Here is a 72,089-nt window from a genome sequence, read left to right on the forward strand (position 1 = left end):
CAGCTCTGCAAAAGTTTAAGCATGCATTTCATTTTCAAAATTCCTCATGTTTATACAGACACCAGTATAGATATTAAAAATATTCTTATAAAGTTCTGGCTTACCACAAATAAGAATATATTCCTAACATCCTCTAAGAATCACCATTCACATTCGAAAAATGTCTGGAATGCATACAGATTTCCCTCTAAACATGTCAAAAACATCTGCTTGTAATTAACTTATCAGATTCATACTGTTACCTTACAGATAATGTAACAATTCAATTGATCTAAAATTACCAGCTCTTACCAAAACTCTACATGAACAGTTTACCAGAACATCACAATCTTCTTATTTCTTCTCACAGTCATGCTGCGATCATTGGTCTTCCAATGAATATCCCGCGAACTAGCATCAAATTAATCGCGGCATGATCGCGGGTAGCAGCAAATATCCCGCAAATACTTCCTGCGAATATGTATGTTCGCGGCATGTTCGCAGCACATTCGCGGCATGTTCATATCTTTTTAACCATTTAGTAGGGTTTTGGGCAGTGATATTTTTAGGATGTATGAGAGTCTTGTTCATTTCAAAGTTCAGGGTTGGCCGGTATTTGCCAGGGCAGGGGCGTCGAAATTAGTTGTCCAACTTGAGCAGCTTGTCCCAGAACCGGTAAGGAGAAGTAGACTTTCACGTAAAAAGATCTTTAAAAAACGGACACATATTTCACCTTCAGGACTTCCCAAATGTATTCATCAGTAATTTGTGTCCTCAATCGCTTTAACTTGCAAATAGGAAAATAGTTAGAAATATGGTACAAATTACACTAATTCAAAAGATACGGCTGTTTAATATGACAGACTAAAAATAATTTAGTGAAAATATCTAACTTTATGCACATATTTGAGGAACATAGGGCCTACTATACACGAACATAGCACATATTAGTTCACTGCTGAGAAATGGACTTTCAATTATACAGAGTAAGTTCAACCATTTACTCTGTCATATGAAAATCATTCATGCAATACTGACAGATTGCATGTTCACTATCAATTGTTGAAATAGTGTATGAACTAAAACTTATTTGAATTTCAATGCATTTATGATAAAACATTGCAGAGTTAGGGCTGAATTTCATGCTTTTTTATAATGTTTTCCTAGTTGATATATTGTTTCATTTTCTTATCAACTTTTATTGCAGTAGGTTTTTCATACATAATGGAACAGCAAAGATAAGGTGTGTATACTGTCATTAATTCTTACCAGCAAATGACTGTACTTCATTCACTTCTCATTTATTGACACAAATGGATTTGTATGAAGTAGTTATACAAATGAACTGTATCTAAAGGATAATGTTTTGGTCTCATCAAATTTCCCAGTATTTTCTCCTGTCCTGGGAAATCCCAGTTTTTTTCCGTATTAATGCTAACCCTGTCAAAGTTGTTACTTTAAAATCAATTTTGTTGGGTTTACCATCGCACCGACACACTTATAGGTCATATGGCGACTTTCCAGCTTTGATGGTGGAGGAAGAACCCAGGTGCCCCTCTGTGCATTATTTCATCACGAGCGGGCACCTGGGTAGAACCACCGACCTTCCGTAAGCCAGCTGGATGGCTTTCTCACATAAAGAATTCAACGCCCAGAGTGAGGCTTGAACCCACATCGATGAAGGGCAAGTGATTTGAAGTCAGCGACCTTAACCACTCGGCCATGGCGGCTCCACTTTAAAATCAAGGTGATGATAAATATTAAACAACTGTTAATAACTGTAAAAGTGGTGTTATTATTATTAAACTTCAAAATAATTATTGCCATAAAATTAGCGAGAAAAGTGCGGTTTACTTTAATCATGGTCAAATATCTCAAAATTAAGCACACGGACCTATACATTTTTTATTTCACCACAGTATAGGCCATATGCTTATTAACAACTGTGGGAAGTTTCATTAAATTCTACATTGTAGAAAAAATTCTATTTGCGAAAATATTATGAAAATTATGAATTTCCCATAGACTTCCATTATGAAAAATTGCGTGAGGTCTATTTTTTTTTCAAATCAGTCTAGCAAAAAAATCAAGCGCACGACCTTTCTTTTTTATTTGCTGAATTTTCTAGGTATATTCTGAAGTTTTGAAAAATCAGAGTTTTATCAAATTTTACATTGTAGAAAAAATTTCTTACCAAACGTGCAGAACTACATTAAGATAATTACATGAGTTTAAAAACTTGAACTTGGTTGAAAAGAAACATATTTCTGGATTATTTTTAAGAGTCTAAATTTCTTGAAATAATATAGTTGAAGGTAAACAGGCATAATCATAAGAGTACATATTAACAATGTCATTATAATGTATATAAATTATATTTAATTTTCCAAAAAGCAACAACACGTTTTGTTCGTTTTGATTTCTGTACTAGATATTAAATTTCTTTGTCTGCGATTGCATTTAAAGATAATACAGGGATTTAAAAAACGTAAAACACTCTGCATGTGTGTGTATAATTTAAGACTGGGAAGGAAAATTCTGTGTGTTTTTAAGAATGTGTTGAAATTTGACAAGACACTCCGAGTCGTCTTTCATTATTCCAGTGTGTCAAACTGTTCCTGTTTTCCAGATCTTAAGATATTATATTAATTAAGAGTTGCATATTTATGTGATATTTCCTTCATATCCGTATATTTGCCACAATGCATCTCTGAAAGTTGGGAGGCTTGAAAGAGTGACGTCATTTGTTGTATGAAAATTATCTTACCTCTTTACAGGTACAATCAGGTTATTGATGCAAAGGTTTGTTCATGTTGCTTTATGGTTTCTGCATGTGCAGTTTGTGACTGCATTTTGAAACCTACTAAAGTTTGTGACAATTTTTATTGTTGAAGATTAAATGATGAAAAAGTGTAGAAGTCTGCAAAATTACTGATGATTTCTAGGTGACAAAAAATATAGTTGTTAATGTAATTGGTCAACATGACCTAATTATTCTTCTCTGTGTCAAGAATTTGATATAGCAGATGTGACAGTGAAAGGGGCAGGTAAAACAAAGATTCATTACGATCTGAGAGTTGAACCGTCTTGGAAAGACTTTGGGTTGAAACTTCAGACATAACTTTGGAGAGAAAAGCATGAATGAAAGGAGTTAGTCTATTTTCCGTTCATGGTTCTTACAGTGAACCTAGGGGTAGGAGATAAAATGAACATTGTTTTTTTCTAGCTCGTTTGACTTTTTAAAAAAGAATCTACGAGATATTTTCATCACTTGATCGTCGGCGTCAGTGTTGACGTCGGTGTCGGCGTGAGCGTTTTTTTTTTTTTGTTTTTTTTTTTTCATTTCTCAAAAACCACAAGAGCCACAGCTTTGAAACTTTGCATACTTCCTTGTCATTATTTGGTGATTATTTGGTGATTTAGTAAGCTAAAAATCACAACTCTGATATGCATTTTGTCAAAATTATGGACCTTATTGTACTTGAAAATTTGAGATTCTTGGGTAAAAGTTTTTGTTTAGGTCCACCTTTTCTCAAAAACTGTAAGAGCTACAACTTTGAAACTTTGTACACTTGTTTATCATTATTATGTGACTATGTAGGCTAAGAACCATAACTCTGGTATGCATTTTGTCAGAATTGTAACCATTTTTAGAAAATCGAATTTATTGGTTATAATGTTTTATTTAGGTCCATCTTTTATCAAAATCTATAAGAGCTACAGCTTTGAAGCTTTGCTCACTTGTTTATCGTCATTAGGTGACTATGTAGGCCAAAAACCATAACTCTATCTTGCATTTTGTCAGCATTATGGCCCTTTTTGTTCATAAGGAGAAATTCTGACTTTTTACACTTTTCTTACATACTGACCAGCACTTGCAGAAAATCGATGACATCCGTAGGAGCTGCTCTTGTTTTTCTATCTGGTTAAGTGCCAGTGTGCAGTTTCCCTTTGTACACCTTGGTATTATTTTTAAAAGCAAACATTCATTTCTTCTCAACAGTTTCAATAAGGCATCAAACTTGGTACATGTCCTGCTTTCTTGGAGATGTTGGTCAGGTTCTGTCAGCAGCCGCCCACATCAGTCCTCTCAGTGCTTTGATTGTAGCAGACTTTAGCCTCACAAAGGTAGATTTTATTATGATTATGATTTTCTCCTATCTGGTATCGTTGTTACGGAATTTTAAGTTTTACTATTCCTTGCTCCAATTGATAGACAACAAAACTGTCGCTGCTTTCCGGCTTTTTTGCATAACATGTACCTAAACAACTATATTGACACTATAAAATACGTTTACAGCAGGGTAGATGTAAATCTGATACACAGAAATCTTAAATGTATGGTATTACACCGGCAAATCTTAGATGCACTAACGGGTTGAGGGTAAATTATATACCCAAGCATTGACCTATCAGATCCATTCATACTTTGTTATAATGTTATGACGTCAATACTGGGAGTTTATGCGTGTTTTTACTCCACCTACGAGTCAATACGACTTTTTATCATTACTCATGTGACTGTTTAGACCAAAAAGACAGACTGTAATTATAGCTTGAATAAAACCAGCGATTAAAGTATATATGCAAGTATTGGAACAGTTCAAATATGTAGACCAATTTAGGCATGTACATAAAGCAACACTGAAACTTCCTTTTTTTTAGTTGGTGGTCTTGTTATTAAATTTGCACGCTCGTCTGTGCTGGTGGGCGCTTTGCAAGAATTGGTCTGGTGAACTGTACTGGTGACCATGTCCGTCTTTAAAGATGTTTAGGCTCAGAAATGTATTTACCGATGTTTCTGTTATTTTTGTAGTTAGTTTTCGTTGAATAAATGATCTATTTATAACTGAAAACCAGTAAATATATAGGCAATGAAGATTATTGGCTTAACACCACTAAATCCGGCTGTTCTTTACATTTAGTTCGACTTTTCAAAGAAAATGTAGAGCTATTGCACTGGCCTCGGCATCGGCGTCGGTGTCGCCGTTGGTAAAAGTTTTTGATAAAGTCAAATATCTCTCTTACCATCAAAGTTTTTAAATTGACACTTAAAATATAGTCATTAACTATCAAAGTCTACACCAGGAGAAACTGTCTCCATAACTTTGATTGAATTTTGACAGAGTTATGACCATTTTAACTTAGAAAATTTTGGTTAAAGCTTTATATAACATCCAATATCTCTGTTACTATCAAAGCTTTTAACTTGAAACTTAAAATAGTTATTTACTTTCAAAGGCTACACCATAAAAAACAGTTCCCATGACTCTGATAAGAATTTTGACAGATTTATGCCCCAATACAGGCAAAGATCTAGTTCAGTCAAGCACTAAGAAAAGTCGAGCGTGCTGTCTTACGGACAGCTTTTGTATATATAATCCACTCATTGACGTTTTTCAACATTTTAAGATACTTAAATACCTATAAATAATTGTATTTCTAATATAGAACTAGATAAATGCTTACACGTTTGATTAAATACAACCCGCTGAATATACTCCTATTCGCTTCTTTCAATGTCTCTTTTCGAGACATAAACTTCCTTCTCCGCCACTGTTACCGATACATATACGTAAGAAAACGAGTCGCCTTTGAGAAAGGGCACGAGGAAAGGAAGAAAGATTAATAGGACTATTTATTTTTTGACTAATTGTGATAGACCAGCGTAGGCTACATTTGATTTTGAAGTGATCGCGAAACGTGCGTAGCACTTTTCTAAAGCTAATTATGTTTTATACGTTCGGAAAGGGGGACGATGAACTGGCTAAAGATGAAATATTTCATAGAAATTTATCAAAGGAGATTGAAGAATCAGAAAATCGTCAATTGGAAAAGGAGAGGTCTTTGGCCATTAAAAATTATTCAAAAAGGATAGCGGCGGTATGAACAATATACTTTCTCCTTTACAAATTCTTTATTTATTTGTTTTAAGGGGACGCATACTTTGAAATTAGAAAAAAGTGGGTGGTTTATGATAAAATTTACCTGCAAAAAAAGTACATCGTTTTGGTACATGAAATGGATACTGTTTCAACTGTTATAAGTACACAAAGGATTACTCACTAAAATAAAGATGAGAAAAACTGAAACAAGAAAGTTATTGTTGAATTACATAAGACTTATTGTGTACATTCAAAGTCAACAATTAATACTTTTTTGTGCGAAAATAATAATGCTTCACCTTGTTCAAACATTTATCAATCTCCTACAGATTCTAATTTAAAGAAAAAAAGTGAAATAAGTTCACTGTCTTGCTTTCTTGCTTTTCATTTTGCATATGTAAGCTAAAACACATTATTTAGTTTGTTTACAAAGTAGTGCATAAGAAAAGATACGGTGGTCAAGGAATGCCACATTTCAAAACTAATAGAGTATATTCCCCTTAATACATTAAACATTTATCGTTACAGAAGTCGAATGGCTTACAATAAGGGCCTAGAAATGTTGCCATTATTAATTTTCAACTTGATATTCATGAACTACAATGCACTTAAATATCAAAACACATTCAACAAACTTTTGAAAATGTATTGTCTTAAAAATCCATAAAATAAGGTATGAAATTTGGTTGAGAGGTCCAATCAATGTGTATATGTGCAAAAGTAACATTCTAATCTTGTTCACAAAACTTACTAATACACAGCAGGAATGTCAAAGAATATACAGTTATTCTCACTTTAATGTCATTTATAATTTGTCCTTGAATTCTCCTCCATACTTTTCTTAACTTTAACTTTATCTCATGAATGAACAAGTATAATGTTGTAACAACAACTATACTTACACTGATGTAAGTAGTTGCCGGTTTATAAGTGACTTTATTGATTCATTTTGTGTTTTGTTATTGTTGTCAAAAAGTATAACGGAAGTGCCTCACAACTGAAGCGGAAACCAATCTGATGCGCAAAGTAGTCCACTGTAAGTAATATTTTTTGATAAATGTCCACAGAAATTAATAATTTTCTAATATTAAAGACGAATATCTGAATAGGATTCATTATTTGATAAGAAATTATAATCATCGACATGTTTTTTTTGAAAATCATACACGTGCTGACACCTAAGTTGTCTCCCGTTGTTTATTAGAGTTACCTTTTATCCGGCGCAGTAATACTTTTTGCAGAGAATCGCCGAGAAGTCGTGGGAAAATTAAAAACCATGTAAATAAACTAAAATTAACCACTTTTTCAAGATGAATTTCAAGTGATCGGCATTATGCATTTAACCCGCCTGACCTGTGTAGCATCTTAGATATCTGTTCTAAGGTATTCATTGTGTAGAATGTCATGTTATGCCCTTGCAATGCTAATCCCACTCTGCTTTTTTTTTTGTTTACATTTTTCATCAATGAGAAATATGGCGTCCATCCCGAGCTGAAATGACGTGGCGTTCAATTTTTACATGTTTAAGCAAACCTGGTGTGTTTGAAAGAAAATTTCATCCCTTCAACATTATTTGTAACACTGTTATTGTAAAAAAAACCTGTTTTTCCTTATACAAAAGCTTAATATTTTGTTGAATGTACTTTCGCAAAGACCTCTGTTTTCCTATTACATTCATAGTACCACATCCTTATCCACAAAGTACTGAATATTACAGGTGTCCATCAGTATTATATCAGTTTAGTACGATATCGTGAAATCATGAAGCAGAAATCGTGAAATAATGAAGTTGAAATGTCACCACGGGTCTTTCGTAGTTTAGGAATATGTTTTTTATCTTCTCACCATCGGTTTCTTGAATATGCACGCCTTCCTCATTTCTGTATGAACTGTGAATGTAGAAATATGCGTCCCCTTAAAGCACTGTGCGTAAACTGATTTTCTGACATAATCAGGTCAAAAAGATGCATCAGGCTGGTTCTTTCTGGTTAAATTGTATACTGAAATCTACTTCTTTTTTGGAATCTGCAGGAATCTAGATCATATTATCGTAATCTACCAATCCACTCTTAAGATGTATTACCACTAGATTTTTTTGAAAATTGACTACGTTTTGATATTTCAAATCAAACCGAATTTCGACGTACTTGAGACTGTCCTTTTCAATATCTTATTTTTTTTTCTATTCTTACGACTATGCAGATGATATTTTTTTTTCTCTCACATGAAAATTAAGAAACAGATAAATATGCACTTGAAAATGATAGTAAGTCCTTGATTTATTGGTTTAAAAAGCTAATCCAAGTAAATTTTAGGCATTTTAATTGATAAGAAAACTTTAACATTCTATTAATATATTAGATTTTGACATACAATGAAAAGATGAAGTAAAAATGTTGGTTGTCACCATAGATTTCAGGTCATGTTTCGAACATCTAGGCAAATGTTGTAAAAAGATTAGAATCTAGGACTTTTTTGTCGCAACCGGTTAATTTCATATCATTTAATTATAATACTGTGCCTTGCCTTTTTACTACCGTTATTTGTTTCCCACGTAATGTGTTATTACCTTCCTTGTTAGTGTGCCCGTATGCATATCATTAAAGTTTTATAAACTATATATATATATATATATATATATATATATATATATATATATATATATATATATATATATATATATATATATATATATATAGTTTTTTTTTGTTATAGCACATATCATATAACCTTTGTACCCAAGTTTCAATGGTATGCGTGTATTTATTGTAGATCCAAATAACAGGTACTTTGATTTTGTACAAATAAAACATTAACATAATATTTCAATTTAAATTCTTCATTCGATACGAAAGAAAAATGTGACAGACATGAAGACATGATTGTTCAGTACTTAAGACATTAAAACTGTTTTGGAGCATCCGTGGCCGAGTGGTTAAGGTCACTTTCCCCTCGTCGATGTGGGTCGAGCATCACTGGGGTCGTTGAATTCTTCATGCGAGGAAGCCATCCAGCTGGCTTATGGAAGGTCGGTGGTTCTACCCAGTAACCCGCTCGTTATGAAATAATGCACGGAGAGGTACCTTGGGTCTTTCTCCACTGTCAAAACTGGAAAGGCACCATATAACCTATAATTGTGTCGGTGCGACGTTAAACCCAACACAATAAAAAGAAATAAATCAATCAATCAGTCAATAAATAAATCAATAATAAATAAATAAAATTGTTTTACATACACTTTTATTTCATAACACCTCGTTTAAAACTAGTTAGTTTTCCATTATAGCTCTTTCTTAGCTAATACGCAACGTTAAAATCAAGTTGCAACATCTCAAAGTCCAAAAGGCTTATAACTCAGGAAAAATACCTGGTGTAAGGGTCTTAGAATTAGATAATATGTTGTATTCTTCTGGAGACTTGACTGATACTGTTCGCTACAACATCGTTATGTGTGGAAATTCCACAATATGTGTGTGTGTTTGTGTGCGCGCGCGCGCGTGCGTGCGTGCGTGCGTGTGTGTGCTGAAGAAAGCTGCAACAGTGCCCTACATAGATGGGATGTCTCGCGGTTTGAAAAAATAATTGAACTTATTTAGTGGGTATCATGGTTATCAACCGCTGCAAACGACAGACTGATCTGGATCCATGCTGGTCGCAAATGCACTATGTTTATTTTCTCATGGCGTGACTAATAATTCTAAGGTATTAGGCCCCTAATAGTAATGTTTAAAAAATGGATTTTTGCTTTGTATATTCTTACAGTTGACAGTGCTTTGCACTGTGTTGCAAATTCAAGTTTAAAAACTTTTACCGTGCCGCTTTTAGCTCACCTGAGCAATGCAGTGAGTTTTTGTGATCGCTCGATGTCCAGCGTCCGTCGTCTGTCTGTCTGTCGTCTGTCATCTGTCTGTCGTCTGTCAACATTTAGCTTGTGTATGCGATAGAAGCTGTATTTTTCAACTGATCTTTATGAAATTTGGTCAGAATAATAACCTTGATGAAATCTAGGCCAAGTTCGAAAACGGGTTATGTGAGGTCAAAAACTAAAATAGAGAAAAGTGAAAACTTCACAGGTCGCTCAACACGACAAAAATGAAAATGTTGCAGGCTCGATTTGACTGAGCCTGTTCATGGACGGTAGTGGAAATGCATGCTACCGTCCACGCCCTCTAGCCCCGGGTTGAGCAGAACTCAACATTTACACATGCTAAAAGTACAAAAAACAATTTAGAGACATTCGCAGATGTATTCAAACGGCGGTGAACTTGGAACCTTCAATGATACACGTGCTGAGGCGTGTAATTCCATGAAGAGCGGCCTTTGGTCCCCAGATAAAGTAAAGGGTTTGCCCCAAACGAGAAAACAATGGGCAGAAATAAACAAACTGGAATTTAGGAAGGGAATCTGAGGTTATGGAGCCTGCGTATCACAGGAACTGTCAAAAGACAAAATTAAAAAAGCAGGCACCATATCCAAGGGGTGATTAAACAATACCCAAGGCTATGAAAGCGGGAGTATTGGAACCACCCAGGCCGAAATGGTCATGTTGAGAAACTAAACAGTACCAATAACACGTCATAGAAGTCGTGCTGAACGATCTGAGAAGATCGAAATATAACACTAAGTCAGATCAAAGAAAACCCTTGTGTATGCGATCGAAGCTGTTTTTTTTTGTTGTTGTTTTTTCAATTAGTCTTCATGAATTTTGGTCAGAATGATTACCTTGATGAAATCTAGGCTGAGTTCGAAAATGGGTCATCTGGAGTCAAAAACTAGGTCATTAGGTCAAATCAAAGAAAAAACTTGTGTATGTGATAGAGGGTGCAATTTTAATTTATCTTCATGAATTTTGGACAGAATGAATGCCTTGATGAAATTAAGGTCAAGTTTGAATATGGGTTATCTAGGGTCAAAAAGTAGGTCACTAGGTCAAATCAAAGGAAAACCTTATGTATGCGATAGAGGCTGTATTATTCAATTGATCTTCATGAAATTAAGTAAGAATGATAACCTTGATGAAACCTAGGCCGAGTTTGAAAATGGGTCATCTGAGAATAAAAGTAGGTCACTAGGTCAAATCAAAGAAAAAACCTTGTGTATGCGATAGAGGCCGTATTTTTCAATTGATCTTCATGAAATTTTGTCAGATTGATAGCTTTGATGAAATCTAGTAATCTTCAAATATGGGTCATCTGGGTTAAAAAACTAGGTCACTAGGTCAAATCAAGGAAAAACCTTATGCATGCAACAGGGGCTGTATTTTACACTGGATTTTTATAAAATTTGGTCAGATGGGTTGCCTTGATGAAATCTAGGTCAAGTTCGAATATGATCAAATCAAAGAAAACCCTTGTGTATGCGATAGAGGCTGTATTTTACAATTGATCTTGTAGCCTTGATAAAAATTTAGGTCAAATTCGAATATGGATTATCTGGGTCCAAAAACTAGGTCACTAGGTCAAATCAAAGAAAATACTTGTTTATACTCAAGATTTTTGCTCCGATTTTAATGATAATTGGTCAGAATATTTATTTCCATGAAATCACTAGGTCAAACATGTTTACGCTGTTATGGTGTTTTATGGTGTGTTTCTCAGGTGAGCGACCTAAGGCCATCTTGGCCCTCTTGCTTATAAATTTTGTGTAATTTATGGTATTTCCTGAAGCTCAAGTAGAGACAAATTTCAAAATGATGGCCGTTGTCTAAAACGTTTGAAGAGAATTCATTATACCTTTTTTTTTTCTGAAAGCAACATCAAACTATTGGTAAACAATTATAAGACTTAAAATAAAACTGTCAATATCACTTTTTCTAGGGTGCCTCAAGTAAACCGATTTAATGAGACAGAATTCTAACTGCAACTTTGAAAAAGGTCGAATCCTGCGGGTCTGTTTTGAATTTTGCTCACTTCATTCAAAAATAACCTTGGGGCAGAAGTAAAACCTGCCTACATTTCTTCCACAAGATGTAATCTAAAGAATGAAGGCCAGAAGATATAACAACATTATCGGGGGCCCTCCCCTGTTTGTGTGAATGAGGTTGCTCTGTTATTGTGTGTACGGTTTATACAGGTCAGCTTTCTTTTCAGTTTGTATTTATATTTTCAGGAATTGCTGTTGTATTTATATTTTCAGGAATTGCTGAATCACGTCAGTATCAACGATTCAGAAAGGACAAGAACATGCACGGCTGAGGTATACATGATAAAAAAAAACATAATTCCTGCTCTATTTATTTTGTAACTATTTGCTTAAAAAGTATCTAAACTGATTTTCTGACATATATCTTTTTTGGTCAATGTTTTATTTGATTTATTAGTGCTATATATCAACTTTATGTATTGAGGCGTGTCTGCACTTTTAGCTGATAATATAGTTCTATTTTATTGACCTGTCAAAATGCATATTGCTTTCATGGTCGGTGCACAGAATATTTTAATCTTCGGTTGATTTTCGGTACATTCCGTACAGTATACGGAAAGTAACCTGTAATTAAAATGGTCTATATCTAAAGCGTGTATACGGAGGTACGAAAGTTGCGATAGTTCAGTAGTCACTGTCAATAGCTTGAAACCTTCAGGTCTTAAGATCGAAACCGTGTAGTGTCACTAATTGTCGTTGAATTATAATATATGTCATATAAAATGATACAAACAACACAGTGTTTGATATCACAGTTTATTTCATTTTTGTAGCGAGATATCTGACAACAACAATATAAGACATCATAAAGTGAATTCTACAAGGATGTCCCCTGAAAATGTTACAACTTCTTTTTAAAGGGTTTATTTTGATGCATTCATTGTCAGTTATCAAAATTTGGCTTTATTATTTGAATATATATACAACAGCAAACTCTCATTACATTATACTGGTATATGTCCTGATGTAATGATAGTTTGCTGTTGTATATATATTTACATATGTATCTGTATATTATTGTCTTGATGTACATTGACCATAATGTCTTGTGTGATAATTACAATAAAATATGATTAAACTAAATAATTTGAAAATTAAATAAATACTGTACGTAGCAACTGTTATCAAACATCACAGAACTATGATCATATAAACAAATAAATTATTATCATAAAACAAATCTCATTACAGATACTATAGTGCTTGAGTTTAAACTTTAATAAAATGTTGTGTCATAGAATATTTCAGATAAGGTTGCATTTTCTTTCATAAAACATACAACTATACCTAATCTTATGTGGCAAACTGTTCTATCTAGAATTGCGCTATAAATGGTTGATGAAAAACATCCAGTAACTATTGGCACATAAAGGATAAAAGCCTTAAACGAATGAAGTTTCTGTTGTCAATAAGGAACAGTCTCTCAAGTTTTGAACAGACTTATATAAAATTGTTGTTAAGATTGTTGTTCATATGACATTAAGTCATTAATTAAGTCATTAATCTTACGAAAGATTCTACATTAATATCCAGGAATTAGCCTCACATCTTTGGTTTCAGCTACTTGCAATCGCATTTCTTAACTATTTTATATATTTCCTATATTAACATATAACTGAAAAGGTTCATACAAAACTACCGACAGCAAGAAGTCACGCCCCTATATATGCTTTATGGAGAAATTGACCTTTATCTGCTCGAAATAGTTATTAAACTAGAATTATTAATCATTAATAATTATTTGGTTAAACTTCCAGTTGGATGTGATCTGAAAATAGCAAGAACATGTTATGCGTTCATGCTGATTTCGGCAGTACGTACATTTTAAATGGCTAAATCATACCAGCGGGGAGTTAGCAGTAGAGCAGTAACAGCAGTATTACTGCTATTACTGTTATAACGTTGTAGCTGAAAGTTACAGCAGTAGCAGTAGTAATACTACTATTACTGTTGTAATGTTATAGCAGTAACAACAGTATAACTGGTGTTACTGTTGGCAGTTTTAGCAACAAGAGCAGTATTACTACTGCTACAGTTATTCTGAAGTTATAGCAGTAACAACAGTATAACTGTTGTTACTGTTGGCAGTTTTAGCAACAAGAGCAGTATTACTACTGCTACAGTTATTCTGAAGCTATAGCAGTAACAACAGTGGTTGGAAGTTGTGCGAAATACAATATGAAATCAAAGGGGAGGGGGAGGGGGAGGGCGAGTAGCAGGGAGCGGTTTTCTACTTACGTTCTTTATCAGTTGTTAAACGATGTTCATATTCTTTGCGGAATTCAAGTTTATCATAATTTTCTATCAGTTTACTGGTAGTGTAGTGAGTGCGAACGATACATTTTCGATATGAAAATGATCCAGCATGTAAATGTAAGAGATAAAAAATAGAAATTTATATAAGGTATTTTCCTTCAGTATGTAGTTATAGTCCTTGATTTGATTCATATCTTACAATGTTAGATATTTTAACTACACTTTCATCGTTATAAAAGGAAATGTCTATTAAAGTTCCAAACTATATTCATATAGATTTTGAAATACTAGTCTAGATATCACGTGAAATGTTTATTTTTGATTCACAAAACAGCTCCGCCACGTGATATATTAATCCGAGTGCGTTCTTGTTATGACATTGATGACCGAATGTCACATCTAAGCTGGTTATTTTTGAATGAAGTGAGCAAAATTCAAAACAGACTCGCAGGATTCGACCTTAATTTTTCAATGTTGGAGTTAGAATTCTGTCTCATTAAATCCGTTTACATGAAATGTTTGTTCTTTTCTGATAAAAAGAATAAAGCAGGCCTTTCAGGTAAGATATAATTAAAAACATACATGTCTTGAATCAACGCCTGCTGTATAATAAATTACTCGACTAAAATCATCTTTATAGTTATAAAACAATTCGCAATAAAATGATAGTTTTATGTAGGTTTTCTTATCGTTGAGCGTTCTTTTGCCACACGTAGAAAGCGCATGCGCGTTAAAATCAAAACATCCGTGACATTGCATAGCGACCATTAGTTTGTGTAATATAAAAGTACATATAACATTGCCGACGGCATTCGTCCAAGGAAGGCATCACCACGAACTTAGAACATATTTTGGTGCTCAGTTACTGCTAAATTCTGCGCTGAAGCGATGCACTTGAGCCAATATTTTGTCATCTTAGGTCATATGTTCAGGATTTTATGACATATAAAATGAATTTAGTTTGAGAAATTTAGGTATTATGTGCCGACGAAGAACAGTAAAGTGTGTTGAAAATAAGAATTTTAAGCATTTTTCTGATGTTCGAAAATGGTACTTAGACATTAAAACTGTTTTGGAGCCTCCGTGGCCGAATGGTTAAAGTCATTTGCCCCTCATCGATGTGGGTCGAGCATCACTGGACCGTTGAATTCTTCATGCGAGGAAGCCATCCAGCTTATGGAAGGTCGATGGTTCTACCCAGTTGCCCGCTCGTTATGAAATAATGCACGGAGCGGTACCTTGGGTCTTCCTCCACTGTCAAAACTGGAAAGGCACCATATAACCTATAATTGTGTCGGTGCGACATAAAACCAAACACAATAAATAAATAAATAAATAAATAAATAAAATTGTTTTACATACACTTTTATTTCATAACACCTCGTTTTAAACTAGTTAGTTTTCCATTATAGCCCTTTCTTAGCTAATACGTAACGTTAAAACCAAGTTGCAACATCTCAAAGTCCAAAAGGCTTATAACTCAGGAAAAATATCTGGTGTGAGGGTCTTTGCAATATGCGCCAGTTAGCTTCCTGTTGGTGAGGTATACCAAGTTTCATTTGAATTAGATAATATGTTGTATTCTTCTGGAGACTCGACTGATACTGTTCGCTACAACATCGTTATATGTGGAAATTCCACAATGTGTGTGTGTGTGTGTGTGTGTGTGTGTGTGTGTGTGTGTGTGTGTGTATGTGTGTGTATATGTATGTGTATGTGTGTGTGTGCGCGCGCCTGCTGAAAAAAGCTGCGATAGCGTCCTACATAGATGGGATGTCTCGCGGTTTGAAAAAAAATTTAACTTATTAAGTGGGTATCATGGTTGTCAACCGCTGCAAACGAATGCTGGTCGCAAATGCACTATGTTTATTTTCTCATGGCGTGACTAATAATTCTAAGGTATTAGACCCCTAATAGTTTAAAAAATATAAAAAATGGATTTTTGCTTTGTATATTCTTACAGTTGACAGTGCTTTGCACTGTGTTGCAAATTCAAGTTTAAAAACTTTTACCGTGCCGTTTTTAGCTCACCTGAGCAATGCAGTGAGTTTTTGTGATCGGTTGATGTCCGGCGTCCGTCGTCTGTCTGTCTGTCGTCTGTCATCTGTCAACATTTAGCTTGTGTATGCGATAGAAGCTGTATTTTTCAACTGATCTTTATGAAATTTGGTCAGAATAATAACCTTGATGAAATCTAGGCCATGTTCGAAAACGGGTTATGTGAGGTCAAAAACTAAAATAGAGAAAAGTGAAAACTTCAGAGGTCGCTCAACACGACAAAAATGAAAATGCTGCAGGCTCGATTTGATTGAGCCTGTTCATGGACGGTAGTGGAAATGCATGCTACCGTCCACGCCCTCTAGCCCCGGGTTGAGCAGAACTCAACATTTACACATGCTAAAAGTACAAAAAACAATTTAGAGACATTCGCAGATGTATTCAAACGGCGGTGAACACGGAACCTTCAATGATACACGTGCTGAGGCGTGTAATTCCATGAACAGCGGCGTTTGGTATCCAGATAAAGTAAAGGGTTTGCCCCAAACGAGAAAACAATGGGCAGAAATAAACAAACTGGAATTTAGGAAGGGGATCTGAGGTTATGGAGCCTGCGTATCACAGGAACTGTCAAAAGACAAAATTAAAAAAGCAGGCACCATATCCAAGGGGTGATTAAACAATACCCAAGGCTATGAAAGCGGGAGTATTGAAACCACCCAGGCCGAAATGGTCATGTTGAGAAACTAAACAGTACCAATAACACGACATAGAAGTCGTGCTGAACGATCTGAGAAGATCGAAATATAACACTAAGTCAGATCAAAGAAAACCCTTGTGTATGCGATAGAAGCTGTTTTTTTTTTTGTTGTTGTTTTTTCAATTAGTCTTCATGAATTTTGGTCAGAATGATTACCTTGATGAAATCTAGGCTGAGTTCGAAAATGGGTCATCTGGAGTTAAAAACTAGGTCATTAGGTCAAATCAAAGAAAAAACTTGTGTATGTGATAGAGGGTGTAATTTTAATTAATCTTCATGAATTTTGGTCAGAATGAATGCCTTGACGAAATTAAGGTTAAGTTTGAATATGGGTTATCTAGGGTCAAAAAGTAGGTCACTAGGTCAAATCAAAGGAAAACCTTGTGTATGCGATAGAGGCTGTATTATTCAATTGATCTTCATGAAATTAAGTAAGAATGATAACCTTGATAAATTCTAGGCCGAGTTTGAAAATGGGTCATCTGAGAATAAAAAGTAGGTCACTAGGTCAGATCAAAGAAAAAACCTTGTGTATGCGATAGAGGCCGTATGTTTCAATTGATCTTCATGAAATTATGTCAGAATGACTGTCTTGATGAAATCTAGATAGAATTGGAATATGGGTCATCTAGGATCAAAAAGTAGGTGACTATGTTATATCAATAAAAAAACCTCGTGTATGCGATAGAGGCTGTATTTTTTAACTGATTTTCATGAAATTTTGCCAGATTGATAGCTTTGATGAAATCTAGTAATGTTCAAATATGGGTCATCTGGGTTCAAAAACTAGGTCACTAGGTCAAATCAAGGAAAAACCTTATGCATGCAATAGGGGCTGTATTTTACACTGGATTTTTATCAAATTTGGTCAGATGGGTTGCCTTGATGAAATCTAGGTCAAGTTTGAATATGATCAAATCAAAGAAAAACCTTGTGTATGCGATAGAGGCTGTATTTTACAATTGATCTTGTAGCCTTGATAAAAATTTAGGTCAAATTCGAATATGGATCATCTGGGTTCAAAAACTAGGTCACTAGGTCAAATCAAAGAAAATACTTGTTTATATTCAAGATTTTTGCTCCGATTTTAATGATAATTGGTCAGAATATTTATTTCCATGAAATCACTAGATCAAACATGTTTACGCTGTTATGGTGTGTTTCTCAGGTGAGCGACCTAGGGCCATGTACGCCCTCTTGTTTATAAATTTTGTGTAATTTATGGTATTTCCTGAAGCTCAAGTAGAGACAAATTTCAAAATTATGGCCGTTATCTAAAACGTTTGAAGAGAATTCATTATACCATTTTTTTTTTCTGAAAGAAACATCAAACTAAAAATAAAACTGTCAATATCACTTTTGCTAGGGTGCCTCAAGTGAACAGATTTAATGAGACAGAATTCTAACTCCAACATTGAAAAAGGTCGAATCATGCGGGTCTGTTTTGAAGTTTGCTCACTTCATTCAAAAATAACCTTGGGGCAGAAGTAAAACCTGCCTACATTTCTTCCACAAGATGTAATCTAAAGAATGAAGGCAAAATAGACAAATTTTCACGCATGTAACTCAGTATTTTTAAAGATTTCTAACTCTATCCCTTCTGCTTCAGAGGTAAATTTACTTTGAACAGCAAGAAATCGCTTATCAAATAAATTGTTTCCAATTTTGTACAAAAAATGAATAACAAGTCTTGAAAGAAGTAAAAACGTAGTAGAAAAAATGGAAAATAAGAAAAAATATTTGGTTCCAGTGGGCTTGAACTTACGCCCCTCTGAGAATTGCCGTCAAAGTATGTAGGTTTATGGTAGGAATTGAATACTCTTCAAAAAGGAGGTACTCTATTATGGGCCTAATACCTTAAACTAAATAAAACGACAAACAAGTGTAGGCGGAACAAAATGAGATCTACTTGATTTTAAAGGGTGAAAATAGCTTATTTTTCAATTATTAACCAATTTAAATGAAGCAATAAAATCGCCGGAATGCAACTGCATTGGTTAGCTGAGAACCAGCATTTGCAATATATGCTCAGTACATCTAGAAAAGCAACGTTTTAATCCTTGAATTTTTCATACTTTCCTTGTGTGCTTGTTCAAACGTGAATTTGGACCCTAAATAATGGAATTGTGTGACAAAATGTTACAGGTGTATTGATGGAATAAAATAACATCAAATAAGTGTTGTTTTTTTGTGTGTTATCAGGTTTTAAAATATTGACTGTAGACTGTGTTGCGTTTCTAGATGTTCTCAGTATATAAACCTAAAGAGACTCTTTCAAAATGAATGTTATTTCCATTTTTTGCAACTGTTGGATGGTGTAGGCCTAATAGTATTTTACGCTTAGCCTTACGTTTTAAGAAAAGAAACACCAAAATCATAGAAAGAAAGCGTTGTTTTGCATGAAAATTGAGCAGCTTGTAAAACATCTATATTACTCTACGCATACCCAGAAATCTAAGCCAATTTGCTGGCTTAATGGCGAAATTGTCTCCCTTGAAAACAGGTTATCGGGTGTATCGATTAGCCATTATCGGTCAATTTACGCCTATTGAAATATAGAAGGAGAAAAACTTTAACACATCAAATGACATCAAAAGCATCATCTGACAATATTTATTAAGTTATTGAAGTAATCTGCAATATTTGCACTTTCTTTCAATATAATTTTTAATAAAATAAAATATGATCTTCTTGCTTCCCTAAGCGTTTGAAATAAGTAACTAATTTTGATCCCGAGTCCCATTGATTTCTGTAGGAAATGACAGATTTTAAGCTTTACATGGTCTTTTAGAATGATTTATTCTTATATTTATAATCATCTCACAACATTTATTAAGTTATTGAAGTAAACTAGAAAAGTTAATCTTTCTTTCAATGAGTTTATTTTTAAATTATTTTTATGTCTTCTTGCTTCCCTAAACGTTTGAATATCACTGATTTTACTAATTTGGAAAATTTTGCCCGTCACAGTACACGTGTACTGATGACACCGGATAAACTGAATTAGATAGACATGTGTGTCAATCTAATTCCGTGTTTAATGTCATTACTTTGTCAGATTAAATAAAAATAAAGTTATTTTAAATTACATGTTTAAATAAAAATATTCCATTTTTTAATTCATTTAACACCATTTTCACAACTAGAATTATTTATTGCATTAAAACGTAACATAACGTTAATAAAGTTGATTAACATATAGAACTACATGTTCAATTTAAATTTGAATATTGTACATGTAAATATAACAAGTCCATTGGGTCGGGTGTAAATTTCATGTTTCTTGTTTGTAAGTATTATAATATTGTTGTTAAAAATTTCTTATCTTATCTTTTTGCAATGATTATATATGTATGATAAAGTCAAATAACGTGTTTTTCACAGTATGGCTCCAATAAACAAGGGTCATTGTATATTGGAGAGTCAGTCTACCTTACAAGTGTATCTATTTGTGAGAAGGGGAAACTATGTAATTTATTTTAAATTAATGAATAACTGATAACTTTTAAAGTTATACTAGTTTGGTTTTTTTTGCATTTCTGTGTAAACAAAAATATTTTTGATCAAACACAATAATAAAATAATCAGAAACTTATTTTCACAATAATGAAATAATGAGAAACTTACTTAAAGAAATATGCAAATTTTTATTTTTTCAATTTCTGTCTGGAGGATTGTGATATTTCTGAAAAATGTGACTTTCACTCATCTAAAGCTTGCAGAATACTGTAAACAACATTTGTCTAAATTGAAAACAGAATGTGAATTTCAAAGTTACAAAGCAAAGCATGAAAAAGTCCCTTTTGGCAACATACTGAAAATGAAAATTGAGTATAGATGGAACACTTAATAATGTTATATTCAAATAATGTTGATTACATGAATACATGAAAATCAATTTCCAAATCGAAAATTATTGTTTGTCAGCACAAACAACTCAGGAAGTTTTCACTATACTTGTGTTTTATTATCATTATTATTTTTAATATTATTACTGTATCTTTTATCATCCTATATGTAATATAATAATGATAATAATAATAATAATAATTATGATTATTTCTATTATTATTATTATTATTATTATTATTATTATTATAACATTAAAGTAATAGTTATTATCATCTACATAATATCAAAATAATAATTATTTTTATTATCATTCCACATTTACTGAAGAAAAATTAATTTCTTTCAACTCCACTGCACACATCTTCATGGTCTAGTTGGGGTCCCTGCTGTGCTAATTGCCCTCTAATCAGCTGCTATTACATAATCGCTGATAAGCAGCAGATAAGATGGGAGTTGTATATTGGATTTGGGGGGGTACACTTATATAGTAGTGAATCTAGGCCTTTAACCGAATGCTGACATATTTCTGTTTATTACCGTTACTAATTGGATTAGTATCTGTTTGTCTGACATGCCCCGCGGCCTAAAGGGACAATTATTACAGCTCTTGCATAAACACTTTAAAGTTAAAATCTAAATTATGGATATGGAGTTATAAATTTTAATAATTTATCTTACCGTTCAAAATCCAAATTCACATTATTGTAAAGTAAAATGCATTTATAGGCCACGGATCCATAATATTTAAAAACTTTTTTAAATTGAAAAGACACATTTTCAAGGAGACCCGAAATACACATATATTTCGCCCTCATAAAGATATTTTAAAAATTAAAGGGACTATCCTCCAGATCGTTCGACAACAAGAAAAAATACTTTTATAGATATCTGGAAATAAATGCTATATTTCTTAAGAAGGCTTTAAAACTTAATTACTGACAAAGTTTAACTATATTTTACGGAAATACTTGAGAATTTGCTGTTTTTCTACTTTATATGATAAAAATCGAAACGCGATTGTAACGCTTTACTCAAGGTAAACTGTCTCGATTATAAAAAAGATCTATATTTTGAAGTCATAATTCACTTATTCCGCCATAGCGCTATTGGTTTCGACGAAATATTTTAGACACAAAAACACATCTTCTAGTATTAACAAACTTCAATTTGAGAGAAAGATTATTTTTAGCCAAATCTGGAGGTCATTAAATACATATTTTAAAAATACGTTGAGTAATGGGAATTATATGCTTCCTGACAATTTTTAAACAAATTCCAGATTATCATTCAAAATCACCAATTTGAAGAAACAAGAATGTTATGTGTATCAGGTAATAAACATGTACGTCGATCTAATTCCGTCTTTGTCAAATTAGGTTAAAACTGTTATTTTAAATTACATGTTTGAATAAAAATATTTAAATTTCAAAAAATATTTTTTAATTAATTAACTTTTAATTTATGATTCACATATATTTTGCCCTTAAAAGATATAATCAAAAGTTTAAATACATATCTAAAATGGGAATATCCTTCCCGGCTCTCAATTTTGAAACAAAAACCCGATTATCATTCAAAATCACCTATTTGAGGAATACACTGCAAATTGCCTCGGGCAAGGTATAAACTCCGCTTGTGTAAAAAGTTTCACAATGTTGTCGCAATACCCCTAATTAACAAAACCAGTGTAAAGTCAAGATTATCAAGATAAGAGAGATTAACAAAAGTTAAGACGGTATAAAGGGAAACAACCAAATTTAACCGATCTGGCTTAATAATCAAGGGACAATACTCTTCAAAACACGGTATCATTTCTGGACATGAAATAAGTGTCAGTATACTGAACATCGAATTACGGAAAAGGACTGCATAGAGGGGGCCACAATTCCGAACAGTTAAACGCATTTAAAAACTCACCATTTTCAAAGAACTAATACATATGTTTGTTTTGATGCATTTGCAATAATGTACAAGTGTTGAAATATCACATAACTAGGTGGAACACTGTTTTCAGCAATTGTTTATTTTTATTTTTTTACAAATGGCATTAACTTTTAAAGGGGGACAACTTTTTCAGAATATTTTATGTATCCGTAACCATAAGTACTTCACAGAACTTTCGATCTCAGTTACGTTGAGCATAACAAACGGGCCGCGAACTAGCTTATACAAAATTTAATCTTGTGATCAGTGTAGGATAATCCTCTCCTGGAGCCTCCTCGAATTTGAAAGACATTCAAACCTCTTTTGTGTATGAAATTGTTTTAAAACCAATCACTCAATCAATTCCGCAAAATCTAATACTACTTATGTTTGTGTTTTTAAGTTTGATCATATTCTATTGTATATATATACATATTCAATACACACACATACAACTAGCATATATAAATACATCAATGTAAATATACAGAAGGGTTGGGCCAGAAGATATAACAACATTATCGGGGGCCCTCCCCTGTTTGTGTGAATGAGGTTTCTCTGTTATTGTGTGTACGGTTTATACAGGTCAGCTTTCTTTTCAGTTTGTATTCATATTTTCAGGAATTGCTGAATCACGTCAGTATCAATGATTCAGAAAGGACAAGAACAGGCACAGTTGAGGTATACATGATAAAAAACATAATTCCTGCTCTATTTATTTTGTAACTATTTGCTTAAAAAGTATCTAAACTGATTTCTGACATATATCTTTTTAGAAAATGTTTTATTTGATTTATTAGTGCTATATATCAACTTTATGTATTGAGGCGTCTCTGCACTTTTAACTGATAATATAGTTCTATTTTATTGGCCTGTCAAAATGCATATTGATTTCATGGTCGGTGCACAGAATATTTTAATCTTCGGTTGATTTTCGGTACATTCCGTACAGTATACGGAAAGTAACCTGTAATTAAAATGGTCTATATCTAAAGCGTGTATACGGAGGTACGAAAGTTGCGATAATTCAGCAGTCACTGTCAATAGCTTGAAACCTTCAGGTCTTAAGATCGAAACCGTGTAGTGTCACTAATTGTCGTTGAATTATAATATATGTCATATAAAATGATACAAACAACACAGTGTTTGATATCACAGTTCATTTCGTTTTTGTAGCGAGATATCTGACAACAACAATATAAGACAATCAAAGTCATCATCAAGTGAATTCTACAAGGATATCCCCTGAAAATGTTACAACTTCTTTTTAAAGGGGTTATTTGATGCATTCATTGTCAATGTTCAAAATTTGGCTTTATTATTTGAATATATATACAACAGCAAACTATCATTACATTATACTGGTATATGTCCTGATGTAATGATAGTTTGCTGTTGTATATATATTTACATATGTATCTGTATATTATTGTCTTGATGTACATTGACCATAATGTCTTGTTTGATAATTACAATAAAATATGATTAAACTAAATAATTTGAAAATTAAATAAATACTGTACGTAGCAACTGTTATCAAACATCACAGAACTATGATCATATAAACAAATAAAATATTATCATAAAACAAATCTCATTACAGATACTATAGTGCTTGAGTTTAAATTTAAATAAAATGTTGTGTCATAGAATATTTCAGATAAGGTTGCATTTTCTTTCATAAAACATACAACTATACCTAATCTTATGTGGCAAACTGTTCTATCTAGAATTGCGCTATAAATGGTTGATGAAAAACATCCAGTAACTATTGGCACATAAAGGATAAAAGCCTTAAACGAATGAAGTTTCTGTTGTCAATAAGGAACAGTCTCTCAAGTTTTGAACAGACTTATATAAAATTGTTGTTAAGATTGTTGTTCATATGACATTAAGTCATTAATTAAGTCATTAATCTTACGAAAGGTTCTACATTAATATCCAGGAATTAGCTTCACATCTTTGGTTTCAGCTACTTGCAATCGCATTTCTTAACTATTTTATATATTTCCTATATTAACATATAACTGAAAAGGTTCATACAAAACTACCGACAGCAAGAAGTCACACCCCTATATATGCTTTATGGAGAAATTGACCTTGATCTGCTCGAAATAGTTATTAAACTAGAATTATTAATCATAAATAATTATTTGGTTAAACTTCCAGTTGGATGTGATCTGAAAATAGCAAGAACATGCTATGCGTTCATGCTGATTTCGGCAGTACGTACATTTTAAATGGCTAAATCATACCAGCGGGGTGATAGCAGTAGAGCAGTAACAGCAGTATTACTGCTATTACTGTTATAACGTTGTAGCTGAAAGTTACAGCAGTAGCAGTAGTAATACTACTATTACTGTTGTAATGTTATAGCAGTAACAACAGTATAACTGTTGTTACTGTTGGCAGTTTTAGCAACAAGAGCAGTATTACTACTGCTACAGTTATTCTGAAGTTATAGCAGTAACAACAGTGGTTGGAAGTTGTGCGAAATACAATATGAAATCAAAGGGGAGGGGGAGGGGGAGGGCGAGTAGCAGGGAGCGGTTTTCTACTTACGTTCTTTATCAGTTGTTAAACGATGTTCATATTCTTTGCGGAATTCAAGTTTATCATAATTTTCTATCAGTTTACTGGTAGTGTAGTGAGTGCGAACGATACATTTTCGATATGAAAATGATCCAGCATGTAAATGTAAGAGATAAAAAATAGGAATTTATATAAGATATTTTCCTTCAGTATGAAGTTATAGTCCTTGATTTGATTCATATCTTACAATGTTAGATTTTTTTTAACTACACTTTCATCGTTATAATAGGAAATGTCTATTAAAGTTCCAAACTATATTCTTATAGATTTTGAAATACTAGTCTAGATATCACGTAAAATGTTTATTTTTGATTCACAAAACAGCTCCGCCACGTGATATATTAATCTGAGTGCGTTCTTGTTATGACACTGATGACCGAATGTCACATCTAAGCTGGTTATTTGTGAATGAAGTGAGCAAAATTCAAAACAGACTCGCAGGATTCGACCTTAATTTTTCAATGTTGGAGTTAGAATTCTGTCTCATTAAATCCGTTTGCATGAAATGTTTGTTCTTTTCTGATAAAAAAGAATAAAGCAGGCCTTTCAGGTAAGATATAATTAAAAACATACATATCTTGAATCAAAGCATGCTGTATAATAAATTACTAGACTAAAATCATCTTTATAGTTGCAAAACAATTCGCAATAAAATGATAGTTTTATGTAGGTTTTCTTATCGTTGAGCGTTCTTTTGCCACACGTAGAAAGCGCATGCGCGTTAAAATCAAAACATCCGTGACATTGCATAGCGCCCATTAGTTTGTGTAAAAATGTCTATATCCAAATAAAAGTACATATAACATTGCCGACGGCTATTCAAGATGCCGACGGCATTCGTCCAAGGAAGACAAAATTAAAAAGCAGGCACCATATCCAAGGGGTGATTAAACAATATCCAAGGCTATGAAAGCGGGAGTATTGGAACCACCCAGGCCGAAATGGTCATGTTGTGAAACTAAACAGTACCAATAACACGACATAAAAGTCGTGCTGAACAATCTGAGAAGATCGAAATATAACACTAAGTCAGATCAAAGAAAATCCTTACGTATGCGATCGAAGCTGTTTTTTGTTGTTGTTTTTTCCATTAGTCTTCATGAATTTTGGTCAGAATGATTACCTTGATGAAATCTAGGCTGAGTTCGAAAATGGGTCATCTGGAGTCAAAAACTAGGTCATTAGGTCAAATCAAAGAAAAAAACTTGTGTATGTGATAGAGGGTGCATTTTTAATTAATCTTCATGAATTTTGGTCAGAATGAATGCCTTGGTGAAATTGAGGTCAAGTTTGAATACGGGTCATCTGGGGTCAAAAAGTAGGTCACTAGGTCAAATCAAATGAAAACCTTGTGTATGCGATAGAGGCTTTATTATTCAATTGATCTTCATAAAATTAAGTAAGAATGATGACCTTGATAAATTCTAGGCCGAGTTTGAAAATGGGTCATCTGAGAATAAAAAGTAGGTCACTAGGTCAGATCAAAGAAAAAACCTTGTGTATGCGATAGAGGCCGTATGTATTTTTCAATTGATCTTCATGAAATTATGTCAGAATGATTGTCTTGATGAAATCTAGATAGAATTGGAATATGGGTTATCTAGGATCAGAAAGTAGGTGACTAGGTTATATCAATAAAAAACCTTGTGTATGCGATAGAGGCTGCATTTTTCAACTGATTTTCATGAAATTTTGCCAGATTGATAGCTTTGATGAAATCTAGTAATGTTCAAATATGGGTCATCTGGGTTCAAAAACTAGGTCACTAGGTCAAATCAAGGAAAAACCTTATGCATGCAATAGGGGCTGTATTTTACACTGGATTTTTATCAAATTTGGTCAGATGGGTTGCCTTGATGAAATCTAGGTCAAGTTCGAATATGATCAAATCAAAGAAAAACCTTGTGTATGCGATAGAGGCTGTATTTTACAACTGATCTTGTAGCCTTGATAAAAATTTAGGTCAAATTCAAATATGGATTATCTGGGTTCAAAAACTAGGTCACTAGGTCAAATCAAAGAAAATACTTGTTTATACTCAAGATTTTTGCTCCGATTTTAATGATAATTGGTCAGAATATTTATTTCCATGAAATCACTAGGTCAAACATGTTTACGCTGTTATGGTGTGTTTCTCAGGTGAGCGACCTAGGGCCATGTACGCCCTCTTGTTTATAAATTTTGTGTCATTTATGGTATTTCCTGAAGCTCAAGTAGAGACAAATTTCAAAATGATGGCCGTTATCTAAAACGTTTGAAGAGAATTCATTATACCATTTTTATTTCTGAAAGAAACATCAAACTAAAAATAAAACTGTCAATATCACTTTTTCTAGGGTGCCTCAAGTGAACAGATTTAATGAGACAGAATTCTAACTCCAACATTGAAAAAGGTCGAATCATGCGGGTCTGTTTTGAATTTTGCTCACTTCATTCAAAAATAACCTTGGGGCAGAAGTAAAACCTGCCTACATTTCTTCCACAAGATGTAATCTAAAGAATGAAGGCAAAATAGACAAATTTTCACGCATGTAACTCAGTATTTTTAAAGATTTCTAACTCTATCCCTTCTGCTTCAGAGGTAAATTTACTTTGAACAGCAAGAAATCGCTTATCAAATAAATTGTTTCCACTTTTGTACAAAAAATGAATAACAAGTCTTGAAAGAAGTAAAAACGTAGTAGAAAAAATGGAAAATAAGAAAAAATATTTGGTTCCAGTGGGCTTGAACTTACGCCCCTCTGAGAATTGCCGTCAAAGTATGTAGGTTTATGGTAGGAATTGAATACTCTTCAAAAAGGAGGTACTCTATTATGGGCCTAATACCTTAAACTAAATAAAACGACAAACAAGTGTAGGCGGAACAAAATGAGATCTACTTGATTTTAAAGGGTGAAAAAAGTTTAGTTTTCAATTATTAACCAATTCAAATGAAACAATGAAATCTCCGGAATGCAACTGCATTGGTAAGCTGAGAACCAGCATTTGCAATATATGCTCAGTACATCTAGAAAAGCAACGTTTTAATCCTTGAATTTTTCATACTTTCCTTGTGTGCTTGGTCAAACGTCAATTTGGACCCTAAATCATGGAATTGTGTGACAAAATGTTACAGGTGTATTGATGGAATAAAATAACATCAAATAAGTGTTGTTTTTTGTGTGTTATCAGGTTTTAAAATATTGACTGTAGACTGTGTTGCGTTTCTAGATGTTCTCAGTATATAAACCTAAAGAGACTCTTTCAAAATGAATGTTATTTCCATTTTTTGCAACTGTTGGATGGTGTAGACCTAATAGTATTTTACGCTTAGCCTTACGTTTTAAGAAAAAAACAACACCAAAATCATAGAAAGAAAGCGTTGTTTTGCATGAAAATTGAGCAGCTTGTAAAATATCTATATTACTCTACGAAATAAGTGTCAGTATACTGAACATCGAATTCCGGAAAAGGACTGCATAGAGGGGCCACAATTCCGAACAGTTAAACGCATTTAAAAACTCACCATTTTCAAAGAACTAATACATATGTTTGTTTTGATGCATTTGCAATAACGTACAAGTGTTGAAATATCACATAACTAGGTAAAACACTGTTTTCAGCAATTGTTTATTTTTATTTTTTTACAACTAGCATTAACTTTTAAAGGGGGACAACTTTTTCAGAATATTTTATGTATCCGTAACCTTAAGTACTTCACAGAACTTTCGATCTCAGTTACGTTGAGCATAACAAACGGGCCGCGAACTAGCTTATACAACATTTAATCTTGTGATCAGTGTAGGATAATCCTCTCCTGGAGCCTTCTCGAATTTGGAAGCCATTCAAACCTCTTTTGTGTATGAAATTGTTTTAAAACCAATCACTCAATCAATTCCGCAAAATCTAATACTACTTATGTTTGTGTTTTTAAGTTTGATCATATTCTATTGTATATATATACATATTCAATACACACACATACAACTAGCATACATAAATACATCAATGTAAATATACAGAAGGGTTGGGCCAGAAGATATAACAACATTATCGGGGGCCCTCCCCTGTTTGTGTGAATGAGGTTGCTCTGTTATTGTGTGTACGGTTTATACAGGTCAGCTTTCTTTTCAGTTTGTATTTATATTTTCAGGAATTGCTGTATCACGTCAGTATCAATGATTCAGAAAGGACAAGAACAGGCACAGTTGAGGTATACATGATAAAAAACATAATTCCTGCTCTATTTATTTTGTAACTATCTAAACTTATTTTCTGACATATACCTTTTTGGACAATGTTTTATTTGATTTATTAGTGCTATATATCAACTTTATGTATTGAGGCGTATCTGCACTTGTAGCTGATAATATAGTTCTATTTTATTGACCTGTCAAAATGCATATTGATTTCATGGTCGGTGCACAGAATATATTAATCTTCGATTGATTTTCGGTACATTCCGTACAGTATACGGAAAGTAACCTGTAATTAAAATGGTCTATATCTAAAGCGTGTATACGGAGGTACGAAAGTTGCGATAGTTCAGTAATCACTGTCAATAGCTTGAAACCTTCAGGTCTTAAGATCGAAACCGTGTAGTGTCACTAATTGTCGTTGAATTATAATATATGTCATATAAAATGATACAAACAACACATTGTTTGATATCACAGTTCACTTCATTTTTGTAGCGAGATATCTGACATTAGACATCATAAAGTGAATTCTACAAGGATGTCCCCTGAAAATGACAACTTCTTTTTAAAGGGGTTATTTTGATGCATTCATTGTCAGTGATCAAAACTTGGCTTTATTATTTGAATATATATACAACAGCAAACTACCATTACATTATACTGGTATATGTCCTGATGTAATGATAGTTTGCTGTTGTATATATATTTACATATGTATCTGTATATTATTGTCTTGATGTACATTGACCATAATGTCTTGTGTGATAATAACAATAAAATATGATTAAAGTAAATAATTTGAAAATTAAATAAATACTGTACGTAGCAAATGTTATCAAACATCACAGAACTATGATCATATAAACAAATAAATTATTATCATAAAACAAATCTCATTACAGATACTATAGTGCTTGAGTTGAAACTTTAATAAAATGTTGTGTCATAGAATATTTCAGATAAGGTTGCATTTTCTTTCATAAAACATACAACTATACCTAATCTTATGTGGCAAACTGTTCTATCTAGAATTGCGCTATAAATGGTTGATGAAAAACATCCAGTAACTATTGGCACATAAAGGATAAAAGCCTTAAACGAATGAAGTTTCTGTTGTCAATAAGGAACAGTCTCTCAAGTTTTGAACAGACTTATATAAAATTGTTGTTAAGATTGTTGTTCATATGACATTAAGTTATTAATTGAGTCATTAATCTTACGAAAGGTTCTACATTAATATCCAGGAATTAGCCTCACATCTTTGGTTTCAGCTACTTGCAATCGCATTTCTTAACTATTTTATATATTTCCTATATTAACATATAACTGAAAAGGTTCATGCAAAACTACCGACAGCAAGATGTCACGCCCCTATATATGCTTTATGGAGAAATTGGCCTTTATCTGCTCGAAATAGTTATTAAACTAGAATTATTAATCATTATTAATTATTTAGCTGAACTTCCAGTTGGATGTGATCTGAAAATAGCAAGAACATGTTATGCGTTCATGCTGATTTCGGCAGTACGTACATTTTAAATGGCTAAATCATACCAGAGGGGAGTTAGCAGTAGAGCAGTAACAGCAGTATTACTGCTATTACTGTTATAACGTTGTATCTGAAAGTTACAGCAGTAGCAGTAGTAATACTACTATTACTGTTGTAATGTTATAGCAGTAACAACAGTATAACTGTTGTTACTGTTGGCAGTTTTAGCAACAAAAGCAGTATTACTACTGCTACAGTTATTCTGAAGATATAGCGGTAACAACAGTATAACTGCTGTTACTGTTGGCAGTTTTAGCAACAAGAGCAGTATTACTACTGCTACAGTTATTCTGAAGTTATAGCAGTAACAACAGTGGTTGGAAGTTGTGCGAAATACAATATGAAATCAAAGGGGAGGGGGAGGCGGAGGGGGAGGGCGAGTAGCAGGGAGCGGTTTTCTACTTACGTTCTTTATCAGTTGTTAAACGATGTTCATATTCTTTGCGGAATTCAAGTTTATCATAATTTTCTATCAGTTTACTGGTAGTGTAGTGAGTGCGAACGATACATTTTCGATATGAAAATGATCCAGCATGTAAATGTAAGAGATAAAAAATAGAAATTTATATAAGATATTTTCCTTCAGTATGTAGTTATAGTCCTTGATTTGATTCATATCTTACAATGTTAGATTTTTTAACTACACTTTCTTTCATCGTTATAAAAGGAAATGTCTATTAAAGCTCCAAACTATATTCTTATAGATTTTGAAATACTAGTCTAGATATCACGTGAAATGTTTATTTTTGATTCACAAAACAGCTTCGCCACGTGATATATTAATCCGAGTGCGTTCTTGTTTTGACATTGATGACCGAATGTCACATCTAAGCTGGTTATTTTTGAATGAAGTGAGCAAAATTCAAAACAGACCCGCAGGATTCGACCTTAATTTTTCAATGTTGGAGTTAGAATTCTGTCTCATTAAATCCGTTTACATGAAATGTTTGTTCTTTTCTGATAAAAAAAAGAATAAAGCAGGCCTTTCAGGTAAGATATAATTAAAAACATACATGTCTTGAATCAAAGCATGCTGTATAATAAATTACTAGACTAAAATCATCTTTATAGTTGCAAAACAATTCGCAATAACATGATAGTTTTATGTAGGTTTTCTTATCGTTGAGCGTTCTTTTGCCACACGTAGAAAGCGCATGCGCGTTAAAATCAAAACATCCGTGACATTGCATAGCGACCATTAGTTTGTGTAAAAATGTCTATATCCAAATAAAAGTACATATAACATTGCCGACGGCTATTCAAGATGCCGACGGCATTCGTCCAAGGAAGGCATCACCACGAACTTAGAACATATTTTGGTGCTCAGTTACTGCTAAATTCTGTGCTGAAGCGATGCACTTGAGCCAATATTTTGTCATCTTAGGTCATATGTTGAGGCTTTTATGACATATGAAATGAATTCAGTTTGAGACATTTAGGTATTATGTGCCGACGAAGATCAGTAAAGTGTGTTGAAAATAAGAATTTTAAGCATTTTTCTGATGTTCGAAAATGGGCTCAACGATGCGCATCAGCCACGATTTGTCTCCTTAGGTCATCGTTGTAAGTCTTTATATAAAAGATAAATTAGTACATTTTATGCTTTATATTCCGGCGATGAACGGTTAAATCTTTTAAAAATCGTAATTTAAAGCATTTTTCAGATGTCCGAAAATCATCTTTGAGGCCTTTATGAGATACGTTATGAATTTAGTTTTAGAAATTTATACATTATGTGCCTATGAATATAACAGAAATATGTTAAAAATCGTAATTTTAGGCATTTTTCAGATGTCCAAAAATCGGCTCGAATCCTTGTTACTGCTGTAATTTACAGCGTCCTGGAGGACTTGAGGATAAATAAAACCATGTGGATATAATGCTGGTACATATGTGCAAACAATAGAACATATTGAATTGTCGACGGCTTTTCAGGATGCCGACGGCATACGTCAAAAGAAGACCTCATCTCGAAACTCGAACATGTCATACTGAAGAACTGGGTATTGTGCTCTTCATATTATGGAGGAAATAAAAGTATCTATCTATCTATCTAGCTTAGAGATCTACTGTAAAAACGTGGGAAGGAGGAATTTATTTTACACCAATTTTAAGTACCGATAAAACAACAACAACAAATATAGTCATCTTTATATTTATCAGGTTATATACAATGTTACAAATTGGTTTAATTCTGTTTTTCAATAATGTAAAATACAGAACGGAAAAAGGAAGACACTACGTTATTTTATTCTTCTATTTTGCATGGTATATGGAAATATGATCAACACTATATTATCTTCTTTATATTTTGCATTAAAGAAACTAAAAAAAATATAAATACACAAAATCATAAACACATACATTTTTTTTGTTACATTCAATGGAATTTTAATGAAAATTTAACTAATTAATCTAATTAATCAAATAATTGTATTTAATCATACTTAACTTGTCAAAACTAATTTTTCTATGAAATGAATATTTGAAAAACATATTGTCACACACTAATACAAAATAAACAGAAAAACAACCGAATAAATATACTTTACAATGTAAAAGGTATCTATTTATGACACCAGAGCCTGTTTATTTGGAAGTGTGACCTATTTGCCCCCGAGCCAGTCATTACGTAATAAAGTATGCGCGAATTATGACTTCCCAAAGTTTCTCAAAGGTTACTGACTGACTGATTTAATAAATGTCAGATTTTTAAAATAAAAGGTGCATTGTCGACGGCTTTTCAGGATGCCGACGGCATATGTCAAAAAAGAAGACCTCATCACGAAACTGGAACATGTTAGTTTGGTGCTCGGTTACTGTTGTATATTGCACCGAAAAGATGCCCATAAGCCAATTTTTGGTCATGTCAGGTCAAAGTTGAATCATTACATTAATAGTCAGAAAAACACTCTAACCGAAACAGTAGTCACTTCATCAACGGTTTATGAGGATGAACTTTTATAACCGTGTTGGTACTTATTTCATCCATAACATTTATATACATGTACAAAATTCATAAAAGTGGTATTATGTGCATTTTTAAGCATTAATCCAGCTGCTATATTTAAGAAAAATAAACTGCATGCAAGAGTTACTTCCCTTCCAACTGAAGATATCTCAATCTACAACAACACAACACAAGGATGATCAATCAAAAAAAATAAATATATATATATGATTTCATCAGCCCGATTTCTTTGTTTCTAAAACATGCGGCATTTTCATAAATGTAAAACCTATAATGCAAAGCGACTGAAAATTGCTTCAGTAGAACTTTTAAGATGCGCATAATGTCGCTTTAAATTAGTATTGAAATACATGTAATACTTACTAAGTATAAAATATTCACTGTATTTAACTTTGAGCTTTCCAAATAAATAACTCACATGTATTAATGAAGAATTTTCAAGCACTTAATATTGAGGTCCTTAAAGGTGCAAAATAAAGACAAATGAATAGACATAAATATTAAAACAAGACTTCACATTTTGAAATATACTACTAAACATTACGATAGCCGTGTAATATTTCCTTGAAATCAACACATGTACAGAGAAACAAATGATTGTTTCTGTATTTTCTTAGACAGACATTGGTGGTCATTTTGTCCTACTTTCGTGTTTATAACTCTTCCGTAATCGCTCGGAAATTCTTCGGGATCACGTGATTTTAAAATTAATTCAAACGAATATCCGTTTAAAGACGCGCGACAAAATAACTGTATTTCCATGATGTTAGTTATACACGGTTTGCATGAAAAATATGAGGTGTACACATTTTTAGTTTCAAATTGACAGTGACATATATTAGGCCAAGACAATGTGTTTAATGTCTAAAATTTTATTGAATTAATGTAGCCATATGTACATAAATTTTTATCAGTGTATTTAGGTAAATATCAATCACATTTTCTTTCTACAGTGTAAGACAGTTATTCAATTATATTCTTAAAACTATGCTGAAAAGAGATTAACTGAAAAGGTTTGCAGACGGTGTTGTGAAAACACTTTTATTCGGGAAGGGCCTAAATTGGCCTCCCGAAAACTTGTAGTATAACTGTATATTACCTGTATCATAAGAATGATTTTCATGAAGTTTTTGTGAGTTACAAGAATGTTGAATTCCCTGTGCTAAGTTTGTAAAAATCATGTTATCGTTTGGGCATATAATATATGTTGCATCTATTTATAAATTATAGTCTCGTTTCGGATGTCATGATTCTTCCGAAAAAAATCCGAAGATGCGCGACGTGTTTGTAAGCAGTCGGAAACCATACTTTCGGTTTAAAATTGGCAATCTTTTTAGGTTTCTTTGTTGGTTATTCTCGAACATATTCATGACCTCTTGGTCAGATCCGATGAATTGGGTCATATTTTCAGTAAATAGGAAGTCTCAGCTACAAACTCTGGTTTTCATATAATACTCGTTCGGGTGTTAGTTGTGGACCTTTAAAGTTAATGCATTTTTGAGATACTTTGCTAGCAATGTTAACTTATTTTTATCTTCCGTTCGGATTAGTTCGATAATTGACCAGTCGCCATCTGTCAATCAAACTTATCTATGATCCAATCAGATAACGATATTTAACGCACACATGCATGTGTACCACTTATCGCCTCCATTTTCCCTCGACAAGCTAATTGTAGAGGTTAATAGATAAGTAGAAATCTGTCTTTTAAAATCTAGTCATTAAAAATTCGTTTATTATTGCTTAATTGTTGAAGTTAGAGTTGTGCAAGAGATGCAAACTTTGGCCTTTTTAAAATAATAAGCACATATGTCGGTTGAAGATGAATAAAATCGAGACCGTAAAACTAACATCAAATTTAAAAGTTATTAAAATGTTGCACCATATTCAATGTATGTATACCATATTACATTATAAAATGTGAACTCATTGAATTACAAATAAACAAAGGTACTGATTTTGTGAATGAACAAGTAGTGTTCAATCAGTAGCGTTATATGCCAAAATAGAACAAAAAACCTGATCGAGCCGGCAACCGTTTTTGTCAGAAATTTAGTTTGTTTTTTTTTTCTCGAAAAATCTTAAAGTACTGCTCTACCTATAGAGGAAATAGTGAAGCTTAATTAAACATACTTGGCCTAGTGTTATAATAGTTTTTTTATTAACTTTTTGCAAATTTCATCAAAACAAGGACAAAATAAAACAAAATAATATTAATCTTCTAAATCTAGCCTATTACAACATAAACAGTATCTTTTTATTTTTTGGATTTCTGTTTCTTGAATATCTACCTGTATGAATTCTCAAAGAATGGGCCGAAATTCTATTGCGTGTTAGGCACATTTTTAAACAAGGTATACGATTCATTAGCAAATGTTGTTTTACAATAATTATACAGCTCTAGTACACCACTATTTTCCTTACTAACAGTCCACCCTTGAATAAAATTATCTATCACTCTTTGCTTCAATGCGTAAACAAATGCATTTAGGTTAACTAAGTAAGGATCATTCCAGACGTATGTAAAACCTTAATCACTTAATAATTTTCTAACTTGTGATGCCCAATTTTTATAACCTTTATTGCAATCCTTCACTGCCTATTTATATACCGTTCTCATGATAATGCTGTCTTTAATAATATGTACATAACGATTAACAAACAACGGGTACCTGCCAAGTTCTCCATATATACTACTGAACAAGAAGTACGTCTTACTTTAAGAATCCATTTGCAAAATTTTAAATGAATACGCTTTATTTCCTTTGATTTAGTGTTTCCCTATATTTCTGATGCATAATTCAAAATAGACCCAACAAGGCATACAGACACTAAATAGCCTGAGCACCTATGAAAAAAATGGTAGTCGCATAATGGCGGATTCAAATAGTTCTCAGTTTTTTTTTGCTGTAAGAAGGATTTTTCCTTGAAATCATTGCTATATATTGGTTGAAATCATATTGCATGCCTATACTTGACATACTGGTAGCATTTGCATGTTGAAAAAAGACTCCAAACTGATTTAACATGTGAAATTTATTCATACACCCCTATCCTAAATTGTGATTGTCATTTCAGTGTAAAAATTACGGTGTGTCCGTTTGACCAGAAATATTTTTCTTGCATCAAACATGACCCCTACTTTTCTTTGGATATTTTTACAGTATAAATGTTGCTCTACAAGAAAATGTAAGTTAAAGAAATTTAAAATGGGTCTAGGTGTGTATTGCAGCACTGTGAAAACTTGTCATTTTATACAGAATATATAGTGGTGGCTATTTAGTGTGTTATAACCACAAATGAATCAAACAATTGACATAAAATTTTCGGTTTAGTCTTATTTTTCGACATATAGTTAATAAGATATTCAATGCCTTTAAAGCTTTCCCTGCAAGATGTTCCTGGTTTAATGCAAATGTACCTGTATAATTGAATATCGTGCCGCGTAGATAATTAAAATCATTTACAACTTCTGTTTACCAATATATATACCCATGTTTCATTTTGTGTTAAAGCCCCCCCCCCCCCCCCCCCCCCCCCCCTAATGAACAGTATCACGTACAGTCAACAAAGATAATCTAAGCGGACCAGGTCTGATGCAAAATTATTAAATAACTGAGCATCCAAACATGCTAAATGTTCTAAATGATATCTTCTTTGGACGTTTGTTACAGGCATCATGATATCTCGTCGAAAATAAAATTTGTACACTTTTCAACAAAAAATCAGCAATTTACTGTCATGCTCCGAGCCATCCTCCAACACTTCCACAACAACTTGTGAATTACAGCAGAAACGGGTGAATTACAGCAGAAACGGGGATTCGAGACAAATTTCTAACACATGAAAAATGTACAAAATTACGACATTTCACAATTTAGAATTTATAAAACTGATTTCATATTGTATTTCATAAAGACTCCAACGACGAACTTACAGCAGTATCTAAGCTCCAAAACAGTTCGCAACTTTCTCGAAATAAGTCTATTTGTGGACGTATGCCGTCGGCATCCTGAAAATCCGTCGGCAATGTAGTATGTACTATTATTAAGACAAACGTACCAGAAATACATCCACGTGGTTTGATTCATCTTCAAGTCCTCCTGCGAATTACAGCAGTAACAAGGACTCGAGCCCATTTCCGAACACCTGAAGAATGCTTGAAATTACGATTTATAACACATTTCAATGTCCTTCGTCGGTACATAAATTGCTAAAACTAAATTCATTTTATGTCTCATAAAGGCCTCAATGATGACCATGGCAAAATATTGGCTTAAGAGCATCGTTGCGGCGCAGAATAAAGCAGTAAGTCAGCATCAAAACATGTTCTAATTTCGTGGGACGTATGGTCATGAGAAAGTCCGTCGGCAATATAAATTATGTACTTCTGTTTGGACATATATACTAGTAATATAGCCACATGGTTTTATTTATCCTCAGGTCCTCCAGGACGCTGCGAATTACAGCAGTCATAAAATGCACACTGCCATTCTGTATGATACGAGTATTTGAAAACATTAGATGTACAGCATCAAAACCGCTGCATATTTAATCATGTGTACAATAATAATACCTTTTAGGTAGATTTTTTGTTATTTCTTTCGCTAACATTCTCATTTCTATGCCCCTTCGAAGAAGGGTGGGGGGCTATATTATTCTGCACATGTCCGTTGGTCGGTCGGTCGGTCTGTATGTTGGTCGGTATGTAGACCATCGGTTTCCGGACGATAACTCCTGTACGCTTGGGCTTATGATCATGAAAATTTATAGGGAGGTTGGTTGTGACTAGCAGATGACTCCTCTTGATTTTGAGGTCAATCGGTCAATTGTCAATGTCACTTAATCCGGAACCACTGTTCTGTTCTGCTGCCAGTGTCCGGAACAGTTAAAGGGTTTCCGGATGATAACTCAAGAACATTGGGCTTAGGATCATGAAAGTGGATAGGGAGATTAATCATGACCAGAAAATGAGCCTTACTAATTTTGAGGTCAGTAGATCAAAGGTAAAGGTCATTATGACATGGAACAGTTAAACGGTTTCCAGACGATAACTTGAGAACGCTTACGCGTAGAATCATGACACTTAATGGAGAAGTTGATCTTGATCAGCAGATGACTCCTATTGATTTTTACTAGGTCAAAGGTCAAGGTCACTGTGGCCCTGAACAGTTACACCGTTTCCAAATGATATTTTGATAACGTCTGGATCCAATATCACGAAACGTAATAGGTAGGTTGGTCATTAAAGATCAGCAGATGAACCCTATTGATTTTGAGGTCAGTCGGTCAAAGGTCAAGGTCACAATGACCTCAGATTTTCTGATCCTGTTACTAAATGCATCAAGAAACATTGTTACTATAATGCAGCATTAAAGCAATCAACTATAATTCTTTAGGTATCAGTCGTGTGCTCAGCAATCCGATGCAGTTCTCAACATTTTGTATCTGGATAAAAGTTGGATATGTCTGCCAACAATATCCGAAATACTTAATAGCAAGTATGGTGCGAGAACAAGAACATGCTATTTAATTACCCCCTCAAAATAAAATCGCATATCTTTCAGGCACAGACGCGAGTAATTAAGAATGGGCCATGCGGTAAATAACGAGAAACCGACCGTGTCGCATCTTCGTTTGGTAGATTCAGGTTGCTTTAGTGATGCATAGCTCGGTATATTATCTGTTTCATTTTCTGGAAGAGATCAGTTTAAATTTGTATTTTTAGGAATCACATAACCAAGGAGAACAGTTTAGTGGTACTGCACGAAATTCAAAGCCTTGGTATAGTTCCATAAAAGACCTCTGGAATGATTTCATTGGATATTTATTTAAAAGAAAGACAAAGCCGGAGTCAAAGCCAGAGTCAGAGCCAGAAAACATCCAGCTACAAACCTTCACATCACTCACAAGCATCATAGAAGAGCTACTGATGAATTCAAACATAAGTTTGAGTATGTTCTAGTAAGATGATTAAATGCTTTGATTTAATTTAGTGTCATAATAATTTGTTTAAACAATATCTATTGTTCAAATTAATTACATGCAATTCATACAACATACACACTGCAAAGTTATAGCTGTACAATATGACAGAACAAATTACAAATGGTGTTAATTGCGCACAGAATTGAGGAGAAAGCTTGGAGCTTATACTAATGCCTCGCTTCTGAAGATCCTATAATGCTGCACTTACGGTGTTTCAAACATTTCAGTTATATGGGTTTAAACCTAGTAACGTAAAACAAAAAATAAAATAAATATGTAAAGTAAAGGTTGAAGATAAGAAATAAATGAAAACTTGGAATTAATAGCTTAGCAAGCATGAGCAGCATAGGTACAATGATAATAGTTGCTATGATATCAGGTATCGCATATATAATGTTAGTTGAATAGGAAAGAGTGAAAGATGAAAGATGTTTTTTGGGTTTTTTTATTTAACGTCGCACCGACACATGATATGTCATATGGCGTCTTTCTAGCTTTAATGGTGGAGGAAGACCCCAGGTGCCCCTCCGTGCATTATTTCATCACGAGCGGGCACCTGGGTAGAACCACCGACCTTCCTTGGGTTTAGTGTTTGAATTGTTGGGTTTGAATGATGTAGTCATGTTGAAATATAACCGTGTTTGTGTTGGTGTCAAGAGTGTCATTTCCAAAACGTTGAATAATTGTAGTGATAAGTGTTATGTTTGCTAGATTTAGATACAAATTTACAAAACCTACAGTGGAAATGGTTTGGCTTAGAGCTTATTTCAACAAATTAATTAATGCATGAATACTTCTCTTAAATAGAAGCAAAAGGTCCCGGCCACACATCAAAGGAACTTTAGAGGCTAGTCCTTCCAAAAACGCAATATTAGGTTAGTGTTAAAGATTACATAATCATGATATTTCAAAAATGCTTCTAAATTCTCTTTTGTAACAAAGTATAGGAAAGGAAACCTAAGTACTGAAAGAAGTAAGACAAGAAGTTTCAAATTTGTTAAAAGAGAATTTCTTTCCAAATTCCAACTCCAAAATGTAAAAATAGCTGATATCTTTTGCAACATTTAGTTTACATCTTGCAAACATCAATTTTTATACTCCAGGATAAAGATTTAAAATTTCAGACTTTGAAATAAGTAAAAGTGGGTGGGGTTTGATAAAATTTATCTGCAAAATAGTACAAGGTTTTGGTACATGAAATGGATACTGTTATTAGTACACAAAGGAATGCTCACTAAAATAAATATGAAAAAACTCTGAGTAAGAAAGTTATTGTTGATTTACATTCGACTTGTTGTGAACCTTCAAAATCAATAATTCATGTTTTGTGAAATTATAGCACTGTAGAGGAAAAAAATGAAATTTGTTCACTATCTTTATTTTCATTTTGCATACCGTAAGCTAAAACAGTTTTAGTCTGTTTACAAAGTAGTGCAATGTCATATGAAAAGGGAAGTAAAAGAGTATACTTCCCTTAATACATTAAACGATTATGGTTGCAGAAGTCGAGTTGTTTGCAATAAGGGCCTAAAAATGATTTCATTACAGTGGAACTTCCGAAAACCGGACCTTATAAAAACCGGAAACCTTTGAAAACCGAACAAAGCTCAAAGTCCCGGGGTTTTTTTTGTTCTTATTTCTATATATCTTAACTTCTGAAAACCGAAACTTCCGAATTCTGGAAACCGGACGAGTTTTGAAGGACCGTTTATATTTTAACACTAAAATTAACTTCCGAAAACAGAACAGCAAAATATTCGTTGGATTAAAAGTGCGACCTGTCTTTAACATATTGTTATTCCAAAAACGCCCGTAGCAAGTTGTCAACATGTTCTTTTTGTAATAGCAGTAAAATTTAGGCCATAGTTTTAAATTGAAATATCAAAGAAATTAAAATTTAGAAATTTGTTTTATAAAGGTATTTTTTAAAAAGAGTATTTATTGATTAAATTAAGAAGATCTTCTATATAGATTTATTATGCAGATAGTATGCAAACAAGTGTGAAGCCAAACTATATGATAACATATTGGCACTTTTATGTGACATCTGGCATTACCTGTCCAGAACTGCTAATTGCAATTATCATAAACTGGTGGGTCTGCTATCACTAGGTATCATTAATAAGCTTGTTGTCATGTAGATATAATTTGAATATTAAATAATGGTATAAGTTTATGGCTTTAGATGTGAGAGGGTCATCCAGGCACTTTCAAGCTTTAAATTTGATTGGCTACAGATAAAAGTATATTTCTTTTCATTGGTTAATGGGTTTTTTTCTAATATAGTCTCTCCTAAAACTACATGTCGCGTCTCCACAGACACCTAACACTGCACCTATATCAGACTGGAACACCTTTGCCTCCGGTGCAACTTGTTTTAACAATCTTCTTGACATACAAGAAATGCTAGCACCACTATCTACCAAACATGATACACTATTTTTGCCAAACTTAACTTCTACAAAATGTCTATCTAAACTGGTGCTAAACTCGATTTTAGGCTCCTGTGTACCTGGGGCTGCAAAATTTGCGCAAACTCTCTGAATGCAACACAAAGATTTCACTTTAAACTTTCTTGGTGCCATCTTTTAAGCTATGAGAGAATAGTAAAACTAACAAGTAAAAAATTCTGTAAACAGAATTTGAAATATTACCCTACAATTACAGTTATGACTTTAAAAATGTTATAAAAATCCAGTATAGACGTCCTTACTTGCAGAGCATGTAAATTTACATATAAATTATTCTGCTGTACTATTTTATATTTTCACTACATATGCTAAACTTTGACAGTACTCCTACCTTGTTCCACATATACGCTAAAGCAACAGAGGTCTGACTGCCTCTTGAGTACCCTACACAAATACATATAATGAAAAAGCCTTAAGCGAGCATAACCTGCTCAATATAACTTGAATATTTTACCTTTAAAGACACTGATTCTGGTATGCCTGGTATGTGGCCTATGGAGATGATAAGGTCTGCGTATTGGCGATAAGGGCCAATACACAAGTCGGGACCATTGGTAGACTTGCTTCTGTTTATCATAATAAGCTACTGTATAGCTACTGTGCAGTAAATAAATTGCAGGTGATATTTCTCACCTTGATAGCAAATCAGTTCTCACCTTTATAACGAGTTTAGAAAGCTTGATTGAATTAGGGCTAAATAAGAAAAGTGATAAGATACAACAGTATTTTTATCATATTTTTAATAAAGTAAGTTTTTTAACATTGCTGTTTTTTATTATCAAAAATATAAAAAATGCATTCAGGCACATAGCTTTTAGAAGTAATGAATTATTGTGTATTTTAAACAATGATATATCTTTATTGCTGGATTTTATTATACATAAAAGAACGTTAACATTATTTAGACAACACAAGAGGAATTAAGCATTTTTAATATATAACATCCTTCTGTCTATATGCCTTCTTTATCTATTAAAAATGCAACTGAACACTTCTTTAATTTCTAATAAAATCCAGCAATTATAATTTTTTTTTCGTTTTTATTTTGTTACTTTTGATAAAAAGATCATAATCATTGAATAAACAAACTTGTATTTTCTCTTATTAAGTTTTGAATAATTATTTTATAGTGAGAATTGTTTTGCTATAAGAGTTATAATTTAATTGGCCAGGGTTTTACTCAACACAACTGAGCAATCAAAATTAGTATCTTATCAATTAAAATGATTTTGTGTACATTCTGAAAAACAAGACTAAAAAAAAACAACAGCATTTCAATTAATAAAATGAAAAACACAGGAAATAACCAATTTACCTGTAGGCAATAAAATTTATGATTCTCTGACAATAATTAGGCTACATGTCAAGGCTACAGGGGTTTTATGGACCCTTATCAGACTGGACCAGACAGGATCTTGTATATTGGGGATTAAAAAGTCTGGTATTTGGGGGGGTCACTTATATAGGAGATTTTCTTTGCCTTTAAGAAAGAAAACTGAAGCAACAATGCAAGTAAGCAGCAAGCATTTAAAATTGAGGAAATGAAAAAATAATTACAATTCAAATTATACCGGTTTTAACTGTTAAATTCAACAAAATTAGCCTCTATCATTGGACTTGGTGAAAATGTACTTCACAAAAACAACAACTAAAACTAAGTTTTTTACTTAAGTCGCAAAATGTGAATTTTATCATTTAGATTTCACACTGTTTAAATTTCAACAACTTGCACACTTATAAAAAGTCTCAGCAGTGAATTTAAAATCCCTGCACAAATTTCCCTTTCAGTTTGAAGAAAATATCAAACTTTAAACAAATTCAACAACATGACCGAAACTTATATAAATTTAGGACTCAGACCACCTTTTCAAAATTATCTGGTCAATATATTTATACTACTAAGTATTATAAGAGGATAATTAATGAGCTGGGGATCAATCTTGATCAAGCAGATCTCAGCGAAAAAAAAAACAAATAGAGCAACTGTACACCCTTTTAGGAAAAAATAGGGACATTTTTGACAAAGATATTTCAGAATTAGGGGAGACTAACATGCATTTCCATACCATACATACAAAAACAGAAAAGCCCGCTAGTTATCCTCCTTACCGTCAGTCCCCTGAAATGCGAAGGGTCCTTGACAAACAGCTGGATGAGTATCTTGAGGCAGACATTATTGAGGAGTCAACATCTCCTTATCATGCCCCTGTGGTATTGGTCAAGAAAGGAAACACAAATGAGTACAGGTTCTGTGTTGACTTCTGGAGGTTAAATGAACAATCGGTCCCTATGTCATTTCCCATTCCCAGCTTGCCTGATGTATTTGACACCTTGGCAGACACTGTACCTGAGATTTTCTCCTCTGTGGATTTGCGCAGTGGATTTTTCCAAGTACCCCTTGACCCAAAAACAAAACATCCATCACCTACAGAGGAATTTTCAATTTAAAGCGCCTGCCTATGGGTCTTTCCAATTCGACCTTGACCTTTCAAAGCCTAAAGTACAAGGTATTGAAATATATGAACTTGAAGTCAGCCTTGATTTATGTTGATGATGTGCTTTTATTTGATAAATCATTTGATTCCCACATGTCCCATCTCCAACAGTTGTTCCAGTTTCTTAGAAGTGCTAATTTGAAGCTTTATCCAGCAAATTGTGTCGAAAGACGGCATTAGAAAACATAGAGAAGCTGAGAAATTCCAAGAGTCCTTCAAGTGCCAAACAGGTCAAAAGTTTCCCTGCAACAGCAAACTTTTTTCGCAGGTTTGTAAAAGATTTTTCAAAGATAGCTGGCCCTTTAAATCAGTTGCTCACGAAGAATAAAAGATTTTAATGGACCACAGAATGTGAAACGTCTTTCAATGAGTTAAAGAAACGACTCACTGAGGCACCCATCCTTGCCTATCCAAAGTTTGAGTTACCCTTTAATTTAACGATTGACGCAAGCGACTACTCAATAGGTTTTATTCTCTCGCAAGTCCAAAATGGCAAGGAACATGCAATTGCGTACAATGGTCGTGCCGTACATCGAAATGAATTAAAATGGCATATCGCAGAGAAAGAAGCTTTGGCACTAGTTGAGGGCATACAGCACTATAAGGAGTATTTGGTAAATCAGAAATGTAGAGTTTACAAACAATGTATCTCTGAAATACTTGCAGAACATAAAGGACTGTAATGGTAGGTTAGGTAGGTGGAGCTTGTTACTGCAATGATACAATTTCGAGTTTGGTTTGTGCATAAGCCAGGAAAACAAAATCCTGCAGATTATTTGTCAAGACAGACATATGAAAATAAGCCTAGCCAGTCACCTGACATAGATACATTTTTTAATGTTAACAGTTCTGCTAACACTTCAATAACTGAGGTCACTTTTATTTATGAAGATGAATCACAGGAAGCAATTATAGCAAGTCTACAAGATTTAGTTAATTTGCAAAAGCCATGTCCAGACTTTAGGGATATTTATATGTATAAATTGTTGAATGTTGTGCAAGAAGATACAGAAAAGGCCAAAACTGTTGTAGCTGAAGCCTACAATTTTGAATTAGATGATGGTGTATTTGTCCATCTTTATCTTAAGCGTGGCAAGAACACACCTCGAGAAGACCGTCTGGTAAAGCAAGTAGCTGTACCAAGGGTTCTTCGGGACGATGTTCTTCGCTCGTATCACGACTGTGTTTTAGGTGGGCACCAAGGTTTTGATCGTACTTATATGGCGCTCAGGAATAAATTTTACTGGAGTTCTATGTACCAGGATATCCAGCTATATGTGCGTTCATGCGAAGTGTGCCAGCAGTCCAAGCGGAATTTTCATGCTAGACGACCACCCCTACATCCGCAACTAGTCAGTGATGTGCTTGATAGATGGCGCATGGACATTTTGAGTGGTCTGCCTACTACTAACTTGACAGCTGCTCAAAATGGTGTGAGGCTCTCCCGCTCCGAACCCAGGAGGCCACTGAAGTAGTCGCCGTTTTCTACAGAGAAATCGTAACTCGGTTTGGCGCACCGAGAGTTCTAATCACGGACCGTCGGAAAATTTTCACCTCTAAGTTGGTGAAAGTTGTGTGATTTTTTCCGAATCACCAGACACCTCACCAGTTCCTATCATCCACAGACAAATGGTTCTGTAGAGCGTATGAATTCTGTTGTTCTGCAAGCTCTGCGTGCTTATACCCAGAACCAGCAAGATGATTGGCCAGAGCTGTTACCAGGTATCATGATGGCCTATAGAGCTACACCTGCGACACAGTCTACTGAGTACTCACCATATTTTCTATTATTTGGCCGTGAAATGAAGATGCCAATTGATACTGCATTGGTCCCTAAGGAGCATATGGCACAAGATCATAAAGTATTCTTTAGCAGAATACTTCAGAACATGGATGATGCAAGGAAAATTGTGATGGAAAATGCGAGAGGGCGCAAGAGAGGTACAAGTCACAATATGACAAGACAGCGAAAGAAATTGCCTTCAGACAAGCACAGAGAGTGTGGCTGTATTGCTCAAAAGTTCCACCAGGAAAGGCACCAAAGTTGCACAGGAAGTGGGTTGGACCCTATTATGTGGTACGGTTGTGTCCAAATGATGCATACAGGTAATGGAACTGCCAAACAAACAAAGAAGTAAAATCACTTGTCAACGTACAAAGGATGAAGCCCTACTATGACCCAGCAGACCGTCCCACGAATCCCCTCCCAGAGGAAGACAATGATGCTGAATTGGACCCTGAGGAAATCAAAGAAGACCTAAACCTGCATGAAAAGGATGAAGGGCAGCAGGACCAACCAGTCAGACCACGGGACTTGCAGCAGCCTCCAGTACAGCAGCATCCAAAACGGCAAACACAACATCAGCAGCAGCCGCAGCCTCCACAACAGCATCTACAGCAACAATTACAACAGAAGGACAAGCCATCCACGTACAAACAAGCCGACACAGCAGAATCAAGGGAAAAGAGCCCAGACACATGTCAAGACTGCTCGAAAGGCGCATGTAAACCTATTGCTGAGGCTGAGATTTCAAAAAGTTTGGAAGCTTGGTCCAACAGACGGAAAACGTTGTACAAGCTGCGTTACACAGCCCAAGGGAAAAGACCAGACTGGCAATTCCAGTGCAAAGCTCCAGACAAATTAAGAAGGGAATTTCATGCTGAGAAAACCATGAAAGGTAAAAGACGCCGACGTCCACCAAATAAGGGAAAATTCAAGTACTTTGAGAAGGCATCAGTGAATCAAGTCTCCACAGCAAATCTTAAGGAACTCAGACAATGAAAACCCAGAATGCAACACAGGTGGTGAGTGAAGAAACAAGCTCTGATCAAGTGTCCACTCCACTCCACAATAAACTCTTGTGCATCCGCATCATAAAATGCAAACCATATTTTTATGTTCAACGGGGATCTTCAAAGCCAAAATGGTGCACTTTGCAGGCTGCCAGGGCACTTGCAGAAGATGTCTACATTGAGCATGACACACTTATAACAGAACGTAGAAGACAAGATAAACTGAATCTTCTCAATATCAGGCTAGATAGGCAGGAAGGACGACCAGCAAAAAGGATTTTTACTGAACTGCTCATTGAAACAGAACATATAATAGAAGTTTGCATTGAGGACAATGGCAAGTACAGCTATCTGATCAGTCATCAGAATAAAAACATACCTTCAGACTGGTATGAAGGAGAAGATGTACCTAGTGTGCTATTAGAGAATTTTTTAAGACTATTGAAGAGTGAATTTCAGCGGCTACAATAGAAAGGATGCTGATGTGTGTAGAGTAGTATAAGTTTGCATTGTAGTAGATGTATTGTAGTACAACAAATTTAGCAGTAGTGTTGTGTTATTAAAGTGCAGTATATTAAAAATTTACAGAGATTATTGATTAGAGTCAATTACATACAAGCTGTTTCGTTAAATCAGTAGATTAATACATGTGGCAATTTTAAAGATAGTAGCCAATTTAGTCAGTATCATTAATGTCAGTTTTCGTGGGAAAATTTTTGCTTTTAAAGTTTCAGTTATTCCAAAAATATGCACAGTAAGGACTAAGGTCTTTGTTTTAAGTAACTGAACTGCTAGAGTTTGCTCAGTTTGTGTATTTATCCTAAAATATAATTATATTATTAAAAGGTTGGCCAGTCTTTGATAGGATAGGAGCAAGCTTTTATGTTTATACGGGCCCGTAACTTTAGTGAGCCTCTATCTTATCTGACATTGGTGTCAAAATTTCGGATAGTTATTATCCGATTCATATGAAGGATATTTTGCTTTGCAAAAAGTTAACAAAGTTTGTTTCTACTGTATTTTTATTACAAAAGTGTTTGATATTTTGCAAGATTTTGTATCTTACGTTTTGGACAAAGCCACCTTTAAGTTTCATTTCTATACAGACATGTTGAAAAGAAAGAATACTTACAGAGAACAGATTTTATTTTCTTAATCACGCATTCTATACAGAGTCATAGTTATTTCCAATTCATAGATATAATCTTATGTCTGAGATTCTGATTTACCTTCAAAGGTCATTGTGTTGCAAAATTAAGCAGTATAATTAATGGACTGCTCAAATATGGTTTAAGACTATGCTCACAGATAACTGGTAGCAAGGTATACAGTATATGATGGTGTACTCAAAATAAAAGATTGTTGTGATATTTATTATATATTTAAAAACTAAAATAAGTTTAATGTGTGAAAAACGGCTATGGCAAACAAACAAAAAAACTAACATTGTAAAACAGTCTTAAGTGTTGTGTTGAATGATGATGATGATAAAAGGATGATGAAAAACTAATGACAGTGCCATGATGAGCTGAAAGGTGATGTGCAAATACAATGAACAGTTGGAGAGTAATTAATCATACATGCTATAAAGCTGTGAATAGAGATGAGTTGAGAAATGTAATGAACTGTAAAGAGACAAGAGCAATGATGCTATATGAAATAAAATACAGTGATGATTACAGTGATGATTAAAAATCAGAGTTGAAATAGCAATGGTGCTGTGTTTATTATGATAATATAATGGTGTGAATAAGACTGAGGGCAGAAGTTGTTAAACATATTTATGACGAAAAAAAAATGACACAAACTATAAATGAAAAGGATGTTTTGAAAAATATTGTTGTTTTCCTTGAAAAGTAAATCAGATTGTAATTAAAATGATTGTATCATTATTCAGCATTTTAACATATATACACGTGTAATGTAAATATGAAATGGTACCATCTGTAAATAATGTAAATATTTCACAAAAAGAGAGAAAATATAATATTATGTACTAAGAAAATATTCATGACATATGTTTAAACTATGTTTTACTATGTTATAATGACTATGTTTTTAATATGTTTGGGGACAAACATAATATGCCAGGGGGAATGTGTAATAGCAGTAAAATTTAGGCCATATTTTTAAGACGAAATATCAAAGAAATTAAAATTTAGAAATTTGTTTTATAAAGTTATTTTTTTTAAAGATTATTTATTGATTAAATTAAGAAGATCTTCTATATAGATTTATTATGCAGATAATATGCAAACAAATGTGAAGCCAAACTATATGATTAGATATTGACACTTTTATGTGCAGATATGTGACATCTGGCATTACCTGTCCAGAACTGCTGATTGCAATTATCATAAACTGGTGTGTCTGCTATCACCAGTTATCTTTAATAAGCTTGTTGTCATGTAGATATAATTTGATTTTAAATAATGGTATTAGTTTATGGCTTTAGATGTGAGAGGGTCATCCAGGCCCTTTCAAGCTTAAATTTGATTGGCTACTGATAAAAGTGTATTTCTTTTCATTGGTTAATGATTTTCATTTGCAAATCTTGATGAGCAGTTTTTTTGTTTTTTTTTTGTTTTTTTTTTTTTTGTTGTTGTTGTTTATTTTGCTGCTGTTCAAGGAGTTAAGTTTTAGACACAAAAGTGTAAAGATGTTTTAAAAGTTCCTGGCATCTCTTGTCAGAAATAGTGGCATATCAATGACTTATATTTTAGTCAGCCTATTTAACTTTGAAGGAACATTTTTAACTTAACTTTGTTTTTCAAATACGGGCTTTTCGTGAATTGTTGGAACTTTAACATTGCAGATATTATATTATTTACTGGAACTTGATTGTTATTAACTGGAAGGAAAACTTAAATTAAAAGATCAAAAAACAGTAACACTGTGTTTTATCTGTGGTGTGGAAAATTATTTGAAGGTCAAGTCTGAAGACGGAGGCTTTTAAGTCTGTCAAAATGAGGTTCTTTTTATAAGACTCGATAGAATCTCACAGGAGCTCAAACCCAGCTAATTTCCCAAAGACTACAAAAATCAGCCGGTACCGCCTGTGAGCCCGAGTCATGACCCCAGCACCCTTGGAACGATAAGGGGCATCTATGACATTTTATTTATCTATTAGCGACGAGTTTATTTTCACACGCGTTATAATTACAATGCTCATTTGATGCAAAAGTAAAGAAATAATCAGCGAACACTTTAATTTGTTTTCAATTTATGAAAAGTGATTAGTTAAATATCTTACGAGTGGAAAACTTTCTTAATGTTTGAATGAAAGAAAGATCGATGTTTTGATTGATTTAGTTACATCGTTTAAACTATGCATTATCAAAATAAATTAAATATTGAGGAACTGGGGACTTCAAAGATGGTAAAAATGTCAGTGGAAAATGTTTGAGTAAATGCTATTATTGTTTTATATACAAAAATGGAAATTTATCATACAGAACAGAACATAACTTAATGTTTGTAAAAAATTAATTCATTAATAATTAATCAATTAATTAATTACTTTATACAAACTTGTACAGTTATAAAGGATAATAATCTCTTTCATCCTATGTGCAAGAAAACATAACTTTAGTGCACCACGTCCACTTTGCCTGCAAATTTCCAAAATTCTAAATTCCGGAAACTTCCAAATACCGAACTTTTAGGCTGGTCCGGAGGTTGTTCGGGTTTCGGAATTTACACTGTATTAATTTTTATTGATTTTAAAGATATAGCAGCCAAACACATACAACTAACTTTGAAATTGTACTTTCTTAAAAGTCTTTAAAATATGGTATGAAATTTGGTTTAGAGGTCGAATCAATGTTCATACGTACAAAATAACTTTCAAATCTCATCCAAAAAATTACTAATACACAGCAGGTATGTCAATGATCAAAACTCAAAAAAAATACTATTACCCTCACTTTACGTAAATAAACTAAAATTAACCACTTTTGCAAGATGAATTTACAGTAATCGACCAACAAGTGCAGCATCTTAGATACCTGTACTAAGGTATTCATTTTGTAGAATGTCATGTTATGCCCTTGTAATGCTAATCCGACTCTGATTTTGATCAATGAGAAATATGGCGTCGATACAGAGTTGAGCTGACGGGGCGTTAAAGTTTTACATGTTTAAGCAAACCTGGTACATTAGAAAGAAAAACTCAAAAGTACAACATTATTTGTTACACCGGTATTGTACAAAACCTGTGGGTTTTTTTTTTCTTTATACAAAAGCCTAATATTTTGTGTTGGCTGTACTTTCACGAAGACCTCCGTTTTCTTATTACATTCATAATACCATATCCTTATCTCACGCCTGGTAAACTACAGAGCTACCTCTTTAAGAGGTATACGGTAAACTGTTCTGTCGCAGCTTCCGAGGTAGTGCACGTCGCGATAAAAGAACATCAACAAAGATGAGTGTCATCATATGTTTTGCATTTTTACAAGCAGTGTATCGAATATGAAAAATCGGGGAATGGTAGGCGATGTAGATATGATTTAACTTTACAGAGAACTTTAAGTTTGCTAATTCATTCTTAATTTGTGGTCGTGGTGATGTTTACCAACAAGCTGATTTAGCAGTAAATTTGGCCATTTCGTCATGAAAGCACTTTCATTGTCAAATATTTACATTTTAACTAAAATTAAGAAGCAAACCGAGTAGGCGTGAGATAGCTGTAAAATATACAATGCATTTGGAAATAAAATATGTACCGAAAATGGTTCGGGAGTAAAATTATTCACTTTTTATTGTGAGAGATAGCTCTGTCGTGAGGGAGATAGTCATGTCGCTAAGGAGATAGCTCTGTGTTGCATGAACAGAGCTCTGTGTTCATAATTTAAACGTTTTAATATTTACTTTGGGTTGTCCTCATTTGAAATAATATAAAGCTACTGTTCCTTTTGATGTACATATGTATGAATTTTCAGTGTATTGTTTTTATAAAGGTTTTTCATGAGGTTATAATTGTAAATTTTGAATAGTTGTACATTTTATTAACCCTTTTGCTCAGGTGAGTTATTGTGATCGCTCGATGCCCGTCGTCAGTCGTCTGTCTGTCTCTCTGTCAACATCTATCTTGTGTATGCAATAGAGGCTGTATTTTTAGTTGATCTTCATGAAATTTAGTCAAAATGGTTGTCTTGTTTAAATCTAGTTCAGGTAAGAAAATGTATTATCTGGGGCCAAAAACCAGGTCACTAGGTCAAATTAAAGAAATACCTTCTCTATGCATTAGGAACTGCATTTTACACTCTATCTTTATGAACTTTGATGAGGATGTTTGTCTGGATACAATCTAGAATAAATTTGAATATGGGATTACTGGAATAAAAACTAGGTCACCTGGTTAAATCAAAGGAAAGCTTTGAATATGTGATAGAGGCTAACGTTTTTCAATTGCTTTTCATGAAATGGTCAGAATGATTGCCTTGATGAAATCTAGGTCAACTTTTAATATGGGTTATCTTGGATAAAAAAAACTAGGCAACTAAGAAAAAAAAAAGAAGAAAAAAATGTGTTTGCAATTGGAGCAGTATTTTATACCGGATCGTTGTGAAGTTTTATCAGAATGTTTGTCTGGATGAAATCTAGGTAAAATTGAAATATGGGTCATCTTAGATACAAAAACTAGGTGACCTGGTCATTTGAAAGAAAAACATTGTGTACGCAATAGGTGCTCATTATATTCATAAAATTTAGACTGATGGCCTCGATAAAATCTAGGTCAAGTCCGAATATTGATGATCTTGAGTCACAAACTAGGTCGCTAGGTCAAATCCAAGGAAAGCAGGGACTGCATTTTACAATGGACGATATATGAAATTCAATCACAATGTTTGTCTGGATGAAATCTAGGTCAAGTTCGAATATGGGTCATCGAGGGTGAAAAACAAGGTTGTCTAGTTAAATCTAAATAAAAATCTTTTTATGAAATATAGACTAAATTTTTACTGGATATTTATGGAATTTGATCAGAATGTTTTTCTTGATGAACTCTAGGAGGAGTACTAATAGGGGTCATCTAATAGGGTTCAAACCTAGGTCACCCAGTAGAATCTAAGAAAAACTTCCTGAATGCAGTAGGGTCCATATTTTAGGCAGGATGTTCATGAAATTTGATCAAAGTGTTTGCTTTCATGAAATCTACGTCAAGTTAAAATATTGATTATGTAGATTCAAAACCTAGGTCACCTGGTCAAATCAAATAATAACCTTGTGTATGTAATAGCGGCTGCATTTTCAGTTAATCTTCATGGCATTTTGATCAGAATGTTTGTTTTGATGAAATCTAGACCAAGATTAAATAGGGGTCATCTTGGACAAAAGCTAGGTCATCTAGTAAAATCAAAGAAAATCACTGTGGATTCAATAGGGGCTGCATTATCCAAGATGACCCATATTTCAATTTTACCTAGATTTCATCCAGACAAACATTCTGATCAAAATTTACGAAGATCCGGTATGAAATACAGTTCCAATTGCAAACACATTTTTTTTATGTTTCCTAGTGGCCTAGTTTTTGATCCAACATAACCCATATTAAAACTTGACCTAGATTTCATCAAGGCAATCAGTCTGACCAAATTTCATGAAAATTAATTGAAAAACTTCAGCCTCTATTGCATACTAAAAAAATACTAAATTTTGACAGAGAGACAGACAGACGACTGACGACGGACATCGAGCGATCGCAATAACTCACCTGATCAAAAGGGTTAACAGAATGTACAACTATTCAAAATTTACAATTATATCCTCATGAAAAACCTTTATAAAAACAATAAACTGAAAATTCATACATATGTACATCAAATGGAACAGTAACTTTATATTATTTCAAATGAGGACAACCCAAAGTAAATATTAAAACGTTTAAATTATGAACACAGAGCTCTGTTCATGCAACACAGATCTATCTCCTTAGCGACATGACTATCTCCCTCACGACAGAGCTATCTCTCACAATAAAAAGTGAATAATTTTACTCCCGAACCATTTTCGGTACATATTTTATTTCCAAATACATTGTATATTTTACAGCTATCTCACGTCTACTCGGTTTGCTTCTCAATATTAGTTAAAATGTAAATATTTGACAATGAAAGTGCTTTCATGACGAAATGGCCAAATTTACTGCTAAATCAGCTTGTTGGTAAACATCACCACGACCACAAATTAAGAATGAATTAGCAAACTTAAAGTTCTCTGTAAAGTTAAATCATATCTACATCGCCTACCATTCCCCGATTTTTCATATTCGATACACTGCTTGTAAAAATACAAAAAATATGATGACACTCACCTTTGTTGATGTTCTTTTATCGCGACGTGCACTACCTCGGAAGTTGCGACAGAGCAGTTTACCGTATACCTCTCAAAGAGGTAGCTCTGTAGTTTACCAGGCTTGTATCTACAAAGTACTGAATGTTACATGGGTCCATGAGTATTTTAGCAATTTAGGATAGTTTTATTCATTTTCTTTACATCAATTTCTTAAAAGTCCACCCCTTTCTCATTTCTGCATGAGGTTTGAAAGTAGCAGTATGGGTCTCTATAAATTAAGATTTCTGTTTCAGACATTATTTCGGATCGTGTGAACGACATCGCAAGGGAAGGAATCGAGGAAACGATAGAGGAATTAGAGAAAAGACAGATTAGTTTCAAAACACAGAGAAAACGTAACTGATATACATGTTAAATGTGGTATCAGACTGGAAACAATAGCGGTTTCTGAAATTGTTCTTATGCTTTTCATAAATATTTCGCAAACAGTCAGGTCTATTAATTATAATGGATAAAGTTTAAATGTCACATATACATCGACATATCTAGGGAAATGTAAGGCCTTTGGAATTTTGAAAATGTGTTTCTAGGTATTGTTAAATCATTGATAAACAGCTTGTTACGTGCACTCAAAGAATGAACAGTTGCTAATTTGTAGTAAACTTAATATAAATTTGTCCAAAAATCTAAAATGCCTCCTCGACATTTTTGGCAATTTGTTCGTTGAAACATACGGGTTTTGTGCCAGATATTATTCGTATCCTATCCAAATACAACTTAGAACACTATTTGATTGAATTTGAACATTCAATGTGCTTTTCGTCGAAATTATCTTGGAAAACAACCTGCAAACATTCACTGATTACGTATGAACAATCGAAATGGATGGAGCGTATGAAAATATGTTCAGATTTCAGCAGATTCCGAGAAGGGCATTCTGAACTGACACCTTCAAACATTTGGCGAGTCGCGCTTATGAAACCAGACAGTATCGAACTCATGACATTCCTGGCAAAATTATGTTGTACACCGGTTACAAATATAGAAACTACTTGTTTTGTTTGTGTACAGCATATAATGACTATATCTCTCATGTAGCGTTCCATTGTCAAAATTCTGGTCTTATAGCAATATGTGATATTTTCTTAAGACAAATTTCAGTTCTTTCCGAAGAATTTCATAAACTGATCACAGACAATAAAACCAGATCGTTACAATTACAGTATCTACTTGGATATGTTGACAATAGACTGACAAATGTCGTTACCCCTGAGAAATACGCAGATATCATGTGTGCTGTAGCATCATATTTAAGAGATTTATTTAATACGTATACTGTTTTACAGTCATGAATCTGTATGAATGACAATATAATATAAGAAAAATAGCTAAAACATGTGAGGTAATAATCCTGTATCATAGCTTCGCTTTCGTCCCTATTTCGCTCTTTTCGAAGCTAATGTCAATGGGTTTTATTGCTTTATTGTAGTTAACGAAGAATGTGCAATAGTATTTAGCCTTAAAATGTGTGTATTTTTTAAGGAAATACTATAAAACATATATATTTTGATGTATGATATGATAACCACGTTAAATAATTTTGTAAATAACACAGAGGCTCTGTACTCTGTCTTTATAAATTGATTTGCTTTTCCTTTATACATGCGATAACAGTTCCTCTGTATTTATACAGATATTTGTATATTTGTATTATTATATGTGACTCTTCATTGACTTGGAGGAAATAAAGTTATATATATATATATATATATATATATATATATATATATATATATAATATATATATATATATATATATATATATATATATATATATATATATATATATATATATATATATATGATGTGACTTTGTATTCTTCAGTGAAGAGTGAACAACGTGTGATGTGTTCTTAGTGTGTGAAGTCCGAGTTAATTGGCTGGGATAAAGTTATAGAGAACACCCGGTATACCGGCGAATGTACCCTAAAATGTAAATCTTTGTTCGAGACACATTAATACATATTTCCTTGAGCAGATTAAAGTATCACATAGATCCAATGACCATTCAGTTTAACAATGTGTACGTATAGGCATTCGGCACATTTGTTTGGTAAAACAACGGTGCTAATATGATGGAAAAAGAAACATTTATAGACATTCTAACTGTCTATTGATGTTTTATCACATATATATAGCATAAAATGGTTAATGAAAGTTAGTGCGAATGATCAACAGGAAAGCGCAACGACGATGTTGAAAAGTCGAAACAATGATTGTGAAAAGTCGAAACCACGATGATAAAAACTCGAAACCACGACGATGAAAAGTCAAAACAACGAAACCACGATGACGTAATGATGAAACAATGTTGAAACTTATGGGTTTTATTTTACGCGGCGATGGCCATAACGGGACACAGTACAGATATCACAATAAGTAAATTAACTTTCAAACCGTTTCCACAAGAGTCTGTACACAGATGCCGTCTATCACACACAACCTTATCTAAAAACTCCTATGTCGAAAATGGGAACTAGCTTTGTAAAAATGCAGAATAAAATAATGGAACTTGTGCATGTTTTGTGAAATTATCACCTTGGAGCAGTGTGTGATGTTTCAGTCCATTCCAACCAGTTGATGCTGAAAAACGAACTTCAATAAGTATACAAGAGGGACATCTGTATCGGTCAACTGACCTAGTTTATAACCCAGGTGTTAACTCAAATTTTTTTAAAACAAATATTCAGACCAGAACGCATTAAAAATGATATTCCAATAAAATTTTATTATATAGACGTTTATATTTGTTGAAATCTTATTCAATGATATTTTACACAGTTTGTGTCGTTTTTACTATGTTTGAAAGTGTATAGACTATACCTTTTGGAAAAGTCGTTTATATCTCTAAACAAATTAAACAAAAAATGTTTTATTCACTAGAAACAGACAATTGTGAGTGATGATTGTGAAAGATAACAAACGTTTGAAGATTTCAGCAAATAAGATTTCATCTGATGTACTACTCCACATTATGTAAATTTTGGTTGTGGTTGTATTTTAAATTCTCATGATCGATTTCATTTACATTGTATTTGTAGTTATTGACAGTTTCATTCAGTTTAATATTATTTTGACTTTTGATATTCTATATATTTTTCATGTAAATATGAGTATATTAAAATAACAATGATCAAACTTCTTTTTGTTTTTGTTTTACACCCTACAATTCAATTGTCATTTTGAAAATTTAATCATTATCTTGACTTGGTCCGTAAGACAGTGGGCAGTTACATAAAAGCGGCTTGCAATATGTCTTCCCTTGATTTCTCCTTCAAATACTTAACAATACCAATTATATTATATATCAACAAAGAACTCTGACGATGGTTATTGGAATTTTCTGAGACAAGGAAAAATAAAAATTACTGCATGAATCTACTAAGTAAATACAGTTCGGTATGCGTCATCTATAGAATGAAAGCATCTGACATCCCGGATAAATATATACACCATCTATGACTGAGTAATTTGAACAATGACGTTTTATTTTTATCCCTCATTTCCTATTTATTTCGGTTATTCTTCTCATGGTTTCTTGAACATAAACCTTCAACTTTAGCATGAACATATAGCTGATGCATTTAAACACATAATGAAATTTTCAACCAGATGCGTTTTTATTCTGCAATTTTAACGGTTATTAGCCTAAAACAGCATCGATCTACAAGCATAATAAATTCAAAGCTGTCTGTGGCTTAATGATATACGTTGGAATGGAATTGGGGAGGGTCCTAGAGAATGCTTTAATAACTTTTGACCCAACTCATTTATATCTTTCCTGTATGCTTATAAACATATATGTGTTTATATCCAATAGGATATGATGCGAATAAACTAGTATTTTTTCTATATAAACTGGTGTGAACAACTGAATTTTCTATAACCCTGGGTTATTATACAAATATTACAAAGCCCTCCCCCCACCCCGACAATTGTAAACAAGGCGTGCTATTATGGCAAAAAGGCACAACCCAGTCGTGTATTAACCTCTTATTATTGCCCCAATGCCAATACCTATAACGTAGTGAAAAAAGGTATTTGTGACGTTTGGCGAAAGAATATACTTCATGAACTGAAGTTAATGTACGAGTACAATTTCAGTACCTTGGCTAGTTAGAACATATGTACGGCCATGCAGTATCACTTGTAAGGAGATGGAAAATCGGCAAGTGTGTGTGTGTGTGTGTGTTCAACGTCTTTTTAAACAATTTTTCAGTCATATAAACGACGGTGTCTACTTGTAGCAGTGAGCACAATGCCCAACCTCATAGTGCTGCCTCACTGGAATATCACGCCGTAGACACGTGGCATAATACCCCACCCAGTCACATTATACTGACACTGGGCTGACCAGTCCTAGCTCTATCCCCTTAATGCTGAGCGTCAAGTGTATGTGACAGATTTATATATGTATAGTTATTTGCACGACTGCTCTAGAAAGATACCGAAGAGAACAGAAAAAAAAGAAAAGTCAACAGCATTAAACTATTAAAAACAATTAAACGCTTAATTGTCATATGACTCCATTAATGTATATTTCTAAATAATAATATAGCAGAACAGATAATTATTGAGCGACAGACGTTACGTCGGAACAATGGTGGGTCGTATAAGGAAATTGAAAACGTAAGTTATGTGTATTAACAAATAAAATTTTACTAAATATTAATTAATGACAAAAGCTGGTGAATAAAATTGACATATATGTGATTTATCACGCAGCAAATGCTAATGTCATAACTGCAAATTATCATATTTTAATTGATATTTGATCCATTTAATAGCAACATATTTCTTTAAAAACAATAAAACTGCCTCCGACTTCCGGCTTCTTTTACATTCAATGGTAAATAAACAATTATTTTGGTGACACTATAAATCAGTTTAACCTGTTATAGATAAGAATTTAATGCGGCGTGAAGGAATCTTAAGTATTTAAACTGTCAATTTGGTATATATAAACTTCTCTAATATTTTTCATTCTGATTGAGGCATAGGTCCAGTACCAGTGTTCAACATCGTTAACTTACGTAGCTCAGTGTTTATTACGGAATTCCGTTAGGGCAATCGCCTTTGCATGTGTTGATCTGAAACGCGATACTCGATAGTACGATGATGAAAACGCGAAATCACGAAACTACGATAACGAAAACGCGATAACACGATGATGATAACGCGATACTACGATAACGAAAACGCGATATCACGACAGTACGATGGTGATAACGCGACAGTACGATGGTGACAACGCGATAGTAGATCGCATTATCATCATCGTGATATTGTATCATCGCGTTTTCATTATCGTGGTATCGCGTTATCATCATCGTGTTGTCGCGTTTTCGTTATCGTAGTTTCGTGATTTCGCGTTTTCATCATCGTACTATCGAGTATCGCGTTTCAGATCAACACATTTAAAGGCGATGGCCCTATCGGAATTCCGTAGTTTATAGGTCAGCAGGCTCAGCTCATTTCCTATTGTTTTGGAACCAGTTCATCTATCTCCACTCGGTCAATAATGCGGACCTGTTCGGATCTGAGTCTAGACTACTGGTTGATCTATGTCGGATACAGAATTTCATAAAATAAATGAGTGGAAAACCAAAGGTAGCCCAACACGATATAAATGAAAATAATGCACTGAGGCTTGGTTTGATTGAGCCTGTTCATGGACGAATGCAAGCTAACGTCCACGGCCTAACCCAGATAATCGGCTACTCTTTAACCGGCTTATGTTTGAGATTGTCATATAGTCTATAGGATGCAGTGTACTTTTAAATTCATAAAGCGGTTAGTTGAATCTTTTATCTTTTTTGAATAACTATGACTATCATATCAGGAGCTCAAAAATGTTCCATGAACTTCAGTTCACACTAAGTAAGCAAGCAGTATTAATTGACATAATTATGCATTCCAAAAACTTGTAGCGAAATTATGCATTCCAAAATCTTGTAGCGAAATTTTCGAGGTAATAACAGCTTTGAACTCCTTAAAGAAACAGCAATTAATTTCTTATCCTTCAATCGCCATTGTCATATATTGGGAAACGGACGAAATCCCCCCTGTACAAAATTCCCGCTGTTATTTCTGATCTACCTGCACAAAATATCCCTGTGACATTATCAAATCTGTGAAAATATCAAGTTGGACAAAATCTCCTCCCCATTTTAAAGAAAAAGTATCCCCCTTTATTTGATATACTTGAATCAAAAATATAAATCATAAGATAGTATGAACGTTTTAGTATTTCTTTCAGATTCATGATGTGAGATAAAGAGTCCCACATACACATGAGCCAGATCCTTTTGCTACCCAAGTATTAAAATTAGGTCTGAAATAATGGCTACTGCTGAAGAAAGTCAAATACAATCCAGTAAACCATCGCAGACAAAGTCATCAACTATGCTAAACAGGTTTTCATATTTTATTTCACATACCTACCAAAACATACTTGATGTGCATTAGAATACATTGCTAATTATCTACTTTTTCAGTTCATGAAAAACTCAGAATAAACGAGACTGCATTGTTATATGCAACTCTGAAGATATGTATTATTGTGAAATCTTTTAATAACAATTTAGATTTTCTTACTGCAAATTGGGTAATAATGCAATGATTGTAGTAATGGCATACTGCAACATCCTCTTCATACTTTCTTATATATCTTTTAGGTCAGAAATCGTGCTGGGAAAATTGAAACGTCAAGTTCCACAAAGCTCCAAATGAATCATCCTTCATTCAAGAGATACCATCTCCACTTCCCACCTTCCCACTTCAATATACAATAACAGGAGGTACAGAATGATCAGAGTTCCTCATTTATAACAATAATTCTCCCAGTGACAGAGTCCATGTATTCAAAAGTGAAGCAGGCCTTTAAATTTTAGCGATTCAGATACTTGGTTTATGGACGGTACTCGTGGAACAGCCTCAAGTCAGTTCTCTCGTTATTGTTTTTGTGATAAGACGTGTAGTCATACTTCTGTGTCATGACTGTATGTATTGTTACCTTCTAGGGGAAATCAGCTGTTGAAGAAACTTTGTGACAGTTGTGCGTGATTATGAACTTGCAAAACCTAATGCTGTTAAGTCAGTCTTTCGTGACCATATTCATATTCAGGGTTGTTTTTACCATTTAACGCAAAGCAAGCACATGGCGTAAGATACAGGCTGAAGGATTACCGACCACCTTTTCTACACAAGAGGATGTAAAGCACTTTTGTAGGATGATAGATGGTCTGGCATACCTGCCTGTACCTGATATCAGTGCTGGTATGACAGTCCTTAGGGAATCAGTGCCTGACTTTTAACAGGACATTATACATTATTGTACTTAGGTGTCCGGTGGATTCAGAGCTGCTCGCAGTGCCAATGGAATCCTCCTAAGATTCAGAAGAACGCAACCTGGATTCTCATAAGAAGCATGGAATGTGCACCAATCTACAATGATTGACAAACACAGAACAAACAACTTATGCGAGACTTGGGACAATTCATTCATGTGCTAGTTGGACATAATAATCCGAGTCTGTAAAATGTGAAAACAACTGCCTTGTCTGGTACACACTGAACTTGAGAGAGAGTTAAGAGTGATGAACCTACCAACAAACGCAGAGAAGAGCAGACATTTTGCACACAGTATGTAAATGGTTAAATGACCATTTAGCAGTTCTTGACTGCAATTGGGAATTGCATTAGAATTGCTTAATTCAGAGTGATACGCCAAAGAATTCAATGTCTGATGATTACAAATAGATTTCCAAACTTACTATCATTAATGGTGATATTTATTTGATCCATGCTTTTGATTTTTTAATTATGTTGTTTATCATGTGTAACAGTGCTTGCTTTTAATGTAGTTATGTTGTTACATAAAAGAATACATTTCCACATGATATTGCAATGATAGAAGAAAGTGATTTAAACAAAAGTGTGGTGTAATTGTTCTCTTTTGACAATGTTTATATATATGTTTCCATTTTGAAATGAAAAGGTGAATAAAAATGTTTCTGTTGTAATCACTGGGACTAGGGTTCGATCCTTGTTGAGATCTGTAGTCTTCTCCAATCCCAATTCTGAGGACAGACTCTTCCCTGGAACGAGGCCTATACTCATCAATAATACAGAGGGATTACACCTGGTTGAAATGTCCGTCCAACAGGTTTTGTCCGTCCAACAGGTATCATAGGAGGAATGTTAATATTTTCACAGGTTGTGGTGAACATTAAAAAAGCGATTAGTTTTTATGCTGACGTATGTTGTTTTATATGCGTTACTGCTCCTTTTTTTTATTTAAAAAAGAAAGGAAAATGGTTAACAAAGTAAATGCCGCCAAAAACATCTCTCACGCAACCGCTATGACAATCTAAGATTGAACATCAATTTCCCAATAACAATTAGTGAAAATCAACTCCCGCAAATGAGTGTAAATCAACTTTCGCAAACAATCATCTAGTAACACTGTATTTCAGTTTGGGCTAAAATAACATATTCGCCGTAAATATATTTAATGCCATGTTTATAGATAAGTCGCGTGGCCTTGTAAATAAACCCAGCTTATACTCTGATTTTGATTTGGGGTGAACCCTAGCCCGTCTGTCGCTCCGTCTACACACAGCAGATAATGTTCCAAACCTAGCACCATGAATCAAAAGGAGGTATCTCCTACACAGTTCTTCTATCTCACACAATGACTGCATCCGCCTTCTGTCCAGTTTCTGACTTTGATAGAGATTTGTACAGTATATCAATATTTTCAGTTTCTGATTGTTCGTGAGACGTGTAAAGTTAATAACATGCTTCGACATCAGGTGGACATTTATTTCAGGAAAACATACATCTCTAACAGCTTTGAGTTAGGAACATTTAAGCACAATGTTTTCTATATTTAGATCTACTTCAGTCTGATTGAAAACAACCCTGGTTTGAAATATGTATGTTCCAGTGAGTAATTTCATCTTAACCGGAAGTCTTTTCGTACTTCTTAACGACTTAAATGGAATTTGCAACAGCTGGTGTGGCTTCCAAGGTGTATAAACCCTGTTGAGTAACTTCAATGACTTATGCAGCGTTGCATCAGAAAATGTGTTTGTATATGTTTAGAGTGAACCAGATGTTTCCATGATTGCTTGGTATATGGAGAATCCAAAAGTACGGTAGCGTCTGGTAATGAGTATTTCCACAGAATTTTCTTAACGGCGACAAACCAGCTGCTGCTTTGTATGTTTTTGACACAAAGTTCTCGACGTGCAAGTTTCTTTTCTACTGAGTCTTCCGCCATGAAGCAGATACTCTAGAATAGATTCCGTGTCTCTTTTTTACATATCCTTCAGCGGGTAACAGGCCTGAGAGGATGCAGATACCAGCATCGCTCGTATTGTTTGGAACAGACAATATTTGTTTAATGATCTTCTTTTGGTAACGTTCAACACGTAACATTTGAGTTTTGTTCGGGATAATAATTTCAGTCTTGGAATAACATATGAGTTCAGTAATTGAAGAGATGAATAAGGGTCCAACCAGTTTGTTCCATGTAGACCGAAAGCAAGTAGACTATACAGCGTTTTCCGGGACTTCTCTAGTTATGATCCACTTGAGCGTCTCCAGTTGCTGTAATACTGCTGGACTTTTGTATCCCTAAATGCGTTGCACAGTCCACGGCATTCTCGCACACCAGAGGTCTACCGTAGTTCCCCGGATGAACCTCTGGCACATTTTTCGGATATTTGTGGTTTGGTTACATTACAGGTAAACCGTTTCAGTCAATCAGCGTCGTTTCGCGACAAAATATAGCGAGCCATCGTCTCGGGATTTTGACGAACCTCTGATGGAGGAGAATGAGTCCACGGTTGTGATCTGCTTATTATACAATTCAAATGTTGGTAAAACTTCGATGTTCGATATTTGACGTTTTCCACTGAATAAAAGCGATTCTGTTATTGTTTGCTGTAATAAGTTTCTTATTGACCGGGATTTTTTTTCTGCTATGTTTACAGGTATTTATGTTTCTGAGTGGTTTGTTGAAATAATAGCCACATCATCGGCACATGCACTGGAGCAACAGTTAATAGTACCAATTGATGCTTCTTCTAATCATATCAACAAGGGATTTATGTAGGTTTTATAGAAATCTGTGCTTGCAACAACACTCTGCTTTACACCTTTGTTTACCTTAAAGGGTTCAGACAGTTTGTTCAACTTTTAATTACACTAGTTTAATATGTTTGAAGATTCTGTATTAACATCCAATGTGTGTCTACTATTAACATCCAATATGTGTCTACAACACCAGCATGGAAAAGTATGCGGAGTAAATGTTCATGGCCGACGGCGTCAAATGCAGCTTTAGCATCCAGAAAAAATACGTCACACGGGACCTTATTGTCCATGCAATCCTTGGTAGCCTCTTCAAGTATGAGCGATGAGTGAAGCGATGATGTTATTTTCGTGAATCCCCGTTGGAATGGACTTTGCGAAAGTTCGAGTGTTTCGACGATACGATTTTTCGAGATAACTTCTATGATTTTTTTCAAAAAAAGGAAGTACTGTTATGCATCTGTTGTTTCTTGAATCTTTAGCTCTACCATTATTTCTAAATACATGTGAAAGAATGCCAATCTTCATTGATTCTTGAATTTGGCCACTTTGAAACACTCCGTCAATCATATTCAACAGTGCTAATTTTAATTCAAAACCAGCAAATATAACATGCTCAATTGTCATACCATAATAATCGGCTGATTTTCCCTTATTTATCTGTATTATTGCAACATCAAATTCTTTTTCACTGACAGAAGACGCGGGACAGTCTTTCACAATTTCTTGTATAGCACGAAATTCAGTTTTTACCTAATTGTTGTAATCTGAGTCAAACATTCCACATTTACTATTTTGAGCATGTTCTTTTCAAAATGCTTTTTAAAACCATTTGTAATTTCGTTACACGAGAACGTTTCGCCATCGACATTCAAATCATCAATGAAATTTTTCGATGGACCTTTCCTTTGTTTATTTACCAAAGAGTAGATTAACCTGGAGTCGCTGTTTCTTGCTTTTAACTTGCGATCACGTTCAATGAAGTGTCTTCTGGCATGTTCACGTTTTATCCAGCTTCGAAATGCTTTCTTACTCTGCTTTCTCTAGGTGGGATGCTTCGTCTGGCTTGCCCGCACTAGCCCAGTGACGCACTGCAACTCTAAGATATTTCAAGTTTTTGGAGATTTCAGTATTCCATACACGAAGTTGAGGTTGTGCTTTTCTCGGCTTATATACGATATGGAACCAAACTTTCCGTGACAGCTTTCAAAACGTTAATATGTTTAGGATTCTCATTTTTCAACGATGTTTGGGATTTTTCAGTATTCAAACATGTCGTAATAAGTACCTGATATTTGACGAGGTCTATCTTGTTCCAATTTACGCGCTTACTAAGTGGTTTTGTGGAAGTTTCAGAAAGTTTGCTCAATTTAGTAGGAGAAAGTTTAATTGTCATTTCGATCGGATGATTTGAAGTGTTGGACACAAACTGCGATACCACTTTCTTACCACTAAATTGAATGTGACAGGTTTTTACCAGAAAATAGTCTATTTCCGTGCATTCATCTCCGTCTGGTGACACGTATGTGTAGGAGAACGTTTCAATGAAATTTTTAATATAAAAGGGTCTTTTAGATTCCTGTTTTGGTGATAGATTTTCATTCAAGTCACCTGCATTGATAATACTGTGAGGCATGATGCCTCACGACCTCGTTTTATGCAATGGTTTTGCACTGCTTTTACCGCCTATCTGTAGTTTTTTAATTATTGTTTTATTTCAAAATTGTTAGGCTATCTGTCAACTACACTTTAATCACAGTTCATTGTTCTATAACCTTTCTAGGCATTGACAGATAACCAGATGCATTATTAAATTCTTCTTTACTAAACTACATTCCAAAATATTAAGTCACGTGTTTGTTTCAGTTAGTAAAACTTTTAACTGTAGCTTTCGCAGGGATTCTTTATAAAAGTACGCAATGTCAGCCTGAATTATTCAACAGTTCAATCAACAATTACCAGCTGTATTAAATTAAATCGATGTTTTTAAGTAATGTCCATTGATGACTTTTTAAAGCTTCATAAAAGATTATGTCATTTGAAATTTTGACAGTTGTCAACCATCTTGGATTTTTGTACGTATGCACCGGGTGACTAAATTGTTCAGACGGACCGAAATCGCTTCATTTTCTGCAGAAATAATTAGATTTTTATTGTCAAGTATTTGATATTTAATACTTGGCATGTAGTGATGATTTGCAGCGTTCTATGTTGTTTCATTTTTATATTGTGTCCAACTTTAACTGTTTTCTTTTGTTTAAAGGTTAAGCTCCGCCCTATTTGCATATATAGAAATGTTCGTATTCCGAATGACGTCATGGTCGGCCGAAGTAAGTTCGTAGTCTCAACTCGGTTACGAATCTTTCCGGATATTTCCGACCTTGGACTTATTTAGATTTGGTATTACATCCTCATTTGCATACCATGCATACCACAATAGTTAATTATTGGAACGCAAGAATCATCACTTTGCCTCCGTCTCTCGTACATACAGGCTGTAATTTGGGTTGCTCTCAGGTCTTTTAATTCTTTTACTTCTAAACTTGTACCAAAATTCTTCAAACTTTGAAACATCAGGTGCTTATTACTATTAAATCATACAGTTATATTTATTAGCTGTATTTGGCTGTTTTTCTCTTAGAAAAACTCTGTAAATTCTCGAGTTTCAGTTTCGGTCCGTCTGCTTCGCGACTTTTGCCGATAGCTCATAACCGATTTTTATTTAAGTCTTAATTAATAATTTTTGTTAAAGCTCCTCAGAAAATAAAAATTTGATTGAAGCCGAAAGGAACATTGTCAGTAGTTTATTTAACAGTTTATTTAACTTTGAAATAATTTTTGAACTCGGGCCCTACCAGCCTTTATATTTGGGCGCTACCAGCCTTGCCTTAGGCGCTACCAGCCTACAGGGTCGCGACCAGACCCTAGTTTATTCAACTTATTGATTACCCCAAATAAATAAAACAAGTAAACCCATATAGTATTGGATTAGGAGGACTTAGTCTCCTGACTGTAGGCCCTTTGCCCTTTGTCTGTTTATTTACATTTTACCCCACCCAAGTTCAGCACCGCGGGGGCCCTACAGAATTTGGTGGCAGCAACATAACCAGTGACCTTATTAACTACCAGTATCAACCGATAAGCGAGTGTGACATTTGTAAACATTTGTAAACTTGACCTAGATATTTACTACAGTGAAGGACTTTATTTACAAAAGCGAGTGCTGATTTATTTGTGGAGACTGCAGCCTTATTTTTTTTATATAAAATATTGTACATGTTTAATCTAAAATAAAAATTTAGATTTCAGTCCAGGTTTAATGTAATAGATAGCAACTTAACGCAGTCAGTAGATAGGAGTAATTTAGACTTTGTTAAAAATTTAGTACAAAGCTAGTATAACCACCAGTGACTTGTTTTTTTGTGAAAGTCGCCTCCATACTTTATAAAGGTCATTACCAGACCTTGCCTTTGGTAAAGTCGCTACCAGACTTTGGTAAGAATTTTTCTGTGTTGTTTAGTTGGCGCGTTGAGCTTGGTGTACTTTGTTCTTGGTACATTTCATAGAGCCGTGCCCTGCTGCTTATTAAGGGGACGCATATTGCTACATTCACAGTTCATACAGCAATGAGGAAGGGGTGCATATTCAAGAAATCGATGGTGGGAAAATAAAAAACATATTCCTAAACTGATATAATACTGATGGACACCTGTAATATTCAGTATTTTGTGGATAAGGATGTGGTACTATGAATGTAATAGGAAAACAGAGGTGTTTGTGAAAGTACATTCAACACAAAATATTAAGCTTTTGTATAAGGAAAAAACAGGTTTTTTACAATAACAGTGTTCCAAATAATGTTGAAGGGATGAGATTTTCTTTCTAACACACCAGGTTTGCTTAAACATGTAAAAATTTAACGCCACGTCAGTTCATCTTGGGATGGACGCCATATTTCTCATTGATAAAAAATGTAAACAAAAAAATCAGTGTGGGATTAGCATTGCAAGGGCATAACATGACATTCTACACAATGAATACCTTAGAACAGATATCTAAGATGCTACACAGGTCAGGCGGGTTAAATGCATAATGTCGATCACTTGAAATTCATCTTGAAAAGGTGGTTAATTTTAGTTTGTTTACATGGTTTTTAATTTTCCCACGACTTCTCGGCGATTCACTGCAAATGTATTACTGCGCCGGACGAAAGGTAACTCTAATAAACAACGGGAGACAACTTAGGTGTCAGCACGTGTACGATTTTTAAAAAAAAAAAACATGTCGATGATTATAATTTCTTATCAAATAATGAATCCTATTCTGATATTTGTCTTTAATATTAGAAAATTATTAATTTCTGTGGACATTTGTCAAAAAATATTACCTACAGTGGACTACTTTGCGCATCAAACTGGTTTCCGCTTCAGTTGTGAGGCACTTCCGTTATACTTTTGACAACAATAACAAAACACAAAATGAATCAATAAAGTCACTTATAAACCGACTGCTACTTAAATCAGTGTACGTAAAGTTGTTGTTACAACATTATACATGTTCGTTACGTTATGAGATAAAGTTTATCTTGAACTGCATAATCCATTAACTACGTTTACATGATATTGCATTTACAACTTATTTGACCCCATTTTTTTACGTGAATGACAGCATTCTCGTGCAACTCGTGCAAACAGAGTTATGAAAAGTATGGTGGAGAATACAAGGACAAATTATAAATGACATTAAAATGGGGATAACTGTATATTCGTCCAGTTTTGATCATTGACATTCCTGCTGTGTATTAGTAACTTTTGTGAACAAGATTAGAATGTTGCTTTTGCACATATACACATTGATTGGACCTCTCAACCAAATTTTATACCTTATTTTAGGGATTTTTAAGACAGTACATTTTCAAAAGTTTGTTGAATGTGTTTTGATATTTAAGTGCATTGCAGTTCATGAATACCAAGTTAAAAATTAATAATGGCAACATTTCTAGGCCTTTATTGTAAGCCACTAGACTTCTGTAATGATAAATGTTTAATGTATTAAGGGGAATATACTCTTTTAGTTTTGTAATGTGGCATTCCTTGACCACCGTATCTTTTCTTATGCACTACTTTGTAAACAAACTAAATAATGTGTTTTAGCTCACATATGTAAAATGAAAAGCAAGACAGTGAACTTATTTCACATTCTTTCTTTAAATTAGAATCTGTAGGACATTGATAAATGTTTGGACAAAGTGAAGCACTATTATTTTCGCACCAAAAAGTCTTAATTGTTGACTTTGAATGTACACAAGAAGTCTTATGTAATTCAACAATAACTTTCTTGTTTCAGTTTTTCTCATTTTTATTTTAGTGAGCAATCCTTTGTGTACTTATAACAGTTGAAACAGTATTCATTTCATTTACCAAAACCTTGTACTTTTTTGCAGGTAAATTTTATAATACCCCACCCACTTTTTTCTAATTTCAAAGTATGCGTCCCCTTAAATATCTAGACAACCATTCTAATGAATATTGTAGCCGTCTCCAAGCTAGTATTGTGACCGGTACCAGGTCATGGTATAGCGCTAAAGCCATTCCCAGGCTACGGTAACAAATTTTATTTCATTAATACCAGTAACTGTACCATCCTAACCTAAGTGTGAAACACCTGTTTCCAGGCTGTTAAGAAAACCAGTCCTTAGAGCCAGTTAAACTGCCGACTGCTACTAAGTTAGCTTTAAAGAACATTGTTAAACTTGATTAATACAAATACATTTGTACAGATGTATATTTGATATATAATAAAGTGCTAAAACCTGCAATATTTAAATATTTAAATGTAAATATTCTATATTTACTGTTCTAGTAAAAAATAAGAGTAAACATATTGTGTGTGTGTGTGTGTGTGTGTGTGTGTGTGTGTGTTGCTAAATAAAACAAACTTAGTTACAGTCCATGATGGAAACCACTAGGGAACTTACCATGGACCCTGCTGATATACCATCCACTGAAGCACAGCATCTCATAGACCATGATTACCTACCCAGTACCCAGGTTCAAAACCTAACCAGACATACCTTATCTACCCAGATTTCTACCACCGACAGTACTCTATCGAACGCCCGGGAGTCGGAGGCAACGTCAAGGTCAAGGTTACGGTCGATGAACTGTGGTGATATGTATGAAGACAACTGGGTACCAGCCGGCAGACAGTCGGTGGTATTTGGCACGCCTTCCGGTGAGGTGACCTGGCGCAGGCGCACAGGGGAGGACAGAGTTTCAGAAGACCAGGGTTTTATCCATCCTGGCAAGTCCTGCATCATATCCAGTGGAGAAGCCAGGGTCCCGGGGGTCAGGAACAAAGCCTTGCAAGGTGGAACTGATGGTATTGGGGGATGGGGGGAAACAGGGATTTTTGTACTAATGCTAATTGTCGTGGATCAGTTCCTTTAAACGCGGACAGGACCTTTGCCGATGGTATTATAGACCAGTGTCAGGTACTTGGGGGATATACTGGTAGGGGATGGGAACAAAGGGAACAATTTCACTATGATGAGCAGTCAGAGGCTGGCCCGCTGGATGAACCTTTGACGGGATATCAGCGTGCGAGGAGTCGAGTTGCTGTAGGGGCCAGTACAGAACGGCTCCTTGGTCCACGTGATACTCGTGTTGATGCAGACTTCAATGCTTTTTACCTAGGAATAGGGATGTTGGAAGGCCATTGTCTACAGACATGCAATCCGAACCTTTACAGTACCCAGTACAAACCCCAATTATGACAAGTATGACTACTAAGCCATCAAGCAACATTAAACCACCCACTTACGACGGTACTTCTGACCTTAGTTCTTATCTGACACAGTTTGAAATGACAAGTGACCTAAATAATTGAACCAGTGATAAGAAGGCTCTCCAGTTAGCTGTAAGTCTACGGGGCAATGCCACTGATATATTAAATGATATCCCCTTGCACAGAAGGAGAGACTATGACCATATAGTAGCACATCTAGTAGAACGGTTC

The 72,089-nt window shown here is 34.0% G+C and overlaps 1 protein-coding gene across 4 annotated transcripts; it reads left to right on the top strand.

The window, feature by feature from the left end:
* Positions 1–5,527: 5,527 nt before the first annotated feature.
* LOC128547196 (uncharacterized) lies at positions 5,528–56,678 on the top strand. Of its 4 annotated transcripts, none has more exons than XM_053519085.1 (6): positions 5,528–5,862; positions 12,000–12,059; positions 23,197–23,256; positions 29,300–29,359; positions 39,594–39,829; positions 55,205–56,678. In XM_053519085.1, coding segments are annotated over exons 1-6 (570 nt in total). In that variant the 5' UTR covers positions 5,528–5,709; the 3' UTR covers positions 55,206–56,678. The 4 variants fall into 4 exon arrangements, with proteins under 4 accessions (XP_053375060.1, XP_053375057.1, XP_053375058.1 ...); XM_053519082.1 differs by having other exon boundaries at positions 39,594–39,819; XM_053519083.1 differs by lacking the exon at positions 23,197–23,256 and having other exon boundaries at positions 39,594–39,819.
* The last annotated feature ends 15,411 nt before the right edge of the window (positions 56,679–72,089 follow it).

This window comes from Mercenaria mercenaria, chromosome 12 (assembly GCF_021730395.1).
Source record: "Mercenaria mercenaria strain notata chromosome 12, MADL_Memer_1, whole genome shotgun sequence".
NCBI lineage: Eukaryota > Metazoa > Mollusca > Bivalvia > Venerida > Veneridae > Mercenaria > Mercenaria mercenaria.

What these genes read in the sequence shown, in the direction of transcription:
- LOC128547196 (XM_053519082.1), top strand. Translation starts at nt 5,710, where the DNA reads ATGTTTTATACGTTCGGAAAGGGGGACGATGAACTGGCTAAAGATGAA. An exon ending in CAAGAACATGCACGGCTGAG is followed by an intron (nt 12,060 to 23,196) that starts GTATACATGATA and finishes TCATATTTTCAG; the next exon opens with GAATTGCTGAATCACGTCAG. An exon ending in CAAGAACAGGCACAGTTGAG is followed by an intron (nt 23,257 to 29,299) that starts GTATACATGATA and finishes TTATATTTTCAG; the next exon opens with GAATTGCTGTATCACGTCAG.